The 72,089-nt window shown below is 38.8% G+C and overlaps 1 protein-coding gene and 2 pseudogenes across 2 annotated transcripts; 1 reads left to right on the top strand and 2 right to left on the bottom strand.

Moving 5' to 3' along the window:
• Positions 1–21,316: 21,316 nt before the first annotated feature.
• Positions 21,317–55,821, top strand: LOC145049465 (serine/threonine-protein phosphatase PP2A catalytic subunit-like; annotated as a pseudogene).
• LOC145049464 (putative myosin-binding protein 5 pseudogene) lies at positions 55,703–57,831 on the bottom strand (annotated as a pseudogene). The gene is made up of 3 exons (XR_013683280.1): positions 56,995–57,831; positions 56,244–56,930; positions 55,703–56,152 (listed from the first exon to the last, which is right to left on the bottom strand). The product of XR_013683280.1 is annotated as a putative myosin-binding protein 5 pseudogene (transcript).
• Positions 57,832–59,234: 1,403 nt separating this feature from the next.
• On the bottom strand, positions 59,235–60,827 carry LOC145049463 (polynucleotide 5'-hydroxyl-kinase NOL9-like). The gene is made up of 6 exons (XM_078997865.1): positions 60,546–60,827; positions 60,345–60,442; positions 60,188–60,221; positions 59,741–60,079; positions 59,462–59,642; positions 59,235–59,372 (listed from the first exon to the last, which is right to left on the bottom strand). The coding sequence occupies exons 1-6, from the start codon at positions 60,737–60,739 to the stop codon at positions 59,235–59,237; spliced, it is 984 nt and encodes a 327-aa protein (XP_078853991.1). The 5' UTR covers positions 60,740–60,827.
• Positions 60,828–72,089: the final 11,262 nt, after the last annotated feature.

Here is a 72,089-nt window from a genome sequence, read left to right as displayed (position 1 = left end):
AGATGAGTTATGTGTTTTTAATGCTAAAAAATTGTTAATTAGTCATAGGATTTACGTTTAAGGGGGAGAAAGTAGAAAAAGACTCTAATTAATGGAGATAATATTTCTTGATTTATTGCCTAATTAATGTTGATATGAATTCCTGATTTACTGTCTAATTTTCCTTATTTACATGTGTAGTAAATGTTTTTAAAATACAAAAAAACCACAAAATGTCATGTGGAAAAAAGAAAAATAGAAAAAATGAGAAACAGCCATGTGACATATTGAATAAGAAGAAGACAAGTGACAAAACATTTTTATTTATTAGGATAAATTGCATTCATTTCAAGATGGTGCTTATAAAGTTGCTTTTTTGAAATGGGGACATATTTTAAACACTCATTTGACGTTTCAAGAAATTTTGAGAAAAATGTTTTTGAAGTATAAGCATCTTTTATATATTTGTAAATGTTTCCAATACACTTTTTATTTTGAACCATGATCACATAAAATTATAAATCCATACATTTAGTGGGATGAGAATAGAATGGTCTTAGACACTTTACAAGCTTGATATCCAGTTTGAGAAATCAAGAATGTTGAGAATAATCGAGAATGTTTGAGAACAATTTAGAATGTTGAAAATGATCTAGCATGTTTAAGAATGCTAAGAATGATCAATAATGTTTGAGAATGATTGAGAATTTCATATGATCAAGAAATGTTTGAAAATGAATGGCTTGTTGGAAAGGCATGATTTATTATGGTTTTATGGAAGCTTCACCATGAAATGTTACTATATCTCTAGTAGGTAGATCATATCTTTTTACAATGTTGAACAAATTAGTGTTGGGAGGATAGATTTGTCATAAGATAGCTTAAGTATTAATCATTATCTAATAATAGGTTGATGGTAATAAGGTGAGACCAAAAAGACCATAATGCCCTTTCGTGATAGACACAACGACTCACTTAAGGTCTTCAAACAAATTGTAACACCCGGATTCCCATGTATGATATTTTGTTCCTTTATTTTGGGTTTTGTGGGGGAAACTCGGCGAGTTGGCGTCTAGACTCGTCGAGTAGGGTCGCGGATTCGTATGCGAGTTCACAGCTGGACTCGGCGAGTTCATGAGTGAACTCGGCGAGTCCACGCTGTTTAATGAAACCCTAATTTCCAGAGTTTGAGACCTATTTAAAGGGCCGTATGGCCGTCATTTGCGGCCACCAACCCCAGAGAGAAACCCTAAAGAGATCTAGAGCGTTTGTGAGGAAGGAGAGGCCAATCTTGAACTTTGGTTGGTGTTTTTGCAAGAAGGAAGTGTTCAAGGCAAGAGGAGGCAGAAGGAGGTGCGATTTTGGTGGTTTTGAGCTCATAGAGATTGCATTGAGGTATTATTCTCGGACCTTTTTCAGTTTTGGTGTTGATTCTTAGTGTTAGGGTTTTCCTAACCCTTTTAGAGGTCGATTAAATGTTGTATTTGGTCCCTTCTTGAGTTTGTGTTCTGGATCTGGACCCAAAGAGGTCCATAGACCTTAACCCTTGGAGCTTTATGAGTTATTTTGGAAATCATGAGCTTGGAATGTCATTTTTGGGGCTAAATCACCATTTTGGAGCATTTCTATGTTATATGTGTATCAAGGTCCGAACTTTACGTGATTATCATGCTTGGGGAGGCTAGATCTATGATTGTATGGAACAGATCTGACCTCAGAAGTTGTTTTGAGTTTGTGCATGGCATGAACTCGCCGAGTCCGAATAACAGACTCGGCGAGTAGTATGAAGGTTGCCCGTTAATCACTCAGTGAGTGGACTTGTCGAGTTGGGGGAATGACTTGGTGAGTCAGGGAGAGTCAGGGGTATGAGTTCAAGTTGGAACTCGCCGAGTTGTTCTTGGGACTCAGCGAGTTGAGTCGGGGTGGCCCCGCGATTCATGTCAGGTGGAACTCGTCGAGTCCAGGGAAGTACTCGACGTGCCAAGAGAGGGTCTAAGAGAGTCAGTGGACACGTGTAGACTCGCCGAGTCGCCCTTGTGCACTCGCCGAGTCAGTTCAAGTTTGACTGTTGACCTTGTTGACTTTTAGGATTGAGTACAATTGTATTTATGGGGGTATTTACTTTATGTGATTAGGCGGAGGCTAGATCACACTTCTTCCGAGTCAGATATTTACCGAGACATCAAGGTGAGTCTTCTCACTATACGTTACCTAGAGTGGTACTATGCGATGACCAAAGGGTCCTATGTGTTATGTATGAGCCTATGTGCTATGTGATATTTGTATGTTGTATGATGATATAGACCAGACTGGAGGGTCCAACGAGCTATGACCGGACCTAAAGGTCCAACGAGCTACGGGACTGGAGAGTCCCGCTGAGACACATCGACCAGAGGGTCGTATTATAGCCTTGAGTGGCGTATGTGCTGTATGTGGTATTTTGGGGAACTCACTAAGCATTAATGCTTACAGTTGTTGTGTTATGTGTTTCAGGTACTAGCGGTGAGCGCGGGAAGGCGCCGACATGATTCGTACACACATGATTTGGAGTTTTGTAGAGATTCTGGGGAGATGTATTTGTGATAATAACATTTGATACAATGCGTTTGACATTATTTATGAATGAATGAATGTTTTAAAAATGAAAAATTATTTTGAAAATTCATGTTGTTACAAGTTGGTATCAGAGCCTTGGTTTGAGGGATTCGGATGTATCTTCGGGCGTATCTGAACTCAAACTGAGGATTTGAGAAAAACTTTGCTAATGAAATAAAATTTTTTGAAAAGAGTAAAAAGAGTTTTGAGACAAACAGAGTAGAACCGTGTGTACGATCAGCCAGCGCCTGAACGGTGAATCCCCAAAAGTACCCTTACATTATGTGTTATGAGATATGTTATGTTATGCATGCTAGAATAGGCTAGGTGTACATATTAGGACTAGAGTGGCCTGATTTGTGATGCCTTAGCTTAGGATATTTCTATTGGTGAGATGCTTTGAGAGTAAAGTACTTGTAATCCAAGATCCAAGGAGGAGGACTTGGAGTGAATACTGATGCAGTGTGGTCAGTAGTATTGGGCCCGTACTACTGAAGACACCGGATCAGTGGGCATTCCAAGTAAGAATCTTTTGGACAACGGAGGACAAGTAGGGTTGCGTCATCGAGTATGTGTATGCTCGATCGAGTCTTTGATAATTTTTGTTGTATTTTAGAAGCATCATGGTTGGGACTCGACACACACCTTAGAGCAGTGGTGTCAGCGATGAGGAGATCTGTCGATTGATTCATGAGGAGGTTGCTGCTGCCATTCCGGCTGAGATTCCCAAGATGTTTGGGGACATCAAGACCACGTTGATTGAGACTTTTGATGAGCGGTACACAACATTGACTGAGGATGCTGCAGCTGCAGCTACTGCTGTTGTTGCTACTGCCAGACCTCAGGGAGGTGACTCGTTGTTGTTCCAGGAGTTCTGCAACACGAAACCACCAAAGTTCGACGGGACGCATGACCCGATTTCCGCTATGATATGGATCTCTAACATCAAGGGATGTTTCTATACGTGCTCTTGTCTAGAGCACTTGAGGGTTCAGTTCGCCTTGAACCAGCTCCGCCTGGGAGCGAAGGATTGGTGGAAGTTCGTGACGGCGAACTTCACTTTGGCTGAGATTTCCGAGGTGACCTGGGAGAGGTTCACTGCTATGTTCAGAGAGGAGTATGTTCCCCCGGTGGAGAGGGAACGGTTGATTTAGGAGTTCTTGACCCTCAAGAAGGGTATTGATTCTGTAGCAGTCATCACCAGGAAATTTCATGAGAGGGTGATGTTTTCCCCTGAGCAGGTGTCATCTGAGCAGGCTCGTATGAGTCGTTATCTGAATGTGATGAGGAGAGATATTCGGGAGTTCGTGGCGAACTCAACTTACCGAACATTTGTTGAGCTCCAGGAAAATGCTCGGAAGAGGGAGATCAAGTTGGAGACTCAGGCCAGGTAGGAGGCCGAGTCTCAGAGGACGGATCGGTTGCCGGTCAGTCTCAGCCGGCAGCCAAGCGGGCTAGACCCGCTGATTCGAGATCTGGAGGCGCGAAGGGCCACACTTGTGGGAATTGCGGTAAGAGTCACGAGGGGTCGTGCAGGGATGGGGTATGCTACAAGTGTGGGAAGGAGGGACATATCGTGAGGGATTGCCCCAAGGGATTCTCGGTTTGCTTTCATTGCAACCAAACCGGCCATCGGAAGGCCGAGTGCCCGCAGCCTCTTCAGGGATCTGTGCCTGCTGCTAGGACTACCGAGGTTCGGCTGGTGAAGGTCGAGGCCCCGAAGGCTCGTGGGAGGGCATTTCAGTTGACCGTGGAGGAGTTCCGCGCGGCGCCCGATGTGGTGGCTGGTATGTATTCTCTTATCATCTTTTATTTGAGTTGAGTTTTTATGCTTATATGATGATATGCGTAGGTACTTTTCTTGTGAGTTCTGTGCCTGCGTTGGTATTATTTGACTCGGGTGCGAGTCGGTCGTTTGTTTCCATAGCTTTTAGTCAGCATATTAGTGTCCGTCGAGAGGCGCTGGATCGGCCTCTGCGAGTTTCCATAGCTGATGAGCGAGTAGTGTATGCTTTGGATGTGATTCGAGGATGTGTCCTTGATATCTTCGGTGTGGAGTTCCCTATAGATCTGGTTCCGATCGCGATGGGGGACGTTTGTGTTATAGTGGGTATGGATTGGTTGAGCCGATATGGAGCTGTGATAGATTGCGAGCGTCAGTTGGTGACAATTCGAGACCCTAGTGGGGGAGTTCTTACAGTGCACGACGAGGGTACACGTGCGGGGTCAGCATTTTGTTCGGCCGCCAGAGCAAGACAGAGTCTACAGCAGGGCTATAGAGGATTTGTGGCATATGTGAGGGATGCAAGGGTTGTTTCAAAGTGACCAATGTCAGTTGATGAGGTTTCGATAGTGTGTGAGTTTCCGGATGTGTTTCTAGAGCAATTGTCGGGTGTGCCTCCGGAGAGGCAGGTAGAGTTCGGTATTGAGTTGGTTCCAGGAGCTGCGCCTGTCACTAAGGCGCCATATCGCCTTGCGCCTCCGGAGATGCAGGAGTTATCCTCGCAGCTTCAGGAGCTGCTGGGGAAGGGGTTTATCACGCCGAGCAGTTCGCCATGGGGGGCGCCTATCCTTTTTGTCAAGAAGAAGGATGGCTCGCTCCGGATGTGCATTGATTATCGTGAGATGAATAAGCTAACGGTCAAGAACCGTTACCCATTGCCAAGGATCGATGATTTGTTTGATCAGTTGCAGGGAGCATCTTGGTTCTCCAAGATCGATTTGAGGTCTGGGTATCATCAGGTGAGGGTACGGGAGGAGGAAGTCCAAAAGACAGCATTCCGGACTCGTTATGGGCATTACGAGTTCGTGATGATGCCTTTCGGACTCACCAACGCACCGGCGGTATTCATGGATCTCATGAACAGGGTGTGCAGACTGATGTTGGATCGCTCAGTGATCGTGTTTATCGACGACATTTTGGTGTATTCGAGATCCAGAGAGCAGCATAAGGAGCATTTGAGGGAGATCCTCGGAGTTCTGAGATCGGAGAGGCTTTATGCCATGTTCTCGAAATGTGAGTTCTGGCTACGAGAGGTTCAGTTTCTGGGACACCTTGTTAACCAGGATGGGATATTGGTCGATCCGGCCAAGATTGAGGCGGTCATGAGATGGGCGGTGCCGAGGTCACCCACCGAGATCAGGAGTTTTCTGGGTTTGGCTGGCTATTATCGGAGATTTATAAAGGATTTCTCCAAGATCGGTGTGCCACTCACCAAGTTGACCCGGAAGGGTGTTGCGTTTTCTTGGGGTCTGGATCAGCAGACCTTGTTCAAGACTCTTCGCCAGAAATTATGCGAGGCCCCAGTGTTAGCCCTTCCGGAAGGGATGGAAGATATTGTGGTATATTGTGATGCATCAATATCCGGATTGGGTGCGGTGCTTATGCAGAGGAGGCATGTGATTGCATATGCATCGAGGAAACTTAAGCCTCATGAGTCGAGATACCCCACTCATGATTTGGAGTTGGGAGCGGTAGTGTTCGCTCTTAAGATCTGGCGACATTATCTGTCTGGGGTTCGGTGTACGATATACATGGACCACAAGAGCTTGAAGTATTTGATGGATCAGCCCAACCTGAATCTTCGCCAGAGGTGGTGGTTGGACGTGGTCAAGGATTCTGATTGTGAGGTCCTGTACCACCCGGGCAAGGCTAATGTGGTAGCCGATGCATTGAGCCGTAGGGCGGAGGACGCCCTGATTCGAGATGTTTGTTTGAGATTGACAGTGATGACCCCGGTGTTGGAAGCTATTCGTGGGGCCCAGACTGAGGCTGTGAAACCGGATAGCCAGAAGAGGGAGCGAGTTGTCGGGTTGGTATCGGAATTTGTTACCGATAGCCAGGAGCTTATGACATTTCAGGGTCGGATATGGGTACCGTCTGTGGGTGGAACGCGTACCATTTTGATGGAAGAGGCTCATCGATCGAAATTCTCGATCCATCCCAGGGCCACTAAGATGTTTTTGGACCTGAAAAAGGATTATTGGTGGCCCTGTATGAAGAGGGATGTCGCATGGTTTGTAGAGAGGTGCTTGACCTGTCGCAGGGTGAAGGCCGAGCACCAGCGTCCACATGGTAAGCTGCAGCCATTAGGGATTCCCGAATGGAAAAGGGAACAGATTACCATGGATTTCATCACGAAATTGCCAAGAACCACGAGGGGTTTCGATGCAATTTGGGTGATTGTGGACAGGTTGACGAAGAGTGCTCACTTCTTGGCCATCAGTGAGAGCTCTTCCGCGGAGAAGTTGGCAGAGATGTACGTGAGAGAGGTGGTATCGCGACATGGAGTGCCGATCTCGATTGTCTCAGATCGAGATGTACGTTTCACTTCCAGATTCTGGAAGAAGTTTCATGAGGAATTGGGTACGAAACTACATTTTAGTACTGTATACCACCCATAGACTGACGGGCAGAGTGAGCGGACGATTCAGACGCTCGAGGACATGCTTCGGGCATGTGTGTTGGATTTCGGAGGGAGTTGGGACACGTATTTGCCCTTGGCGGAGTTTTCTTATAACAACAGCCATCATTCGAGCATTGGCATGCCGCCCTTTGAGCTGTTGTATGGAAGGAGGTGTCGAACCCCTATTTGCTGGGGAGAAGTAGGGCAGCGTGTGATGGGCAGCACCGAGATTGTGCTTCAGACGATAGAGCAGATCCAACAGGTCAGGCAGAGGTTGTTGACCACTCAGAGTCGTCAAAAGAGTTATGCGGACAGACGTCGGTCCGAGCTCGAGTTTCAGATCGGCGACTTTGTGCTCCTGAAGGTCTCTCCTTGGAAAGGAGTGATCTGATTCAGGAAGAGGGGCAAGTTGGGGCCCCGATATATTGGTCCTTTTAGGGTGATCACGAGGGTAGGCAGGGTAGCCTATCGTTTGTAGTTGCCAACAGAGTTAGGTCAGATTCATGACACTTTCCACGTGTCGCAGTTGCGAAAGTGTATAGCCGACGAGTCGGCAATGGTGTCATTGGAAGATATTCAGGTGGATGCGAGCCTGAATTATGCCGAGAGACCGGTGGCGATCAGGGATCGGAAGATCAAGGTTTTGAGGAACAAGGAAGTGCCACTGGTGCAGGTCCAGTGGCAGCATCGAAAAGGGTCAGAATTGACTTGGGAACCGGAGCGTGAAATGCGGGAGCAGCATCCGGAGTTGTTTGTAGAGTGAGACTTCGAGGGCGAAGTCTGATTCTATGGGGGAGAATTGTAACACTCGGATTCCCAGGTATGATATTTTGTTCCTTTATTTTGGGTTTTGTGGGGGAAACTCGGCGAGTTGGTGTCTAGACTTGCCGAGTAGGGTCGCGGATTCGTATGCGAGTTCACAGCTGGACTCGGCGAGTTCATGAGTGAACTCGGCGAGTCCATGTTGTTTAATGAAACCCTAATTTCCAGGGATTGAGACCTATTTAAAGGGCCTTATGGCCGTCATTTTCGGCCACCAATCCCAGAGAGAAACCCTAAAGAGATCTAGAGCTTTTGTGAGGAAGGAGAGGCCAATATTGAACTTTGGTGGGTGTTTTTGCAAGAAGTAAGTGTTCAAGGCAAGAGGAGGCAGAAGGAGGTGCGATTTTGGTGGTTTTGAGCTCATAGAGATTGCATTGAGGTATTATTCTTAGACCTTTTTTAGTTTTGGTTTTGAGCTCATATACGTTACCTAGAGTGGTACTATGCGATGACCAAAGGGTCCTATGTGTTATGTATGAGCTTATGTGATATGTGATATTTGTATGTTGTATGATGATATAGACCGGACCGGAGGGTCCAACGAGCTATGACCGGACCTAAAGGTCCAACGAGCTACGGGACTGGAGAGTCCCACTGAGACACACCGACCAGAGGGTTGTATTATAGCCTTGAGTGGCGTATGTGCTGTATGTGGTATTTTGGGGAACTCACTAAACATTTATGCTTACAGTTGTTGTGTTATGTGTTTCAGGTACTAGCGATGAGCGCGGGAAGGCGCCGACAGGATTCGTACACACATGATTTGGAGTTTTGTAGAGATTATGGGGAGATGTTTTTGTGAAAATAACATTTGATACAATGTGTTTGACATTATTTATGAATGAATGAATGTTTTAAAAATGAAATATTATTTTGAAAATTCACGTTGTTACACAAACAAACAAACGACAATATACGGAAGGAACTTCAATGCAACAAACTACAACCAAGAAGCTTGAATGGTTAGAAAAAAAGACAAAATTTTACAATTGGTCCGTGTAGTTTACAGAATATCGCACTTTGAAGACTTTCTAGCAAAAAGTCACGCGATTGGTCCTTGTGGTTTGTAAAATTACATGAAAGGTCCTCCTATCGTTAAATCTAACTTTTCAGCTGTTAGATTTTAATGGAAAAGACTATTTTGTCCTTGTACCAATATTGCAATACACTGCAAACCTAGGACCATTCGTGTAATTTTATAAATTTGAAATTTTAGGTATATATAAATTAAAAATATAAATTCCGTATATATATATATATATATATATATATATATATATATATATATATATATATATATATATATTCAACAACTTGATAATTTTTTTTTATCTTTTTGACATTTTATTTTCTATTTTTATTATATAGTTTTAGTTATTTATGATTTTTTTAATGTTTTTATTTATTTTGATTAAAGTAAATAAACTTAAGTTCGATAAACCATATCGAAATCTTTTTTTTCTTACCTATGAAATGAAACGTTAAAGGTTTTTTTTTTTAATTTTTTGTTGTTACGGTTTATTTATTTATTTTATTTATTTTTACTTTGATATTTATAGTTAATATCGTTAGCAACTTTATGTTTGCATTTATCGTTATCATTATTTCACATTTTGTTGTTTTTTTATATATATACTTAGTTATTTATTATTCTTCTATTGTTTTTATTTATTTTGATTCAAATAATGAAAAATAGAAAAACAAAAACTCAAACCCCAAAGTTGTAAAATACTTTAATATATTAATACATTTTACACTTTTCATATTTTTTGGTGTTTTTGCATTTTTTTTTAATTTGGTTATTTATGGTTTTCGTAACTTTTTATTTTATTTTGATTTGTGTAAATAAAAAAGTTATGTTTATTTTCTTTATTTAGATTTGTAAATATTGTTGAAACATAAAAGTTACCCTCTTGAACTTAACTACCGCAACGGTTCAGTACTTGCAGCCAATTCAGCACCGGAGTCAATCTCTACAACTGTGACCGCAACCATTCTCCATCAGCAACCATATCAGCATCCGGAGTATTCAAGTCTTTCATATCCGCAGTCTTAGTTATTTCTTTTACTATGTAATTCACTCTATTGTCCAGCATGCCTTGCACGGCTGCTCATAGAGTTGTTCTTTTCTAAACTCTATAAATAGAGACTCTTTCTTATGTATTATGTACTTGTGATATATCTGAGTGTGAGAACTCTTAACTTCTCAATACACAAGCTTTCTCATTCAATCATCTTTCTTATCTTCAACAGTTATCTATCTTATTACTCTTCATACTCAAACTGCTACTGGAACATAACCTCTCTTCGGAGCAAGTCTTCTTGACTTAATCACTAAACTTGATCTCGCTTACTAACTTGGAGTGATTGCATTCCTTGTTATGAATCAGTTTAAGTGTATTCTTGATATAACTTTTGTCATTTATCTTTCTTTACTTTCTACAACCAACTATCTAACTTTATTATTGTTGAGCTTTTAGATCCTTAGAGATTAACTATTCCGCAACTTACTTATTCTAACGTTTGTTCAAGTGTGTCTCCAAGTTTTTCTCTCAACAATTGGTATCAAAGCCAAAGTGGTTGCTTTTTGGATATCGAACCTCTGATTTTCTCATTAAGCTTTCTATACCACTAAAGCTCATTTCTCAAAAAAAAAAAACAAAAAAAAATGGCACAATCATTATCTCTGAATGTCTCCAATAGTGTTGGTGGTTCTAACCGAGCCCCAATACTAGTAGAAAATGAATATCATCACTTGTCACAAAGAATGCAGAGGTACTTAAGAAGATTGGGTAGAGATGTATGGAGATCCGTGGAAGAAGGAGCACATGTTCCAGTCCTCACACCAATCCAAACTGACGGTGCTGCAACCAGACTAGGAGAAGGTCAACCAACTATGAGCCGTCCTACCAAAGATGATCTCGATAAAATGGAAAATGATGTTGTTGCTTTTTATGAAATTCCATGTGGTGTTGCTCCTGACAACTTTGATATTATCATAAATTGCAAGTCAGCAAAAGAGATCTGGGATGTACTCAAAAACTTGTACGAAGGCTCAGAACAAGCACAAGATAAGAAGCTCACAACCGCACTCAACGACTTCAACAACTTCAAAGCTCATGCTGGTGAAAGTTTGGAAGACTCTTTCAAAAGATTCAACCTAATAGTCACAAAGTTATCAAATGTTGGTACCATCCGCAGCAACCATGAAACCAATCTCCAGTTCCTTAATGGTCTAGGAAGACATTGGACTATGGCCAAAATGATAGTCCAAGGTGACAGAAAGATTCACTCTTTATCACTCTACAAACTCTATGGAGAACTTCAAGCACAAGAATCCACTGTACTCAAAGACTATGCTAACTTCGGAGGACTGCTTGCTCTCATAGCACAAGCTCCACCGCAGTCACCTTACTCTTCATCGTATGACACCCCACCGTAGTCACACGAATCAGATTCTGAGTATGATGATGAAGAAGATTTTCAGAAGGCTATTGCTCTAGTTAGCCAACAGTTCAACCGCATACCACCTTCCTCTTTTTGCAAAAATCAACAATTCAACAAATCACCATTCAACCGTGACTTCGGTCCTCAGAACAACAACTCTCGGTATCCTAAAGTCTCTCAGAACAATCAACCCAAGGAGGTACCGCAGTCTCCTTAGAACAAAGACTCCGGTACTCAATCAGAAGACAAGACTGATGTTGTAATTTGTCACATGTGCAACAAAGAAAATCACTTCGCAAAAGACTGTAAGGCCAACGTAGTCAAGGACAGAGCATTCTATCTCAGAATGGCTCAAGAGTTAGAAGAAAAAGAAAAGGCAAGGGCATATGTGGCTCAAGTTAAACGAGACCATCAAGTTTGGTCATCATGAGATGAAGAACAGACCATCAACAGTGTTACAAGAAAAGGGAAAATCTGCATGCTGGCCACTGCGGATGATGATGGGTCAACAATGTTGAACAAAAACTACTGCTACATGGCGAAAGATGGGACTCTAAGCATCGTTGAACAGGTAAAACTCATGATCCAAACTTTAAATTATAGCATGCATGATTGTCAACCCTACATAGATGATCTTAATGACACTTGTGCTGCCGTCCTTTCAGACTATAACAAAGCCTTAGATGAGAAGAACATAGCGTCCCAAGAGATGTTCCACGTGAGAGGAAGACTGGATAACAAGAGACTTAAGATGGCAATGCTAGAAAGAGATCTAGAGTTAGAGAAAGATGCTAGAATGTTAAGTGAAACTCAATTAGAAATAGCCTTGAATCAAAAAGATTTAGCTCAGAAAGAAATTGTACGCTTAAATCTTTTAATTGAAAAACTGTTTAATGAAAGTGAGGCTATTGAAAATTTGGTAAACAATGGAACCGTAGACAATACATATAATTGGGGTTGGTCAAATGGATATCCTACCACAATGGATTCCTCACCCCGGTTCAACAAAGACAGAGTGTATGTCCCTCCTGATAGAGAATTTCATTTCCCTGTCAATGACAAGACTTTTCCCGACGATATTAAAACTCACTTCGGTAGATTACACAATTTGAGCAATAATTGTGTCATTGAGGAAATTGTGCCTGAGGATTCTAGTCACATACGTGATCAAATTCCCATAAGTGGCACAACTCACTCAAATTCTCAAACTTCATCCGAAGTTGATGAAGAAATTTTTGTTGAAGGTACCGAAGTCTCAGAGGACTTTCCATCCTTGTCCTCAGACTATAATCAACTGTCCCAGAAATGTCCCACCACAGTCTCATCTAAATCCTACTCTGCAATAGTCAAGTCATCTTTACCGCAGTTAAAAAACATTGACAGCAACTCTTTAGTTCAAGGAACTACAACTCTTTAACCGATTTTTCACGAATTGCCTATAGAAAATTTTGAGGTAGGCCAATGCTCTCAAATTCCAGAATCTTCAAGTTCTAATGATTCTAGCCCACGTTTTCAAAATAATCCAAAAGGTTCCAGGAAACCGCAGTTGAATAACAATGACTGCGGTTCACCAAAATTTTTGGCAAAAAGAGCTTTCAAAGAGGAAATCAGATTTCAAAACAAAAGCAGACAAAGTTTTTCAGAAAATAGAAAACATGTAAGAATTCCTAAATCCAGGAGTCCAGAAAAATTTGTTCTCACAAATTACATTTCAAAAAAATCTTCTTTCATGAAAACAAACAAAACGAAAAGTTCAGTATCAAAAGTCACTCCTGCTACTTCTGACACAACCCAAAAAGGTGTCAGACTTGTTAGAAACTATGTTTTTCAGATCTACTCTTCAACTGACCCGAAATGGAAAGGAGTTTTACCCACTCCAACACTTTTAAGATCAAATCAAAACAAATGGAAAGGAATTTTATCAAATCCACCTAGAGCAAATCAAAGATTTACACATGCGAAACCCCGTTCAAAACAAACTTTTCAGAACTTAAACGTCAAATCTTTCAAAAGTTACCCACCTCGAACTAATTTCAAGTCCAACACACCCCATAAACCGCTGACCAAGCACAATGTCAGATTCAATGACAAACCCTCTATTTGCAAATGTCAGTGCAGTTGTCAAAGGTTTTTATCTCATGTCAAGTCAAATCAAAGTCAGAAATATCATACTTTTCAGAAAACTCGTAACAATCCAAATCTGAACAAACACCCAGGACTCGGTCTGAAAGATGACAAAAGACCTGTCCATGCAACCTCGGACCATGCATCATTTAAGAATAAATCAATCGTCCCTGGCTCCAAACTTTTTTGGATGCCTAAACTAACCGTTTAAATCTCAGGCTTTGTGTAAGGAGGAACAAGAAGAAGAATGGTTAATTGACAGTGCCTGCTCCTTGCACACGACCGAAATGTTAGAGTACCTTCGGTATTTCAGGCCTATATGCAATGGTGGAAATGTCACGTTTGGAAACAATGCAAACGGTGTCATCCGAGGTTACAGTGTTCTCACTACGGGGAACTTTTCTATTCAGAAGGTTGCTTATGTAGAAGGTCTTAAACACAATCTTATCAGTGTTGGCCAACTATGTAAAGCAGGACATCGAATTGAATTTGGCAATCAATTATGTTACATAATGACGAGTGATCACAGCACCTGCTTAATCAAGTCACGTTGCGAAGGCATGATGTACCCTCTTGATGTTTCTCTCATCATTGGCAAACTGCAGTTGTGTTTTCTGTCCAAAGCTGTATCCGAAGTCTGCTGGCTATGGCACCGCAAGCTCGCTCATCTCAATTTTCGCTACATCAACAACCTCGTCATAGGAGAACTTGTCCGTGGTCTCCTCATTCTCAAATTCAGCAACGAAACTCTTTGCCCAGCGTGCGAATGCGGTAAGCAATCCAAAGCAAGTCACCCTCTGATAATGGATTCTTCTATCTCTGAACCACTGGAGCCACTACACATCGATCTCTGCGGTCCCTCAACCGTAGCCAGTCTTCACCACAAAAAGTATATACTGGTTATTGTTGATGACTATACACGCTTCACATGGGTCTTCTTTCTCAGACTCAAATCAGAGACATCACAAGTCTTCATTAACTTCATCAAAGAAATCGAACTTCAAATCAAGCTTCCGGTCAGACGCATCCGCAGTGATAATGGAACTGAGTTCACTAATCATCTTCTGACCAGTTTCCTAGTTTCCAAAGGCATCTCTCACAATTTTTCAGCACCCTATACACCGCCACAAAATGGTGTAGTAGAGAGAAGAAATCGCACACTCGTTGAAGCAGCCAGATCCATGCTTAACTTCGCCCAACTTCCTCTCTATTTCTGGGCCGAAGCAGTAGCAACCGCATGCTTTGTTCAAAACCGAAGTATTGTGTGCAAGCGTCTCAATAAAACGTCATATGAAGGGCTCAACAATCGCAAACCCAATGTTCGTTTCTTTCATATCTTTGGATGTAGATGCTTCGTGATCAACAATAGAGATCAACTCAATAAGTTTGCATAGAAGTCTGACGGAGGTATCTTCCTTGGTTATTCCACTAACAAGGTTGCATATCGAGTACTCATCAGAAGAACAAGGTTGATCGTTGAAAGCTTTGATGTGAAATTTGATGACTCTCACATCCGTAGTGCACCTCCGTCTACCGAAACAACTGCAATCATGGAAAGTGACATTCCATCCAATTCTAGACCTCTAAATCTAGTTGAAATCAACTATGATGATATGTTTTATCCCATTGAAACGGCGAAACTATCCGAAGTGTTAGTGTCATCCGCAGCTCAACAACAACATGCCGACGTATCTGGACCGTCTTTATCTGAAGTAGTATCGCTCAATACTTCCACCTCTTCGGTTGAGGGGGAAAGCTCTACTCTGGATATTGTTGCAACCGTTGAGGTTCCAGTACCTGATGCTGCTTATATTCCTGCCCGAAGTGAAGTCTCACCATCAAACGAACCTTCGGACGACTCAGATGATGAACTCATAGAGAATATTGACACTAGATCCAATCCTAGAATTGTCACTCTTTCATCTGCATTCCAGGGGGAACCTTCTCAGGTTCTATAGGAACTCCCATCTGTAATCCAGGGGGAACCTCAATCTCTGCCAACTCCTCAAGAAAACTCTGCTTCAATAGATCAAGATGATTCAGCAGGTTGTTCTCAAGTCCAGGGGGAACTACGCTCCCCAACCGCAGATTCCTCTGATATCCAAGACATTCCTTCTACCGCAGCTGCTGATCATCTAATGCCACGTCTTCATGTATGGACAAAAGACCATCCACCAGGTCAGATTATCGGCAACCCATCAGCAGGTATCTAGACTCGATCTTCCAAAGATTTATCTGACCACTGCCATTATGCAGCATTTATGTCTTCGGTTGAACCTCGAACGATCAAAGAAGTCTTGCTTGAACCAGACTCGATAGCTACAATGCAAGAAGAATTTGAAGAATTTGAAAGAAACAAAGTATGGCAACTTGTTCCTCTTCCACAAGGTCATACTATTGTTGGTACAAGATGGGCTTTCAACAACAAGCTAGACGAATCCGGCTCAGTCATCCGAAACAAGGCAAGACTTGTTACCAAGGGCTATAGTCAACTAGAAGGCATTGACTACGATGAAATGTATGCTCCGGTAGCACGAATGGAAGCCATCCGGATCTTTCTAGCATACGCAGCCCATAAAAATGTCAAGGTACACCAAATAGACGTTAAGAGTGCCTTCCTCAATGATGAACTAAAAGAAGAAGTTTACCTCCAGAAATCTCCAGGATTTGAAAATGATGAATTTCCAGACTACTGCTATAAGCTCGAAAAAGCAGTCTGTGGCCTGAAACAAGCTCCAAGAGCTTGGTATGAGACACTCTCTGAATTTCTTGTCTCATCCGGTTACAAAAGAGGAGTGATTGATCCCACATTTATTTAGAAAAGCAAATGGTGACCACCTTATGATGGTACAAATATATGTGGATGATATCGTTTTTTGGTCTACTGATCAAGATATGGTAGATGAATTTGCAAAGCTAATGACCAACAAATTCAAAATGAGCATGAATAGAGAGATCAACTTCTTTCTAGGTCTTCAATTCAAACAAATTCAGCAAGGAATTTTCATTCACCAAGAGAAATACACCACATAACTTCTGAAGAAATACTCAATGGATAACTGCTCTTCTGCCAAAGTCCCTATGGGCTTCGGTTATAAGATCTCTGCTGATCCCTCTGGTGAACCTGTGGATCACAAGACTTATAGAGGCATCATTGGTTCGCTAATGTACCTCACCGCAAGTAGACCTGACATTGTCTTTGCAACTGGTGTATGTGCAAGATACCAGGCTGATCTAAAAGTGTCTCACATGACCGCAGCCAAACAAATTCTTCGGTATCTTAAAGGAAGAAAATCTATGGGCTTATGGTATCCTGCAGGCAACGACTTCAGTCTCCAAGCCTTCACCGATGCGGATCATGCAAGTTGTAAGCTCGATAGAAAAAGTACTTCAGGTGGATGTCAATTTCTAGGAGGAAGACTTGTAAGCTGGTCTTCAAGAAAACAAACGTGTGTATCTCTATCTACTGCAGAAGTAGAATATGTGGCCGCAGTGAGCTGTTGTTCCCAAGTTCTCTGGATGAAGACACAATTACTAGACTACGGGTACAGAATGTTGCGGATACCAATTTATTGTGACTCGGAAAGTGCTATAGCTATCTCTCATCATCCTATTCAGCACTCCAAGAAGAAACACATTGAATTACGGTACCATTTCAACAAAGATCATATTCTGAAAGGTAATATTAAACTCATCTTTGTTCCTACTCATGAAGAGATTGCTGATGTTTTTACAAAAGCTCTTGACTCTTCAAAACTCAATACATTCTTACAAATGTTGGGAATGATGAATCCGGACCCACAATTCTTTTTGAAGTGTTAGCTACCGCAGACCGTCCTTGGTCTCCATTACGGTTCTAACTGAGAATTACATATGATAGATAGTTGTGATACCGCAACCATATGTCATACGTACCTCTCATGGGCCTTAATGTTCCTTTATTTCTAATTTCCGTACAAGTGTTTGTCTCACTGATTCTCTGAAATTTTTCTTTCTCATCCGTGATGGAGTTTCTCAACGGCATTGATGAATTCATCCGCAACCACCACAAATAAATTCCAACCGATTCATTAACTCTTGAATCCTTGTGTTTTATGAAGGATCCTTCATTAAATAAAATACAAACATTCCCTTTAGAAACTGTCACTTTAACTTTCTTAATAAACCCCGTATCAGACCTATTTTAGGGATGATGCCAAAAAGAATGATTCCCAAATCAATCATTTTTCAACTTGTCCTTTCCTCTCCTAAACACGTCCAATCAGTTCCAACATTCTCTCTCTTCAACCCACGATTACCTGACGTATTACCATGCGTCCACTCCACCATTAAATGCAAAACCTCCTTTTAAGATTTCTCAAATCTCTTCAAAACCCGTTTCATATTCGTGTGGTTGAGATTCAATCCCAGAATCGTTGATTCCCCCCAAAACCCCATTCAACTTCTTACCCCCATTTATCTTTTACCTAGAGTTAAAATCCTTTTACCCCCCTTTATAAACCCACCTTCTTCTCTATAATCGTTTACGCTCTCTGTTAATCGATTACTCTCTCAACTCTCCAAGAACTCACAAAAGCTCTCAAGAACTTCAATCTCACAACTCTCAATGGCGAAATCTGGTGCATCCAAGAAGCAATCCAAGGCTTCAAGCTCGATGAATCAAACCGGTTCCACATCACCAACAATCGCTTCAAGCAACTTCAGAGTTGTGTTTGACGATCATCCTTCTTACAATGCTCCAACAAAACTAATGATCAAGCATCTCAAGAACCACATCCTATTTGGTCCGTTCGACGCGTTCACCGATGTTGTTCCCGTTTCTACACTTTTTAAGTGTGCTCTGTCTGCATACAGACCACTGGAAAACCCCCAAGAAGTGCATCTGAACCTCATCAACGATTCCCTGGTCATCTTGACCAAAGAAAAATTCTTAACCTCCATTAACCTGTTAATCCATCCTTCCATCAAAATCTTCACTCCATCCTTATACGATATCACTACCGCACTCTACCAAATGGGTTACCAGAAACCAATATGAGGTATTGGTGAGTTTAAGAAGAATCAGCTGCCTGCGGTTTGGCAGTTTGTATGCCACTTTGTCATCCGTTGTCTGTCTGGCAGAACCGGAGGCATCGACAACATGGGACTCAAGCTCCTTGAACTTGTATGGAGCATCTTCACTGGCCGTGATGTCAACTACGGTCAAATTCTTTGGGATGATTTCCTCCAGTACATTCCCAAAGAACAACCAAAGGAAAACCCAACTAAGCTCACTTTTGCTCGCTTTTGGTCTCTATGTATTTCTGATCTGCATGCGGATGCTGGTCTTGAAATGGGAAGTGACATCAATTTCTTTGTCACTAAGGATCTCAAAAGGTATACTCCTTCCTCTGATCAAACTATTTTTGGACCTATCCGCAGGCTCCCCACACACATTCTTTCACTGCTTGGTCTTGAGACTGCGGATGTCTCAGATCATATTGAGGCCACGGAGGGTATTATCCCATACCCTTCTACCCCACCTCTTCCTTCTTCAACTATTCTTCCTGAGGGTACCGCAGCCCCCTCTGCCACTACACTTTCTAACCTTTCTCAACGGAGAAAAACAGTAGCTTCTAAAAAGAAAGCTACAACACCCAAAAAGAAAGCCCCAAAACAAACCGCACCCTCCAAGAAACGCAAAACCAAAACCACCACTGTATTAACCAGTGACTATGAGGAAGATAGACTACCCATATTTATCCTCAAGAAAAGAAAGACAACCGAAACCACTAGCCATATGCGTGACCGGACTGATACTGAAGCCTCTCAACAGGTTCTGGTAGTCCTTGGGATGGCCGCACATCCATTCAATGCCACTATCGAATACCACTCAACCTCATCTTGTGAGATTGTTTCATCATCATCTTCTTCTAAATGTGGAGACAGCCCCCCAGTTGTATCTCAAGAAGATAGAATTGGTAATCGCCCTAAGGTCTCCAGGGCTTCCTGGCTGCACATCTTTTCTTCTGAGGAGTTAGACTCCATCCTCTTGCAACTATCCCAAACACTACAAACACCACTCCATCCGCAGGGCATCTCTTTCGCCCATGCCAGAACTGGGCCTAGGCCAAACTTGAACACGGGTCAAGGAGACCAAGGAAGCTCAGGAAATCCTACTCTGCTTACATCTGTATCAGGTGGTTTAGGCACGGTGAACACTAATGTGCAAGGATCCGTGAACCCAAGGGACACCTTGGTGCGACAACAAGGAATTGACGATGAAGACTCAAATGAATCTTGGAGTCAGTATCAACCAAGAAGTATGCTGACTTCAAAAGGGCATTCCAAGCCCGCAAGGAGCAGCAGGTCAAACAAAAACAGCAGAAGGAACAAGAAATTCTGTCAGTGGCCAGGTACTGGGAAAATGCCATCAGCAACGCTCACACTGCTGCCACAATCCTAAAGGTTCAGACTTGGATGGACCAAATGGCTGAAACTGTGCTGAAAGGTCAAGCCTCAACCGCAGCCGCAGGTACATCTAATGTTCCTCCCACTTCAACTCCTGTTCAATCTACTGCAGTCAACCCATCTCAAGACAAAGAGCCAACTATTGAACTCAGCTCGGCCCCAACCTTCGGTTTTGACGATGAAGACATCCAAGAGGTCAACAAACTGAATCCCTCAGATGACGACCTCATGATGTTCGAGGAAAAAGAAGAATCCAGCGGTTCTCAGCACTCCACTTCAAAGCCCAAAGAAAAGAAGAAGAAAAAGAAGAAAGATGCGGTCACTCGCAAAGAATTCCTCAACCTTTAAGCCAAAGTTGATCAAATTTTGGCTGCAGTTAAGCCTACCCAACCTCCACCAGAAGATATCCCAGGTCCGCAATCCCTAATTGAGCGCATCGAACGACTTAAAACGCAAGAACGTATGACCGTTGAGCGCATCTCTCTCAAAGTCAAGATGGGGATTCGATCTCTCGACACCAACCGCAGGGCCGACCATCAAGATTTCATGGCCGCAGCGGAACGCATCATCACTGAGGTAACCACAATCAAACAAGGCTTACAAACAGCCATTGCGGATCAAGCTGCCCAGTCCCAAAAGGCAATAGAGGAAACTCATACTGCCTATGAGTCCACGATTTTTGTCCTTCATGCAACAATCGCCCGCATACAGAAATCCCTCACATCAAAATTTCATGGCCCATAGATACTTCAGCTCACAAAGGATATTCACAAGCTGCTCTTCAACTCTGCTATTCCAGAAAACTCCCAACTGGCCGAATCGATGAAAGCACACTTTGCTGAGGTTTGTGCCAAAGTTGATGGACTGAAACAATGACTTGAGGAAGCACCAGGGTTGCATGCCTTAAGAGGGGGAAGTGATAAAGAAGACGATCGATCAAATACATCCATCCGTCAGAGCCCTCCAATCACCACAAGCAAAATTCCCACTCTGCAGCTTTCTCCTCCACCATCTCAAAATATTTCATCTCCCCACTCATCACCCACAAACAACCTAAACTGACCTCTGACTCCTCCTCGCCTAAAGAATCTTGAGGCACATATGTCCTCAAAAAGCTCTACAGATTCTCCTGCTGCTGCCCAAAGGAAACATGACTGGAAAGCAGCCAAGTTAGCCGAAATTATATGGAGAGAATGTGGTTTTGACACTATGATTGATGAATCGCTGATCAACTCATGGGTCAATCCTCTCCGCAGGCTACTTGATGAAGACTACACTCCCCACCTCACATATGTTGAACCACCATCAGATGGTTATTGGGATATTCCAATTTCTCCCAATGCCAACTACTTTGTTGTCTTTGACTCCTTCGACCGCAGTCTTCCTTATCACAAACGTCTGCCAATGGAATTCGAAAGGCTGACTCGCTTTATGGCTCTTCAGTTGAAAACATTTGGTCTAATGATAGACCATCTGCAGTGAAGAACTACAAGATGCAGAAATTTATGAAAGCAGACTTTGCTCAATTCACTCTGACCAGAAGAGAGCATGATTACATCCGCACCCAGGCAGACTTCCCCTGCATGAACCCTGAAGAAATATTTCTCATTGCCAGAGTTTTTCAGAACAAGGCAGAGAAACATCCTAAGATACAAATAGCTCTCGACAAAGCCAAATCCTTCCTCAAGGAAACTATCTGTGACTTTGCGAAGATTGATGCGGACATCCACCCCACCATCCTCAAGAAATTTGACCTTCCACCACTTGAACCAATGTCAATGCTTACAGAAGGTTTTGAAGAAAGATCTCTAGGCACAACCAACTTCCCAGAACTTGGCATCATATTCAAACGGAAGACAGAAAATGTCAAATATTTCATTCTGATGAATGCCATGTATCGCCTGCCCAAGAAGCAACTTGACATATGCAAGACCGCAGTAGAAAGATCAAAGCACACTATTGCTGAAGTCAAGTTTGAGATCTACAGAAGAATCATATGGCTAGAAAATGTTAGAAAATTTTGGTGGATTTTGATCAAGTTTCTCAAACTTGATAACTAAACCAAAGTTAAAGAGGTCACTTAGGGGGAAATTGTTGAAACATAAAAGTTACCCTCTTGAACTTAACTACCGCAACGGTTCAGTACTTGCAGCCAATTCAGCACCGGAGTCAATCTCTACAACTATGACCGCAACCATTCTCCATCAGCAACCATATCATCATCCATAGTATTCAAGTCTTTCCTATCCGCAATCTTAGTTATTTCTTTTACTATGTAATTCACTCTATTGTCCAGCATGCCTTGCACGGCTGCTCATAGAGTTGTTCTTTTCTAAACTCTATAAATAGAGACTCTTTCTTATGTATTATGTACTTGTGATATATCCGAGTGTGAAAACTCTTAACTTCTCAATACACAAGCTTTCTCATTCAATCATCTTTCTTATCTTCATCAGTTATCTATCTTATTACTCTTCACACTCAAACTGCTACTGGAACATAACCTCTCTTCGAAGCAAGTCTTCTTGACTTAATCACTAAACATGATCTCGCTTACTAACTTGGAGTGATTGCATTCTTTGTTATGAATCAGTTTAAGTGTATTCTTGATATAACTTTTGTCATTTATCTTTCTTTACTTTCCGCAACCAACTATCTAACTATCTAACTTTATTATTGTTGAGCTTTTAAATCCTTAGAGATTAACTATTCCGCAACTTACTTGTTCTAACGTTTGTTCAAGTGTGTCTTCAAGTTTTTCTCTCAACAAATATAACTATTTTATTTACGTGAATCAAAATAAAAAAAGTTACAAAAACCATAAATAACCAAAATTATTAAAAAAAAAAAAGCAAAAAAAAACTCAAACACCAAAATTGTAATATATTCATACATTTTACACTTTTTGGAAAATGTCAAAAAAAAGTTATAAAGTTGATGAAAAATAAAACGAAACAACGAAAAAAAATAAAACGGGAAATAATTAAAAAATAAAATACGATATAATTAAAAAATAATATGAAAAAAATTATAAAAAATAAGACTAAAAAATAAAAATAAAAAAAAATATATATATATATATATATATATATATATATATATATGAAAAAACCAAAAAAAGATGAAAATGTAAAATGTATTAATATATTAGAGTATATTAGAATTTGGTGTTTGAGTTTTTGTTTTTTGTTTTTGTATTTTTCATTACTTGAATCAATATAAATAAAAACAATAGAAGACTAATAAATAATTAAAATTATAACAAAAATAAAAAACAAAAGGTCAAATAATGATAATGATAAATGCAAACATAAAGTTGCTAACGATATTAACTAGGGAGCATAAAAAAACATGAATAGTAACGACATAAAATTAAAAATAATAAAAAATAAAAAACATTAACGCTTCAATTCGTAAATAAGAAAAATTAAAGGAAAAGTAATTTTGACATGGTTTATCAAATTTAAGTTTATTTACTTGATTCAAAATAAATAAAAATATAACAAAAAACCATAAATAACTAAAACTATAAAATAAAATAGATAACAAAATGTCAAAAAGATAAAAAAAAAATTATCAAATTGTTGAAATTATATATATATATATATATATATATATATATATATATATATATATATATATATATATATATATATATATATATATAAATACAAACTGCGAAATTTATAATTTATATATATATATATATATATATATATATATATATATATATATATATATATATATATATATATATATATATATATATATATATATATAAAATTTCAAATTTATAAAATTACACGAATGGTCCTTGAGGTTTGTAGTGAATTACAATATTGGTACAAGGGCAAAATAGTCTTTTCCATTAAAATCTAATAGCTGAAAAGTTAGATTTAACGGCAGGAGGACCTTTCATGTAATTTTACAAACCACAGGGACTAGTCGCGTGGCTTTTTACTAAGAAGTCCTCAAAATGCGATATTTTGTAAACCACATGGACCAATTGTGAAATTTTGTCAAAAAAATTGAACTAGAAGTGCAAAAATCAAACAAACATGTGGAACGTTTTTGTAATTTAGTCTAATAATAATTTTTTTTCCTGATCTCATCCCAAAATACAAAATTTTGACTAGTGTGTTGAATTCCTAATTTTACATCCACACGTATAAAAAACTTAAAATTTAATTAGGATTACAAAATGTTTTATGTGAATAATATAATATTTTTGACAGTCTACAAAAAGTACAAAAATAAAACTATAAAAAACCACAAGATGAATTACCAACTACATCGAAGAATTAGAACCTTGGCTAAAACAAGCCCATGCGACAGTGGGGATTGGGGATGATGCAAAAATAAAGAAAAAGAAATATATAGTTCAAATATCTAATAGGGAAATTGTAACCCACAAATACATGTATTTGAGGCATTGACATACTTGTTAATGGGCACAAAGAGGGTGTTGAGAAGGATTAATTACAATAATTGTATGTTTAAATTAAAAAAAAAACAAATAAAATGCCAAACTAACTTGATAATGTCTAAAACAAATTGGGATAATTTCATATATACCTTATATAATAATAAATGGATGTTTGGATAGGAAAAAAAGAGATGTTTATTATTTATTCTCATAATAAGCTACTTTGAGTGTTTGGATAAAATTCAGCTTATTAAGCTAAATAAGCTAATTTTAATAAGCATCTCTCCCCATGCTTATTGCTTATTCCCACCACAAATAAGCACCACAAATAAGCAATAAACTATGCTAATCCAAATACCTCCTAAATATCATATTTACCCTCTCTAATATTAAAATATCATATATACCTTAAATAAACATCCAAAATATTATATTTGCCCTAAACTTTTTTTAAATCATTTTTTAATCATTATATTTATAAAATGACTATTATACCCTTATTATTAATCCAAGTTTAAAATATCATCTTTACCTTTTATAAATTTCCAAAAATCATATTTACCAAAAAATAACCATTTAAAAAAAATAGTTAATATAGTTTAAACAAAACAACAAAAAGAATTACGAATTCTTATACCACCTCTTTTGCTACAATAACGATTTCTCATATCTACTTTAATACCCTTAAAGCAACAAGTGACAATGCATAACTAGTTTTTTCTTTAAGTTTTGCCACTTTCGATGAAACTTCCTAAACTGCAATAAAATATGATTTTTCAGTTAAACAATATATCCAAATATTGTTTCATTAATTCCATCACAGAGAAATACCATGTTTGCTTTGAAAATAGATACATGTATTTTGAGAAGCCAAACATAAGATACTGAGTTCAACAAAATAAAAAACCACAAGACATATTTTTTTCATATGGACGTTTCCATCCATATGTGCCTCAAACAAGTCTATCAAGCTTTCAAAAACAAAATACGTTTAACTAACAAAAACACATTTGAAAATGAACGACTATCGTTGACATTTGTTCCTTCTTTCTGAGGTGGATGTTTCATTTGTATTCAAATTTTGAGGTGCAGGATTCTTGTATGTCTTTTCACGGTGTCCGTATTCACCACATCACAGACACTTGTGTTTTCTTTTAGACTCACTTGATGATTTAATTCTATTTTTTTGGGCGTCCAATCAGACGCTTGATAATAGGCGGCTATATTTTATCTCCGTCTTGTTGCTTCCATTGATCCGCTCCGGGCATTGGAGCAATTTCAAAAGCATATGCTTCTTTATATTTCTCTATTGTGTAACATGAATCAACGTACTTTTCCCAATTAGCATCCCTTGTAAAAGCAATAAAAGCCACTGCATGCACACATGGAAGGCCTGTAACTTGCCCCACTCGACAAATACATTTTCGTTCATCTAGGTAGACATCCCAACGTTTTCCCTTGCACTTCACTTCAGCTTGATTGTCACGACTTCTACAAACTTCATATTCACCCAAGTTCTACATGCAAAAAAAAAGTTGTTGACATGTTATAGATATGTAATTGAACTATAATTTAACATACTTACCTTAGAAATGTCGTTGAGGTTAAAAGACACTTAAAACCAATCATATAAAACAGGTTATTAATTATAATGACTATTTGGAGGTAATATATACACATCTATATAATCACATTTTCATTTTTACCATTAAGCCTACAAATTGCGATATCCATCTATGTTGTGTCCTAGAGATGAGATTTAAAACCGAAAAACCGAACCGGAACCGGAATCACACCGAAACCGGAACCATTAAAACCGGAATATATAGAACTGGTTCCGGGTTTAAAAATTGGCTTTATCCGGGTTTGGGTCCATCGGATCCGGGCAAATTCGGTCTAAAAACGGAACCGGTGTTAGGAACCGAAACCACTTTTAGGGGTTGGAATCGGTTTTTATGAAGCGTTTAAAACATGCATATCTCGTTCTTTTCAAGTCGGATTGACATACGGTTTTTCCAACGTGTAGTTTAGAGTTTGTACATGATTTTAGACTATAATTTTGTCAATTTTGGTTTTATAATCATTGACTTATAGTCCCCCAAAGTCGAGATATCAAAGTTGGAAGTTTTTAGTTTTTCAGTTTTTAGTATTCTGTGAAAATTTTAAAACATGCATATCTAATTCGTTTGAAATCAGATTCATATGCGGGTTTTTCCAACTTGTAGTTTAGAGTTTGTACATGATTTAGACTATAATTTTATCATTTTTATTTAATATTCAATGATTTACAACCCTCCAAAGTCGGGATATCAAAGATGAAAATTTTCAACTTTTCAGCTATTTGTTTTTACTTTGAATTATGTGAAAATGTTAACACATGCATATCTCATTCGTTTAAATTCATATTGTCATTTGATTTTTTCCAGAGTGTAGTTTCGAGTTTGTACATGATTTTAGATTATAATTTTGTCAAGTTTGGTTTCATATTCAATGATTTACAGTACCCCGAAGCCGGGATATAAATATGAAAATTTTTAAAGTTCAACCCACTAAGTAGTAAGTAATTATCAAAAAATTTCGGGTTCTTTGGGTTTTCCTGTTCTAAAAATTCCTAGTTTTGTAGACCAACTTTACGTAATATTAAAAGTTTATTTTCGGGAAAAAAAAGTACATTATGTACTCAAGTTTCTCAACATTTCGAAATTTGGATAGTATTTTTTCCGAAATTTTTAAACATGTTAGAAATCTCTAGAACAAATCCGAAATTATGAGAACACATTTTTTAGTAACAAATAAATAAATATAGCAAATGAAAAATAGATACAACATAAATGCATAAAATATGACATTTAATTGAAAATTGATGATATTAGACATTTGAATGAAGAAAATCTACGATAAAGTCTCAATATTTTAGGTCAATTTACGGTTTAATCGTAACTTTTATTTTTAGAACAAAAAAATCTTGATTAATTTATATTTTATCCAAATTAACGAAACCGTAATTAATATTTTTTTTTAACAGAAAATGACAGATTATCGTATAAAATTAAATAATATGGATTTTCTATTCAAAAAATAAATATTGAAATAAAATCGTAAACTGAACCAAAATATAGAAACTTTATCAGAGGTTTTCCTTCGAGTTAACCATTTTGAAATGGAAATAGATGATTTTTGAAAAGTGTTTTGATTCAAATGAGGAAAAAAATACACATTATATATTTTGGGGGTGTTTGGGATTGCTTTTTGAACTTCAAAAAGATTTTGATAAAATAACTTATTGAATTATGATTTTTTTTTCAAAATAATTTTTTAAAAAAGTATTTGGAATGACTTTTGTGGGGAATATGTTAATAAGTCAATAAGTTCAATATATATATATATATCTATATATATATATATATATATATATATATATATATATATATATATATAAAATGATTAAAAATGAGTTACTGGTTTACTATTTTTCCAAAAAGTAAGACATGTCTAACTTTTCAAAAACTCATGAAAATGTTTTTAACTTTTCAAAAACTTATTTGAAAAAGGGTTTTTCTGTTTGTCAAACACAATTTTTGACTTATTAGCTTTTTGGATAAAGTTCATCCCTTTCTTCTTCGACCCCATATGCTACATATGTGTCACATCAATTCTCTATCTTCTTATTTCCAACGTACAATGCATGAAAAAAAATCATTCCTCTAAACTTATGGCTTTTGGTACAAAGTTACGATGCATATGGTACAAGTGGAGATGAGAGAAAATAGAGTCGGAGCAATGGTTCAACAAATCACTTATCTCTTAGCTCGTATGGTAAAAGGGGGGATGGTGTTCCCTTAGGTACCATCGATACCTAAAGGATTCCGCATCCTATTTATCACCACACCCAGTATCCTAATAGTCATATTTGTAATACCCATAACAATTGCACAAAATATTCACAGTTTTATCCTTCGGGTTGTATCCAACAATAACGATAAATTTGGTCTTGATTTTTAGTTTTGTCATTGTATTATAAAATTTTTCTACAAACGATTAAAGTTTACAAAATATTCATTGTTATTAGGAGTTTTGACTTAAATGACCATCGAAGTTACAAAAGCGTATCGTTTTATCCACTTAAGTTTTCACGATGTTCAATAAGCCACTTAAGCTCATTTGTGGTTAGATACGGTGTCGTTAGTTTGAAGTAAAAATGAGTGTGTTGAGTCGGTTATAATGACCACTTTTTGGGTTTTATGGTCGTTCATTTTTGTAGGAAATAAGCACCATAAGAAGTGGATCATGTACATGGTCCAAGACTTTTCATTTAATTGGTTTTTAGGTAGAAATAGAAATTTTACTATTTTTGGATGAAAAATCCAATTAACGCCTACTTTTGTACTGTTTTGCTCTACCTTCTTGCTAATGTGTGGTTTTTATTGTATTGTTGTTGTTCTAAACAAATCAACGAGAACTAAAAACATACATACACACATTAGACCTGGTTTGGTGATGAAGAAAATCTACAATCAAACTTTAGTGCGTTTATAGATGAACTTTATTTGGGTTTTTTTTACCTAACCCAAAAGAGAGAGAATGGAGAAGTGAGTAATGGTGTAGGTTGCAACGGTGGTGGTTGTAGTGGAGACAATACCTCCCTAGGTCGATTTTGGCGAGTAATGGTGAAGGTTGCAGCAGTGGTGGTCACTGGTGGTTAAGCGGTGGCGACGACACCTTCCTATACTGATTTCAGCAAGTCAGTGGAGAAAGGCATGATTGGATGGGTGAAACAAGAGAGATAGGGACGTGAAGTCTTGGACATGAATAAAAGGTCGTAAGAGCAAGAGAAAGAATTAAAGCATATTTTTTAAATTGTCATGTAGGCTCCACATACGCATAAAAACTAGTTAACCGAGAATAAAATGACATAAGGGGCAATTCAACCAAAATTCAAGACCTTAGTGGTTGATTATGCCTCGTCAGAACTTAAATGGTTAAATCGATAAATTTTCGTGACTTCAATGATCATTTAAGCTGAGAGCTGTTCAACAACGACCGATTTTATGTCACTTTCTAAACCAGATCAAACCAGATAGTTTCTTCAAAAATGCTTTGGACTAGTTAAAAATTGCTTGAACCGGCATATTGTAATTGAATAGTTGGATTTCATTGGCCCGTTAAAAAGAATCCATTTCCAAAGCAAATTGAACAGCTCGATCAATCATGTTATTAGAAGTGTACATAACTTGAAGTCCGACGATGCACACCACTACCGAACACAACTTCGACACACCAGTCCAAACGTTGATCTTCTCAACTTGGAAACCTTTTACTTATCAACTCCGATGTTCTCAAAATAGAAACTTTTTTACTTATCAACTGACATGTCTATGACTTTATAATATAGTTCATTATGATAAGGGTTTATGTTTGTGGATGTCAAAATAGTGGGTATATATATATATATATATATATATATATATATATATATATATATATATATATATAGTAACGCCCAAAAATTTAAGCCAAATTTAAACTTTTCCAAAACACTTAAACCATTTAATATTACATAGTTTGTTTTCAAATTACTAATTATTAGAGTATCCAAGTATCAAATCATAAAAATCATAACAGCAGGAGGAACGGTACGATCATGCCTTCGCCTTCCCGCGATCACCAGAGGTACCTGAAACAACAACTGAAACTGTAAGCCCGAAAGCTTAGTGAGCTACCCCAAAATACCAACCTCATAACCATATAATGTAATCATTTAAGCAAACAACATGCATAATGAGCCTTCAGCCTGACTGGGCCGCCTCGCAGGCCTTTAGTTTATCTGGACCGTTCTCCGAGCCTTCGACACGTCTGGACCGCCTCACAGGGCCTACAGCCTATCCGTACCACTCTCCGGGCCTTCGATCTGACTAGCATACCCTCTTGGGTTTGTAGTATATCCGGACCACCCTGGGTATGTTGGCCTTTAGCACAAAGCAGGACCGCCTCAACCCAACCCCCAATCAAACAAACATGTGCACATACATATCATATGCTATCATAATAACAGTCAAACCGGTCTAGCAGATCAAATAGCATAGCAACATCATATAACCATGGCACCGACCTATCCAAGTCACTAACATAGCATAATCCTATAAACAGGATACCGACCAACCAGGTCACTTAGCATAAGCATGACATCATCCTAACTACTGGGATGCAAAACAGTAAACATATCATGTATTAAACCGGATACAATCCATAAAGGGCCGGCCTTGGTGCCTTAGACCCTGTTGATATAGTGAGGATAACTTACCTCACAATGTCGCACTGAAAATGATAGGCTCAAACTCTCGAATCACCAACACGAACTCCACCACCTATAGTTATCATAAAACCCCTTTATCCATAAATCTCCAAATTACCAAATAGCCTCAGGAGTCAACTGGTCAACTCTTGGTCAAAGTCAAAGTCCACAGTGAAATTCAACAGTCCATGTTGACTCGACTCGTCGAGTGTAGCTGACCGACTCATCGAGTCCTTCCTAAACTCGAGAAGTCGTGAAATCCGTGATTGGCTCGTCGAGTTCCCTTTTAACTCGCCGAGTTCATACGTGTCTAAGAATCAGGAAAAACCTTAGCCGACTCGTCGAGTCTTCAAACGACTCGTCGAGTTCAAGGCAATCTTCAACAGACTCGCCGAGTTTGTTCATCAACTCGACGAGTTCATGACCATCTTCATATGACTCACCGAGTTGGCTATGCAACTCGCTGATTCCTTGCAGACCTTCATCCATGCAGACACTTTTTAAGTCATGCCAAGGTTCCATATTACAATTCCAAGCTTCTAAGTCATGTTTCTCACGTAAAGTTGCAAATTTTACACGCATGCAAGGCCCTAAAGGCTCTAAATGACCAATCTAAGCTTCTAATGGAACTTTAAACCTTAGGAGAGTCTCATGCTTGCAAGAGTTGGAAACTTTAAGGACTTAGGACTCAAAAGAGGTTCAGATTCGAAGTTTCAACTTCAGATCTAGCTCCCATACCAAAATCACTTTATGAATAACTAAAGGAAGCCCTAGTTTTCACATATGAATGATTCTAGAAGAAAATAGGTTAAGGTAACAGCTTATTACCTTCAAGATGTGCCCCAACTGAAGTAGACTCTTGATCCACACAAAATCCTTGATGATAGCCTCTTGATCTACAAGTTTCCTTCACAAAAGTCACTTCTCAAAGCTCCAAAACACTCTCCAAGCTCTCACTCACGGAAATTAGGGTTTCTGGCTCTCAAGGGGTGATAGAGGACAGTGGGAGGCGCTAATGGTCCAATATATAGGGTACAAAAACCCTGAAACTTAGGGTTTCCACTGCCAGCTCCTACTCGTCGAGTCCCCCATGCCGACTCGACGATTCATTCAATTAGTGACGTGTCCTGGCCTGCTGCTACTCGACCAGTCATAGCGTCAACTCGTCGAGTAGACCTTAAACATGAAATCTAAATGGAAAATTAATGATACTTGACGGTTGGGATGTTACACACACACACACACACACACATATATATATATATATATATATATATATATATATGTAACACCCTGTTTGAAAGTATTCGGTTGTGGTCTTAGAAACCAAAGAGTAGGGGCAATTAGGCTTTTATGGGTCCCGGGTTTTATTCGAGAGGTTTTAGGTTTGGAGGTGTCGAGGGGAGCGTAGGGCTTCTCGCCACCTTTTCATGGATATAAAGTTCATCGGAAACGGAGTTAGAATGAAGGATTTATGACTCTTTGAAGTAATTGGTGAAAAGGGCCCCTAATGGAAATAAATGACAAGGAAGGACCATGCATGCAAAGTGGAAGGCGCGTGGGTACGCCCAATGTATAAAAGGAAATGGCCGCGGGTGTTGTTGGTGTACGCCCAGCGTACGTCCAGTTTCCAGAAACCCTAATTTTAGGGCCAACCTCTATATAAAGAACTTAATGGATCAAACCCTAGCCTCCTTATTTGTTCCCCAACCTTAGAGATAACCTAGAATGCCTCATCCCATTATTCTTTTGTGGTTTTAACCTTAAGAAGCTCATTTTGGTGGTGTAAGCTTGGAAGAGGAAAAAAAAGTTGGCAAGGAAGAACTTGGGATGTAGCACCTGGTTCCTGGTACGTACTCCTTGTGTATAATATTTTAATTTCGTGCATTTTTGCCTTGGACTCGGCGAGTTGAAGGACCAACTCGCCGAGTAGGAGCGGGATAAGGCGCGGGGTTTGAACTTTGGACTCGGCGAGTAGACCCTTTTTGGACAAAAACCCTAATCCGGGTGTTTGCACCCTATTTAAACGCTCTAACTTGGCCTCCTTCATCCCTAACACTTCCAGAGAGTTGTAGAAAGAAACCCTAGCCCCCATATTGTTCTTGAGAGTGATTTTGGCTTTGTGGACAAGGTTTGGAGCTTAGAGGAAGGAAGAGGAGGTTGAAGTGTGCAAGGACGGGAGGTAGATCCAGAATCTACACTGTGAGAAGCTTCCATTCAGGTAGACAAGTTCTTACCTTGATCACTAGTTCATTAGATCTCCTTTTATCCCAAATTAGTGGTTTCCAAGCCCTAAAACCTCAAACTCCATGTATTTATGCTCTAAGTTTTGAAAGGACTTCGGATTGGGATCTTATGGACATCTTAGAAGTATAAAGTCTCTGTGGTTGGAGTTATTGAGGCCCCTATTGAGTGTATGACCCCTTAAAGAGATTGGATTTGCCTTCTTGAGCTTATAGGCCATGCATGCACGTAAAGTTTGCAACTTTACGTGATAAGCATGGCCTAGGAGCATGGATCTATGGTTTTGAAGCGTTGCATGTCTCAAATTTGGTCTGTATGGGAAGTGGGTCGAAGGGACTCGGTGAGTCCCAAAGTAGAACTCGGCGAGTTCTATGAAGATGGTCTTAGACTCGGCGAGTTGGATGAACAACTCGGCGAGTCCTATGAAGATTGCCTGGAACTTGACGAGTTGTTCTTCAAACTCGGCGAGTCATATGAACTTTCACTGAGAAAGAGGGGTTTAAGTGTTGAAGGTCCAACCCTTCGTCTCTGCATGCGAAATTAGAAATTTAACGTGTAGCAATAGTCCCACAACTCCAAATCCTCTTAAGGGATGCTCTGGTGAGGATTTGGAAGCGAGTAGGAGGACTGCTCGTGGGACTCGACGATTTGTTCTTGGACTCGGCGAGTCAGATCACGAGTCGGTTCTATAGTCCTGAGTGGTGAGTTAAGGGTGACTCGGTGAGTGGGAAGAGGGACCTGGTGAGTAGGACAAGGTTAGTAGGAGAAGGACTCGGCGAGTCTGTGCCACGACTCAGCGAGTCCAGTCAACTGGAAGTTGACTTTGACCAAGGAGTTGACCTTGGACCTGGGTTGGGTCAGTCAATTGACTAAGGGTATTTATGAGTGGCTAATCAATGTTTATGGATTTGTAGCCGGAGGATTACCGGTGCAGCAGCCAAACGTCTAGCAGTCAGACTTTCGGTAGCTACTTTTCGAGGTGAGTTACCTTCCAGTAGCAGTGGGTCTACGGTCACAATGCCGGCCCACCAATAGGAGTTGTATGATAAATTTTTGTCTCTATGATATTCATCTGGGGTTGCTACTACCTGTGGTTTGCTTATGTGCTAGTATGATATGTTGCTATGTGATATGTGTTATGTGGTAGCAGTAAGGGGTGAAATAGTCCCCAGTATCCGGTGGTGAGGACCGAAGGGGAGGCCAGCACCCAGATATGCTAGGCAGTATCCGGTCGTAAGGACCGAAGGGGAGGCCAGCACCCAGATACGCTAGGCAGTATCCGGTCATAAGGACCGAAGGGGAGACCAGCACCCAGATATGCCAGGCAGTATCCGGTCGTAAGGACCGAAGGGGTAGGTCAGGCACCCAGATATGCCCGACAATATATGTATGTTATGTGATTATATGGTATGTGGTACAGTGGGGGAACTCACTAAGCTTCGTGCTTACAGTTTTCAGTTTTGGTTTCAGGTACCTCTTATTCGAAGGGGAAGGAGCTGGCGCGTTAACGGCCCATCACACACTTGCCTAGTATTCCGCACTACGAGACCCTCCTGGGAATTTTTACTCTGACATTATTATGTTTTATAAAAATGTTTTTCAAGACATGCGATAACTTTTATGAAATGATATGATTGGTGAACGTGTTAATTCCAATGTTTGCTAAGTACATGTTTTAAAAATGAAAGTTTTGGCTCGTATTTTTGGGATGTTACAAGTTGGTATCAGGGTCCTGGTTTGAGGGATTCGGACACACCTCCGGGGGTGTCTGAACTCAAATCGAGGGATTAAAAGATTTTAAAGAAGAAAATATTTTCTAAAAATCTAAGCAAAGAGTTTTAAGAAGGAACGAAGTGTGTGATGTGCGCGACCGGCCGAGCTCAAGTAAGTATTCCCCAAAGTACCCATACCAGCTTATGTTATGTTTATTAGTTTCAGTAGAACAACATGCTAGAATAGGACTAAGGATCTAGGAGTGATGCCTTAGGTGCCTGCTTTATGTGCTTCATTGTATGAAAATTGCATGCTAGAATTGAGTAGACAACAGTAGGATAGCCTGTTAGGGTTATGCCTGATAGTATGAGTTTAGCATTGTATGCTAGTTCAACTTTTCTCTATGAGGACGGATTTGCTTGAGATTGTTCCCTTTTTGTCTGAATGTTGCATGCTTTGTGCTTCGTGGGACTCTGAGTGATGGGAGTTAGACATTAGGTGAATACATCACGTCACATATGATCAGGGTTGAATAATCTTAGAGTGCTGGATTTGGCCCTATTGCGCAGCTCTTGTCTGAGTCTAACCGTTGTAGGGCCGAGTCTGTTACTCGAAGGATTATTTGAGCCTGACCACATGTGATGGTATTCAGGTAATGACTAATTGACATTACAAGGAGGCCTTCAACAGCTGAGGACCGGGTAGGGTGGAGTTAGAGATATTCCAGGGGCAAGCCTAGGATGAGTATAGCAGTAATTAGCAGTAGTGAAAGGGACCTAGTAGAGTCAAGGCAGTCCTTGGAGAAGGTACGGATAGATGTGGAAGGTAGTATGGGCCCGTACTACTGAAAGCAGAGGATCCGTACCCGAACCGAGGAAGGCCAAGATAAGACCAGGGAACTTGTAGTAGGTGTGATCCCTCCAGAGGTATCAGTATCGCTAACAATTATTATTTATGTATTTCAGAATGGTGGTACTTGTTGGGTTTTGAGCATTCTAACACTCCTAAGTGTACATGCAACCCTAAATACCTTGGATCTATGTTTTCTCTATTATACATACAAATAAGAACTTCCAAGGTATTATCCTAATCTAGCATACAAAAAACAATAACTATAGCAAGATAGAATACATACCTCTTTGATGTAGAAAGTCTTCATGAAGCTTGAGTGCCTAGTGCCCCAAGTGTGACACCTCAAATGGAATCACAATCATCAAAACACTTGGAATGACTTGAGAGAATTCTATACTCATCAAAATCGGCTAGCCCTTTCACTTCACACACTAGTGTGATTCTAGTTGCCAATTTTGTCAAGAATAAGATCTTTATATAGTGTTACAATTAGGGTAAACCCTAATTGTCATGACTTTCCATTTCCTTGGATCCATGGGTACAAATACACCATGGAGCATCCATGGACCATCCTATGGGTTTTAGCCCAACTTGATTATCCATGGAGCATTAGCCCACTATACAAGTATGGATGATTTACACAATGAACCCATATATTTAATTAGTCTTCTTTTGATCACTTAATTAATCCTAGATTAATTCTTGATCAATACTAATTAAATAATCTTATTATTCTTATTATTAATATACTAGAACTTATAATATATTAATAACCATAAGTGTCTTATTTCTCTCATCCAAGTGCATGATGGTATGCAACCCAAATGGACCATGCCGGGTCGGGTCAAGTCTTACCAATTATAGTTATGGACTTAGACATTAATCCAACAGTCTCCCACTTGGATAAGTCTAAAACTATTATTGCGTATGACTTCAGGAACCAACCGGCAATCGTAGCTCTCAAAAGCTTCTGTCGAACTCTGACCTTGTAGATGAACTCTGACCTTTGTCAGTGACTTGTCCATTAGATAAGGGATCATATATTCCTCCATTCTAGATATCATATGGACTGAGACACGGATTATAATCATTCTCTCTGTCCATTTGTTGTTTCCCGATTTCCGATTTATGACGACTGACTAATTGAACAAATCAAATCAGTCCTGGCCCGGCCGAGCACTTTCATTTGTCATCATCAAATCATCGAGGGGCCCACAGATGTCGCTTTTATCCCGAAGGTAAAAGGAATGGATAAACTTCGACTCATATGGCTTGTTCTACTACTTGTTGAATCATACACAAAGGCACGTTTTATAGCACAGAGTTACCAAATGCGGTTTCGTGCAATCAATGTACTATCAACTCATAGTAACAACTCATATCTCTAGGTTTGAAGAATATAAGATATTATCGTCTCATGATCACTCGTGATAAAATTCATGAAGTGATTCCAATGAGCGCGGGTTGAATCCAATACTCAGAACTTATGAGCACTCATGAGTGTTGTAGCCCTTTGTCCAACACCTTAGACCTCTACAAGCCAACCCATGACAGTCTTAATTCATATCTACTTCCAACATATGACCGACTGTGGATGGTTTGAATAACTTAGTCATTCCGGAAGAATAACCTAGTTTATTCGGGAAGTCAAAAACATGCAAAATGAAACACAATAATAATCGAATCCAATATGGTCTCAGAACTTATGAATATAAATAAAACACCTTTTATTTATCACCATATGATTACACATTATTCATTGTATACTGTTTCAGCTATCAACTTTATTCTTGAATTTCACACAATAGTTGTCCCATGCTCCAAGCATGTACACTATGTTTTCTTAAACACTAGTCATGCCACACACCAAGTATGCATACTATGTTTGTCTATGACCTTTACTTTGTGAACTAGATCAATTGAACATAAACTCAATGATTCTCTTTTCACACTCCCAAATCCTTATCGCAAATGCAAGAATTCCAAATTCATGCCATTTACTGAAATCTGTTAGATTCTAAACTTATATGCATTGATACTCTTGTAAGGATTATGCACAAACTCACAAAGACTTGGCAACAATCATTACAAAGTATTCCAAAGGAGATCAACTCCTTGGAAATATCCTTCTTGCATTAAGTTTCCTAATCTTAAACAGATTGAAAATTCTAACTTTGAAACATTTCCAGATTCCATTTTGACTATCACTTCTGAACAAGAGTTGCCTCCTTACAGACTATGTCAATATGGTCCTTCCAGAATTATCACTATACTTCCAACTGTCCTTGAGCAACCAATCTTTGGTAAACCTTAGATTGTCCTCGACAATTGTTTAATCCTTTTAGTCATATCCAGTTCTAAACCTTTTCCCTTCTTAATGCCCTAGGCATTTGGAAATTTTTTAGAAAGAATGAATATAGCACATGTAATCGATCCTATATCCGAAGCATATGGGACACGATTCATGATGTCTCACATAAAGACTAAACCAGTCTTTTGCTATAATATGTCCATTTCAATTTGCCAAGTTCTCATAATTCAGATTATGAAAAGGGATGCCGTAATCATAATCGAATTTTAGAACACAAATAATGGACCCATATACAGAATTTCCTTATGTTGAGCCATTCCAACATGAAATTCATATATATCCTTGACTAAATGATTAAAAACTCACAATCTAAGCTTATAGATTTGAGATGAAGTATAATTTCCTCTCCCTTAATTATAGCAAAAACAACTTTTTCCAATTGAAACTTTTGTTTTCTATAATTAACATTGCTAACTTGTAATACTTATCATAATTATCATGCTCCCACTAACATGATGATTATTAGCATAACACTTATGCTCCCACTAGCTTTGACATGTTCTCAGAAATCACCTGGACTTCTAGAAGTCAATACTTCATTGACTTTCTTACCAAAGTTCAGATTTCTGATACTAGATTGTTTTGATAAAACTTTATCAAAATCATACACCTTCCCTTAGATAGCACACTTGTGTGTCTAAACAGTTATGAAGAGGTATGCCGTAATCATAATGGTTAGACCTTTTTGCCACTTCTCACAAGTCCATATTAGTGTGCCGGTTAACCACACGCGCTCCACTAACGACTTTGAGAATGCAAACATCACAATTGCTATCTAGATAAAAACTACTTAGTGAAAGTGTTTCCTCACCATCATTTTCATGAATCGGAGAGAAACCTTATGACACTTAGATTTATATGGTGTATGAGTTCCTACCCATATGAATTTGTCAAAACCATAATCACAAGACAAAGATAATGACAAATCCAAAACCATATGGATTGAACTCAATCTTAACTTCTTGCCACCTGGCAGCTCAAGGGCCTGCCATTGCTTCCAAGTTGTTATGCAACCAATTGAGAACTCTAAGAACTCATATGCAAAGCCAACCTTAACTGGAATAGGCACAGAATATGTCAACATGATAGATTATAAACCTCAAATTGTGTGCTAGAGAAGAACTTTAGGTTTTATTCTTGATTAGTTCTTGAGACTTTCAAGACCTTTAAGACTCCCACTGTCCTCTTGACATATAAGACACCCTTGTCAAACATCCAAGAGACAGTGTGGATTCTAATCAAGACAAACACTTCACACATTTGGCCTAAGTTGGTCTTTGTTTTATCCAAAACATCACAACTTACCAATTTCAAATGTACAAGAGTAGAAAACTTTTACTCTTACATTTGACAAGTGTTTTAAACCTTCTTTAAGACATGTCACTCAAATTACAATCTTGGAGTATGACTCTAAGACTTGTATTGGAACGAAGTATGAATCATCTTCTTGATTTAACCATTTCAACAATTCAAGATCCCTCTTCTTAGTCATAAGAATGCACTAAGATTTCCTTAGAGAACTAATTTTGATATGGTTTCTTAATCATTAAGATGATCACAAAACTGATACTAAGGTACTCTCCCATCTTTTCAGATTTGAGAAACTTTTATCCTTCTGCCTAATTTGATTCTTCTTATTCGCTCTGTCATACATTGGAACCTTTTTCCAATGTCTCAGAGTTACACTTAAGCTTGTAAGTATAATCATATTTACTGAGCTTTAGTAAACTATGACGAATAGTTTTATCAACCTTTTGTGGTGGACTTGACCAGTGCACAAGAATGTGTACTCGATCCCTTAGTCCTTCACTTAACTCACACATCCATGTGAGCAAGTACTTAGTCTTAATTTTCCAATACTTGAAGGTTCTCATTCATCATGCTATACAACTTGCATGATTCCAAGTTCCGGTCCAATTGAAACTTGGGTGATGAGAATCTTTCCTTATTTGGTAAATTTAGACATTACCACAAATGAAAGAATCAATTTCATATTTCCACTCTTGCTCTTAATGGAATCATATAAGCAACAATTTTTCCTCAAATGCCATTGTAAGGATATTTTAAAATAAATAAAATCAAAAATTTTCTTTTATTTTAAAACTTTGCGGAAAAAACTTATCCTTACAATCCATATGAAAACTTGTTGTTATCTATTCCTAAGCAATATCTCATAACTCCTAAGAAGTAGCTCAAGAATCCGATCTTCAAACTATGCGATAGAAATCCATCTATGCGATCAGATTCAGCATATTCTTTCTTTAAGTTTCTCCACTTTTTCTTTGATTCTTAAAACATCACCATGTGACCTAGTCACATCATGTATCAAGAATCTCAGAATAGAAACTTAACAGAGTTAGATAGTGGACTTTACCTGAAGTAGAGTCAAACTTATTGACTTTAACATCCTTAGGTAAATTTGGCAGCTTTGTGACCAATGCCCCTTCCTCTGGCAATATAAACATATGGACCCTTTGGTAAAGGTGCACAAGACTATCACAGACTTAGCTTTTCTCTTTACCATTTGGTCAACCGAGTTGACTATGGCCGATCCCTTTCCATTGGGAAGAGAATGCTTTTCTGGATATCCAATGTCATCATTGTCAATGTCCATAAAGTTTTAGGAAGTTGATCTTAGCAAATAGATAAGATCATTAAGGGTCTTGTCATAGTCTGTTTCATAGGTGTCCCAAAGGAACTCACTATGTGACTTAGAAAGTGATTGAACCACCAACTTTCTCAAGACTTTGACACCCAACTCTCCCGGCTTGTCAATATGTGACTACGTCTCCAAGATGTGTTCACACCTAGACCTTGCCTTGCCAATAGGGCTTGAGTGACCTTAAACTTTTCAAGAACTTGTGGGTTAGGGAGATTAGTTGGAGGAGGAGAAAGAGGTATGATTTCCAAAGGACATCATCTTCATTAGGAAACCTTGTTTCAAGAGATTTGGGAAGATCATAGGTGTCTAAACCAGACAACTTTTGGGAGATATTCAAGATAGTTGATTTCAAGTCCTTAATATGACACCCAATATGAAATATTAAGGCTAGGACCCAACAAACTATTTTATAACTTAGAAGAGGTATGCCGTAATCCAAGCTATAAAATATTTGAAGGTAGGTGAATGACGATTCACCAATTTCCACCAAGATAAACGAAATGTATTATTAGGTTTTAATTGGTTTTTGAAACTCCTAGATCTTTGAGATTCATTGAACTGTTCAATGGAATGTTTCAATCTCGAGTGTGCCCTTCAGGTTTTGTGACTGGGATGCCGAGGATCACAAAACAAGGTGTGAAGTAACCACGCAAATTACTTGGTACCCTTAAGCGTTTACCCCTCAATCGATGTGCCGGTTAACCACACACGCTCCATCGATATTATGATAAACATTAAGTTACCCTTTGCCTACCTTGTTAAATACGAGTTAGTGTGCCGGTTAACCACACACGCTCCACTAACCGACTTAAACAAAGTGCAAAGTGTAATTTCATGGATTAGCACCTTATTCACATTTTCCTAAGTAACTAAGATTGGGTATTATTAAGAGTTTAGTTACTTAGTATTATCATTAATACTTTTAATGAAGGAGAATTATAGTCTTGTCAAACCCGTTCGGCTAACGACCCTCCACCGGTCAAGCAAGCGGTGGGTGAGAGTGGACACCCATTAAGTTGCCATTTTATAGGCAACAACCTTATACCCACCTTATAGACCGGCTTCGTGAATGAGGCGTACTAGCGGTAAGACTGACTTTACTCTTATACATATATATATTATTAACTTATAATATTATAAAGTATAAGGGTTGAATTTTAACTTTTAAAATTCTAAGGGCTAACTTGGAATTAAAGTATTCATAAGTGAAAACTTTTCAAATTCCAAAACTTGAGGGCAAGTTTTGAAACTATTCAAAACTAATTAATTCCATAACTTATGTGTTTAAAGTAGTTTTAATCCAAAAACTCTTCAAGTTCCATAACTTGAGGACAAGTTATGGAAGACTTTAAACTAATAAAAGAACTAACTTTTTCTTTATTTTATAACTTATGGATTTAATTATGGTTACATATTTTTTCTTTAATGAAGTGACTCTTGAACTTCCATAACTTGAGGACAAGTTATGGAGTCATAAAAAAAATATTCAATGACACAAGACTCTTCATTTTGTAACCATTGCCAACTTTTATGAATTTTATGAGTCTTTAATGTGACTCTTCATGTAACTTGAGGACAAGTTACACAAACACATTTTATACTCAACTCTTAGATTAAAATGGATTGAAAACAACTATTTCACTCAACATTTCTATTAATCTAAGCAACTCATAAGAACAAGATAATTCAAATCAAACTTTTTCATGTAATTAGTCTAAACCTTAAACTAATACAAAACATGAATCTATTGACAATTATCTTTGAAAATGGATTAACATGAACATTACCACATCAAAAACAAGTTTATGAGTTCAAAAACAACTTAGGGTAATGTTCCTAGTCCATTTCTAGCCAAAAAAACTCGAAAATATGCTGTCTGGGGGTCCAACTCGTCGAGTGCATGAACCAACTCGGCAAGTTGGATCGAATTGATCACATTTTAGGCATGGACTCGCCGAGTCCTCTGATGGACTCGCCGAGTCTGATGATCAGACAGCATCAAATTCGTTTTTTTCAGCTCTTTTGCAAGTATAACAAGAAAACAAGCCTAGGCTCTGATACCACTGTTGGGTTTTGAGCATTCTAACACTCCTAAGTGTACATGCAACCCTAAATACCTTGGATCTATGTTTTCTCTATTATACATACAAATAAGAACTTCCAAGGTATTATCCTAATCTAGCATACAAAAAACAATAACTATAGCAAGATAGAATACATACCTCTTTGATGTAGAAAGTCTTCATGAAGCTTGAGTGCCTAGTGCCCCAAGTGTGACACCTCAAATGGAATCACAATCATCAAAACACTTGGAATGACTTGAGAGAATTCTATACTCATCAAAATCGGCTAGCCCTTTCACTTCACACACTAGTGTGATTCTAGTTGCCAATTTTGTCAAGAATAAGATCTTTATATAGTGTTACAATTAGGGTAAACCCTAATTGTCATGACTTTCCATTTCCTTGGATCCATGGGTACAAATACACCATGGAGCATCCATGGACCATCCTATGGGTTTTAGCCCAACTTGATTATCCATGGAGCATAAGCCCACTATACAAGTATGGATGATTTACACAATCAACCCATATATTTAATTAGTCTTCTTTTGATCACTTAATTAATCCTAGATTAATTCTTGATCAATACTAATTAAATAATCTTATTATTCTTATTATTAATATACTAGAACTTATAATATATTAATAACCATAAGTGTCTTATTTCTCTCATCCAAGTGCATGATGGTATGCAACCCAAATGGCCCATGCCGGGTCGGGTCAAGTCTTACCAATTATAGTTATGGACTTAGACATTAATCCAACAGTACTGCGCTCGAGGCCCGCAGTTGGCAGTACAGGAGAGGGATCGGGTTCGGGATCAGGTTCTGAGCCAGTAGATGAGGGGCTACGCGAGTTCATTGCATCGGAGATCACCAGAGGCATCCTTGAGTCGACCCCCATTATCTTCGGGTCGATCAAGGAGGGGATATTGGAGTTGATGGAGGATCGCCTCAGGGCATTCAGGAATGACATGGCATCTGGCCAGTCGGGATCTCGCACACCGTCCTTCAAGGACTTCCGGGGTAGTGTTGCGCCAGATTTTCATGGGGCGAAGGACCCCATAGCTGTCGGACGATGGATTGCAGACATTGAGTTTGCACAAATGATTAGCTTCTGCCCTGAGGGGTCGAAGGTGAGGTTCGCAACAGGGTGTTTACGAGATCGAGCTAGGGATTGGTGGGAGTCCGTGGGTGACTCGTTGGGAGCCTCGGCTGTTGAGGCTATGACTTGGTCGGACTTCGCGACCCGGTTCAGGGCAGAATTCACGCCGGCTGTCGAGCTTCAGCAGCTAGCCAGGGAGTTCTTGGATATGAGACAGAAGACGAAGACTGTGGCGGAGATCACCGCCAAGTTCCGGGAGAGGGCGTTGCTGGTGCCCTAGTACGCGGGAGATGGAGATATCAGGAGGACCCGCTATCATGATATGCTACGAGCTGATATTTAGGAGCATGTCAGTTTTTCAGCTTGCCCTACCCTGGACTCTATGATTGCCAGGGCAAGGGAGATGGAGATAGACCTGGAGCACATCCGGAAGCGGAAGTCGGAAGAGGGGCATGTTATGGGGGCTTCGGGGAAGAAGCCCAAGGGATCGGATGCGGGGCCAAAAGGCCAACAGGGGCGGGGCCGCTGCACGAAATGCGGCAGGGCGCACGAGGGAGCGTGCAAGATCGGATCATCAGTCTGCTACAAGTGCGGCAAGTCAGGGCACTTCAGCCGGGATTGTACCGCCCCTACACCCGTGATATAGAAATCTGAGTTTCCGTGTTTCCACTGCAACCAGAGGGGCCACAAGAAGGCCAATTGCCCCCAGTTGACAGCATCAGCGCCAGTAAAGGCGCCAACTCCATCTACCCTGTGGATTACTGATGGACGACAAGGCAAGGCAGAGGCTCCAGTGGTGAGGAGCTGGGCGTTTCAGCTGACTACAGAGGAGGCACGCACCGCACCCGATGTGGTGACGGGTATGATTCTTTCCCTCTATTCTATTTTATATGATGTTATGTTATTGATATGTGCCCTATGTTTATGCGTTAGGATCGTTCCATGTGAACGGTATCCCAGTTCAGGTGTTTTTTGACTTGGGTGCCACCCGGTCATTTGTTTCCCTTGCGCTTAGCAAGAGGTTTACTGAGTCTTCAGGCATGTTGGATTGCCCTTTAGAGGTAGAGATTGCCGATGATCGATCGGTGCAAGCATCAGCAGTATTCAGGGATTGTGTTCTAAGGTTATTTGAGGAGTGTTATTTGGTGGATTTGGTTCCCATCCCGTTGCGGGGGAACAAGGTGATTATAGGCATGGATTGGTTGAGCCCTAATGGGGCGGTGATAGATTGCGCACAACAGCTAGTGCGGATCAGGACCCCGAGTGGGGGAGAGTTGGTGATCCACGGCGAGAGGCCACAGCGTGGACCTGCAGTATGTTCAGCAGCGAGAGTTAGGCGCTACCTTCAGCAGGGTTGCGCGGGATATGTCGCGTATATTATGGATACCCAGGAGACGGGTAAAGCGACTGCGAGCGAGGTTCCAGTGGTGCGAGACTACACTGATGTGTTCCCGGAGGAGCTTCCTGGAGTACCTCCGGAGCGTCAGGTAGAGTTCAGGATCGACCTAGTTCCTGGTGTGGCTCCGATAGCCAAGGCACCCTATCGGTTGGCTCCTCCCGAGATGCAGGAGTTGTCTACGCAGCTGCAGGAGCTGCTAGACAAGGGATTTATTCGACCGAGCAATTCACCCCGGGGAGCCCCGATCCTGTTTGTGAAGAAGAAGGACGGGTCGCATCGGATGTGTAAAGATTACCGGGAGTTGAATAAGGTAATGGTGAAGAACCGTTACCCACTCCCGAGGATTGATGACCTCTATGATCAGTTTCAGGGAGCATCTTGGTTCTCCAAGATCGATTTGCATTCAGGTTATTATCAAATGAGGGTCAGAGAGGGGGATGTGCAGAAGACCGCGTTTCGGACGCGTTATGGCCATTATGAGTTCGTGGTGATGCCGTTTGGACTCACCAATGCTCCTACCACGTTCATGGACCTCATGAACTGTGTATGTAGACCGATGTTGGATCGGTCTGTGATAGTTTTCATTGATGACATCTTGGTTTATTCCAAGACGCAGGAGGAGCACGAGGAGCATCTGAGAGTGGTTTTGGAGACCTTGAGGAGGGAGATCTTGTACGCCAAGTTCTCCAAATGTGATTTTTGGTTGCGCGAGGTGCAATTTCTTGGGCACCTTGTCAACCAGAACGGAATTTCAGTGGACCCGACCAAGGTGGAGGCCGTGATGAGATGGGAAGTTCCGAAATCTCCATCCGAGATCCGGAGTTTCCTCGGATTAGCAGGCTACTATCGAAGATTCATTTAGGATTTCTCCAAGATAGTCGTACCCCTGACACGGTTGACTAGGAAAGTCGTGGTCTTTCGATGGGGGCCTGAACAACAGGCAGCGTTCGAGATTCTGAGGCAGAGATTGTGCGAGGCGCCAATCTTAGCCCTGCCTGAGGGTGTAGAGGATTTTGTGGTATTCTGTGATGTGTCTATCTCGGGCTTAGGCACAGTATTGATGCAGAGGGGACATGTCATTGCTTATACCCCGAGGCAGCTGAAGCCTCACGAGGCGAACTACCCGACGCATGATTTAGAGTTGGGGGCGGTGGTCTTCGCCCTCAAGATTTGGCGGCATTACCTCTACGGGGTTCGTTGTACCATTTACACGGACCACAAGAGTTTGAGGTACCTCATGGATCAGCCGAATCTGAACATCAGGCATCTTCCGTGGTTGGATGTGGTGAAGGATTATGATTGCGAGATCCTTTATCACCCGGGGAAGGCCAACGTGGTGGCCGATGCGCTTAGCCGTAAGGCGGCACCGATCAGGGATATGTGTATGAGGATAACGATGGTGACTCCACTGTTAGAGCAGATTCGGGAAGCTCCGCAGGAGGCTATGAAGGAGGAGCATCGGAAGAGTGAGCGAATAGTGGGTCAAGTCACCTCCTTCGATTATGATAGTCGAGGGTTATTGACACTACACCGTACGGTGTGGGTGCCGTATCACGGAGGCGTGCGCCAGATCTTGATGGAGGAGGCGCACAAATCCCGATTCTCTATTCATCCAGGGGTGAGGGAGATGTATCGGGATCTTCGTCTAGATTATTGGTGGCCCTGCATGAAGCGGGATGTGGCGTGGTACGTCGAGCGGTGTTTGACCTATAGGAAGGTCAAGGCCAAGCATTAGAGACCGCACGGAAAGATGCAGCCGTTGGATATCCCGTTGTGGAAATGGGAGGATATTACGATGAATTTTATCTCAAAGCTTCCCCGGACGGCGCGTGGAGTAGATTCGATTTGGGTCATCGTGGATCGGTTGACCAAGAGCGCCCATTTTATTCCGATTCAGGAGAGTATCTCGGCCAAAAAATTGGCCGATATCTATATCAAGGAGATAGTGGCGCGGCACGGGGTACCAGTGTCAGTGATATCAGATCGAGATGTGCGGTTCACTTCCAGGTTTTGGAAGAAGTTTCATGATGAGTTGGGCACTCGTCTGCATTTTAGCACCGCCTTTCACCCACAGACGGATGGTCAGAGCGAGCGGACCATCCAAACGTTGGAGGACATGTTGCGGGCATGCGTGCTAGACTTCGGTGGTAGTTGGGATACCTATCTTCTCTTGTCTGAGTTCTTGTACAACAACAGCTACCACGCGAGTATCGACCGTCCCCCATTCGAGATGTTGTACGGAAGGAGGTGCAGGACCCCGATATGTTGGGGTGAAGTTGGTCAGAGGGTCATGGGGAGCACCGAGGTGGTGCTCAAGACGACCGAGAGAATCCAGCAGGTTCGAAGCAGGCTTCAGACTACGCAGAGTCGACAGAAAAGTTATGCCGACAAGCGTCGATCAGACCTGGAGTTCCATGTCGGGGATATGGTTCTCCTGAAAGTGTCGCCTTGGAAAGGCATCATTCGATTCAGGAAGCGGGGCAAGTTGGGCCCGATATTCATCGGTCCGTTCAAGGTTGTAGCCCGGGTGGGCAAGGTGGCATATAGGCTGGATCTGCCAGCCGAACTCAGCCAAATCCACAGCACCTTCCACATATCTCAATTGCGGAAGTGTTTGGTAGACGACTCGGCAGTGGTGCCTTTGGAGGATATTCAGGTCGATGACAGCCTGAATTACATCGAGCGTCATGTGGCAATCCTTGACAGGAAGTTGAAGGATCTAAGGAACAAGAGGGTGGAACTTGTAAAGGTGCAATGGCAGCACCGGAAGGGATCAGAGTGGACTTGGGAGCCGGTGGAAGAAATGATGGAGCACTACCCCGAGCTGTTTCAGGATCGAGCAGCAGACTTCGAGGACGAAGTCTAAAATAAGTGGGGGAGATTTGTAGCACCTGGTTGCTGGTATGTACTCCTTGTGTATAATATTTTAATTTTGTGCATTTTTGCCTTGGACTCGGCGAGTTGAAGGACCAACTCGCCGAGTAGGAGCGGGATAAGGCGCGGGGTTTGAACTTTGGACTCGGTGAGTAGACCCTTTTTGGACAAAAACCCTAATCCGGGTGTTTGCACCCTATTTAAACGCTCTATCTTGGCCTCCTTCGTCCCTAACACTTCCAGAGAGTTGTAGAAAGAAACCCTAGCCCCCATATTGTTCTTGAGAGTGATTTTGGCTTTGTGGACAAGGTTTGGAGCTTAGAGGAAGGAAGAGGAGGTTGAAGTGTGCAAGGAGGGTAGGTAGATCCGGAATCTACACCTTGAGAAGCTTCCATTCAAGTAGAAAAGTTCTTACCTGGATCACTAGTTCATTAGATCCCCGTTTGTCCCAAATTAGTGGTTTTCAAGCCCTAAAACCTCAAACTCCATGTATTTATGCTCTAAGTTCTGAAAGGACTTCGGATTGGGATCTTATGGACATCTTAGAAGTATAAAGTCTCTATGGTTGGAGTTATTAAGGCCCCTATTGAGTGTATGACCCCTTAAAGAGCTTGGATTTGCCTTCTTGAGCTTATAGGCCATGCATGCACGTAAAGTTTGCAACTTTACGTGATAAGCATGCCCTAGGAGCATGGATCTATGGTTTTGAAGCGTTGCATGTCTCAGATTTGGTCTATATGGGATGTGGGTCAAAGGGACTCGGCGAGTTCTATGAAGATGGTCTTAGACTCGGCGAGTTGGATGAACAACTCGGCGAGTCCTATGAAGATTGCCTGGAACTCGACGAGTTGTTCTTCAAACTCAACGAGTCATATGAAATTTCACTGAGAAAGAGGGGTTTAAGTGTTGAAGGTCCAACCCTTCGTATCTGCACGCGAAATTAGCAATTTAACGTGTAGCAATAGTCCCAGAACTCCAAATCCTCTTAAGGGATGCTCTGGTGAGGATTTGGAAGCGAGTAGGAGGACTGCTCATGGGACTCGGCGAGTCGGTTCTATAGTCCCGAGTGGTGAGTTAAGGGTGACTCGGTGAGTGGGAAGAGGGACCTAGTGAGTAGGACCAAGTTAGTAGGAGAAGGACTCGGCGAGTCTGTGCCACGACTCGGCGAGTCCAGTCAACTGGAAGTTGACTTTGACCAACGAGTTGACCTTGGACCTGGGTTGGGTCAGTCAATTGACTAAGGGTATTTATGAGTGGCTAATCAATGTTTATGGATTTGTAGCCGGAGGATTACCGGTGCAGCAGCCAGACTTCTAGCAGTCAGACTTTCGGTAGCTACTTTTCGAGGTGAGTTACCTTCCAGTAGCAGTGGGTCTACGGCCACAATGCCGGCCCATCAGTAGGAGTTGTATGATAGATGTTTTTCTCTGTGATATTCATCTGGGTTTGCTACTACCTGTGTTATGCTTGTGTGCTAGTATGATATGTTGCTATGTGATATGTGTTATGTGGTAGCAGTAGGGGGTGAAATAGTCCCAAGTATCCGGTCGTAAGGACCGAAAGGGAGGCTAGCACCCAGATATGCTAGGCAGTATCCGGCCGTAAGGACTGAAGGGGAGGCCAGCACCCAGATATGCTAGGCAGTATCCGGTCGTAAGGATCGAAGGGGTAGGTCGGGCACCCAGATATGCCCGGCAGTATATGTATGTTATGTGATTATATGGTATCTGGTACAGTGGGGGAACTCACTAAGCTTCGTGCTTACAGTTTCCAGTTTTGGTTTCAGGTACCTCTTCTTCGAAGGGGAAGGAGCTGGCGCGGTAGCGGCCCATCACACACATGCCTAGTATTCCGCACTACGAGACCCTCCTGGGAATTTGTACTCTGACATTATTATGTTTTATAAAAATGTTTTTCAAGACATGCGATAACTTTTATGAAATGATATGATTGGTGAACGTGTTAATTCCAATGTTTGCTAAGTATATGTTTTAAAAATGAAATTTTTGGCTCGTATTTTTGGGACGTTACATGGGAAGATGGAGCTCATAGATCTGGGATAACATCATCCTTTGGGACTCTTTGGAGGTATAAAGTTCATAACTTTACCTAAGCATGCGTAGATCTAGTGTAGTTTGGTTTTGGAGTCATTTTGGTCCCAAGAATGGACCTTTATGGTGAAATCTCGTTATTAAGCTTTGGGTTGCAACCCTCAGAGCTAAAAGGGTCTCATAAGCAGTAAATTCTCGATTTTGAATGTCTTAATGGGTTCATGCGTGAGATCTAGCCCTTTTCATGGAAGTAGAACATTATTTTTGGAGTTTGGGCTTTTTTAGGCCAAGTAAAGTCACCAAGTCAGTGACTTTATGGATTAAGACGTGGAAAAGGACCAGGATCTATGATTGTAGCTTCTGAAATGAAGTATTAAGCACTTAATGAGAAATGGACTTAACAGGAGGTTTACGTTGAGTGTACGTAAAGGTACGCCCAACGTACGCACCACATAATCAGTACGCCTAGCGTACGTGGATGTACGCTCCGCGTACTCTGTTAGTTGGGCCTTGTGCTTTTGGGCAATGGTTTGGGCCATGCTTTGGGTCTTTGGGCCTTAGTAGGCCATCAGAAGTCAAATAATTTAGGCCAAGAATATGTTTGGGCTTAGGGTAAGGCCCATTACAGGGATTGGGCCCAATTGAGCAAATTGGGCCATTAGTGGACCACTAGTGGGCTTGGAAAGCCTACCTAGTGTTGGGTTTTGTTTTTAGAATTAGGCCTTAGTTTTGGATCATATTGGGCCAGGGGTAAAATGGTTATTTTACCCCATGCATGGATTAAGGATTATGGTAAGGGGCCCAATTGTTAATTGGGTATATTGATCGGTATTAATGGTTCAGGAAGTAGGCGAGGCAGCAGCTAAGGATTTCTTTAGGAAGATTTTGTATTCAAGGTGAGTTTTCTCACAATACCAATGGGTCTAAGGCAGCAAGTCTGACCCATTTTACGATAGTTGGTATACTTGCTATGTAGAGGTGTGTGGCTTTGTTATGCATTGATATGTGGTAGAGATAGCTTCTATAGCTAGTGGTAGAGATAGCCTTTAGGGTTAATGGTAGAGATAGCCTTCAGGGCTAATGGTAGAGATAGCCTTCGGGGCTAGTGGTAGAGATTGCCTTCGTGGCTAAGGGTAGAGATAGTCTTTATGGCTGATGGTAGAGATAGCTTTATAGCTAATTGATATGCATTATGTGGTAGAGGTAGCTTTATAGCTATTTGAGATGTGTTATGTGGTTGAGTTAGCTTTTATAGCTAATATGTTATGTGGTTTGTGTGTGGGGTATGCTCTGGGGAACTCACTAAGCTTCGTGCTTACAGGTTTGTTTATGGTTTCAGATACTTCAGATTCCAATGGCAAGGGCAAGGCGTGATGGCGCGACGTGCACTCTCTCGCTGACACTTTATGGGACACTTTGATGTTTGGAATAAAAGTTGTATTGACTTATGTTTTGAAAATAGTTATAACTGGGATTTCTTAATGTATCAGAATATTATTGCTTATTCTAAAATTTCAAATTTTACATTGAAAATTAGGTCGTTACAATATATATATATATATATATATATATATATATATATATATATATATATATATATATATATATATATGAAAATAAAAAATACATAATAATTATGAAAAGGTTGAGTTGGTGGTCAAACTAAAAACCATTTAACAGACCGATTCAACTAAAAAACGATTTAAAAAAATTAATGTTAATAAAGTTCAACCAAATTAAATATTACTGTTACAATTAGTTGTCATTTCGTTGTAATTAAATGATACGTAGTTTATATGTAAAAGAAATTTAAATTTTCGACCAAATGTAAAAAACAGATAAATTCGAGGACTACATCTAAACGAATAGCTGAAATAAGTAGTTTAACAACCCCATGGTTCAAACCATTTCAAAGCTACCCTCCCTCTCTCCAAGGACCTAAAATATCTCCCGCCGCTGGCAAAAATGATCGAACCTTGATCAAGGTCGCCGGTGACTCCAGTGGAGCTTCATATAACCTGAATGTTAATTTTCTTTCCAGATCTTTGAATCCGAACATAAAAAATCTATTAAAAGCCATTGCGATCGGATCTAGACCGCCAGATCGAGCACTTGATGGACTGTAAGCCGCTACCGGAGGCAGAGGCGGGGACGCTCTGTGATCAGGTGAGGGATATTTTAGTGGAAGAGTGGAACGTACAACCTGTCAAATGTCTGGTGACTGTGTGTGGAGACATACATGGACAGTTCCACGACTTAGTCGAGCTCTTTCGTATAGGCGGCAGTGCTTCTGATACTAATTATCTGTTAAATTTATAGGAGACTATGTTGGTTAGTACTATAATTTTGACAACTAAATGCATTAGATATTGTTGTGTGTGGAGCAGATATTGTTGATTAGGTCAACTTTGATTAGTAATTATGGCTAGTGCAATTTAACTTGCTATAGAATGATGAAGATGATTGTGGTTGAATCTGCTTCGTTGTTGAGTATGTTCTTATTTGATTCATGCAGATCGAGGTAACTACTCGGTGGAGACTGTTTCACTTCTAGTGGCATTGAAAATTCGTTATAGAGATATGATTACGATTCTTAGAGGAAACCGTGAGAGCAGTCAAATAACACAAGTGTGAGATTTCGTTTCTTTACCTTTCAACTCCGTTGCAACTAGAAAGTTAATTTTTTTACCTTATTAGATTGTCAAGATAGATATTTTCTTGTGTTTTGTGGTAATTAACATCCCAACCACTTGCCTCATACAATTGATAACATGGCAAGATTTATGACATAGCAATGTAAATCCATATCAACCAAGATGAATAATAAGTGTAGCACCTGGTTCCTGGTATGTAAAATTTATCTAAGTATTTTGCATTTTTAGCCTTGGACTTGGCGAGTTGCAGGCCCGACTCGCCGAGTAGAGACGGGAGTTGGAACACGTTTAAGTTGGCGACTCGGCGAGTCCCCGCTGTCTGATGAAACCCTAATTTCAAGTGTTTGCACCCTATTTAAACCATCATGTGCGCCCCCAAGCTCGCCCCCTTAACCTTCAGAGCCCCCTATATCGTTCTAACATCGTTCCTTGTGAGATTGAAGTGCCTTGGTGTGTTTTCTTGAAGACTTTGAGAGAGAAAGGAGAGTAGATCAAGTGGAGAAGAAGGAGGTCGGACATCTTGGTGTTATTTCAGAGATCTCCTTGAGGTATAACTCAGTTTCCCCCTGTTTTCATGCTTATAGTCCCTTAGAGCTCCATGATAGTCCTTCTTGAGCCATTTCCAAGCTTGGTTATGAATTACGGTTTGTGATAAGTTGATTAACCTTTAGATCTAGGCATGATTGAGCTCCAGGAGCTCGGATCTACTGCCTTTATGGAGCCATATTGCATGAAAGCCCTAGATCTACTCTTTTAGTGCATTTTGAGCCCTAAAACCTTCATTGGTGTTTATTTACACGTAAAGTTGGAAACTTTACGTGTTAATCAAGCCCTAAAAACCCAGATCTATGTATGGCATGAGCTGGATTCAAGCAAAATCGAGTATATAGTACTTGCATGTGAAAGACTCGGCGAGTCGTTCATCGGACTCGGCGAGTCGAGTCGCGAGTCCCCGAGTTTTCCCCCTTTCATGTTTGCTGAGTGGAGTAGTGAGTCATGGGGTGTGACTCAGTGAGTCGGAAGCCAGACCCACCCATGAAGGAACTCGGCGAGTTAATGCCCTGACTCGGCGAGTCCAAGTCAATCTTCTTGCCTCAAGAACAGACTCGACGAGTTGTTCATACAACTCGGCGAGTCTCATCATAGAATGTTCTTCGGATGAAGATGAACTCGACGAGTTGTTCATACAACTCGGCGAGTAGGATGAAGGACTTTTGGACTTCGGTTTAGAAGGAAAACTCGTCGAGTTAATGCCTAACTCGACGAGTAGAGACGGGATTATGGTCAATCGAATGGATAGGGACTCGACGAGTTGGCGAGCTAACTCGGTGAGTCGGGTCAACTGGAAGTTGACTTTGACTTTAACTCGTAGTTTGGTTAAGGGTAAATGGTCATTTTACCCTGAGGTCGGTTAGCAGTTTTTGACTGAGTGTTTTGTGGGAATTATAGCCAGAGGATTTCCGGGGCAGTAGCAGCAGTAGACAGTCAGTTCCCACGCAGATCAGCAGCTACTTTGAGGTGAGTTACCTTCCAGTAGCGGTGGGTCTACGGCCACAATGCCGGCCCACCAGTAGGAGTTGTATGTTGGATGATTGTCTTTGTGATATCATCTAGGTTTTCTACTACCTGATATGTTATATGCTGGCATGATATGTATATGTGATAGTAGAAGAGTTCGGTTGTTAGGACTGAAGGGTAGGTCAGACACCCCAGATATGTCTAACAGTATGTGATGATATGTTTATATGCTGGCATGAAATGTTGTATGCGATAGTGGTAGTAGGAGGGGAATAGTCCCCAAGTTCGTTCGTTAGGACTGAAGGATAGATCGGACGCCCCATATATGTCTGATAATATGTTATGTTATGATATATGTGATAGTAGCAGCAGGGGTGAAATAGTCCCCGAGGATCGGTTATTAGGACCGATGGGTAGTCAGCACCCCAGAACGGCTTGACACGGATAGGTCGACACCCCAGAATGGTCATACCGGGTAGGTCGGGCACCCCAGAATTTCCCGGCAGTATGTATGATATGTGATTGTATGATATGTGGTATGATGAGGGAACTCACTAAGCTTCGTGCTTATAGTTTTTAGTTTTGGTTTCAAGTACCTCTTCTTCGAAGGGGAAGGAGCTGGCGCGGTAGCGGCACATCACATACATGCTTTGTATTCCGCACTATGAGATTTTCTTGGGGATTTGTACTCTGACGTTATTATATTTTATACATTGGTTTCCAGACACACGACATCTTTTATGAAATGATATGATCGGTGTATGTTTAATTTCTAATGTTTTGCTAAGTATATGTTTTAAAAATGAAATTTTTGGCTCGTATTTTTGGGACGTTACAATAAGAATATGTCACAAGCCTTGATTCCATTTAACATGCTATGGTTAGTGTTACTGCAAATTGTGATTTGTCTTGCACAAATTCTCTTGTTGAATATGGAAGTGTATAGGAAACAAGTGTGTTTCTAAAATGATCTACAAATTTTGAACAATGCAGGGAATTCCCTGACTTTCAGGTATGGATTTTATGACGAGTGATTGAGGAAGTATGGAAATGCCAATGTGTGGAAACATTTTACTGACCTTTTCGATTATCTACCTCTCACTGCCCTTATTGAAATACAGGTATGCAAAATCACCCACTTTTCTTACCATATTTAACTTGCATTTACTTAGTATGAATATGAACTATGATTGTAGGTTTTTTGTATGCGTGGTGGGTTGTCTCCTTCTTTGGATACACTTGATAACATTTGTGCTTTAGATCGCATACAAGCGGTCAGTTAGTGTATAAAGTATAAACCTTATCAGAACATAAAGAAGAGAAAAAAAAGTTGAAATTAATTTTGTAATGTTACCTTTTCAGGTTCCTCATGAAGGGCCAATGTGTGATCTTTTGTGGTTTGACCCTGATGACCGATGTGGTTGGGGAATCTCTCCTCGTGGGGCTGGGTACACATTTGGACAAGATATAGTTGCACAATTTAACCACACAAATGACCTCACTCTTATTTCTAGAGCTCATCAACTTGTCATGGAAGGTTACAATTGGTATCAGGTTTGTTTGCAAACATTAAACATTTAATATAATAGCAATCTACTTTCTAAAAAAAACTAACTTTTTTTTGTTTGATTGTTTCAGGAAAATAATGATGTAAATATATTCAGTGCACCAAACTATTGCTACAGATGTGGAAACATGGCTGTAATACTTGAAATTGGAGAAAAGATGGACCAAAACTTCTTACAATTTGACCCTGCCCCTCGCTAGGTTGAGCCCGACACTACATGCAAAACCCCGAGTTACTTCTTGTAAATGGTTTTTGTGATTTCAAGACAAATTAAAACCATTGTTTGCTCCTTGTTCCATTTCAGATTATTTGTTACTTTTTTTTCTATCAAAAACTGGAGAGATTATTAATTTATGTGTTTTGTCATATCCTGAGCTTTCGAAGATTTTGAGCTATCTCTGTAAGAAGGTCAGCTCTTTCATCACCCTTTTGGAGTGCCATTCCAGTGTGCTTCAGATATCCACTATCTGATTCCATCACACTCATTCTTTCCTTAATCAAAGACATCTCTCTTTCCAAGCTCGCCTTCTTTTCTTCTTCTATTAATCAAAATTTCAAAATTAGCAGGATAAGTTGTTAATTTTATTTAGGCAGTGTAAAAGATTGGTTTTAGTGTTAAAATACACATACCTATATCTTTGTCATAACTAACACCTGTATCATCTGTATTCGAATGTATAAGATTTTCCAAGTTATTCAACATCCCAGAAAGATGAAATCTCTCACTTTCAAAATCATCACGATCACGAGCAAATATCTCGATATCTTCCTTGTTAATTTCTCCAAATTTCTCTTTATAAATCTGAAGCTCCTTTTCCATCATTTTGATATCTTTCTCCTTCTGAATAAGCATATCCTTAAGTATCTGAATGGCTTCTTGATCATACTCTGCTTGTTCTTCCATCATTCTCTGATACTGCAATGCCTCCATTTCAATTGAAGCTTTCTCAGTTTGCAATCGAGTAATCATCGCCATGGAATTGTTAGCTGCAACAGCTGAAGCGCTTCGTTCTTCATTAAGTTCTTGATACAAATCTGTGAGTATTTTTCTGTCTGCACGGACTTGTTTTTTGAGATGATGAACAATGGAAATGGAATCCCCTTCTTCGGGCCCCTCATCATCGGAAAGGAAATCGAGTTTTTCTAATGGAAGTTTTTTGGGTAGTAGTTTGTTGGCAAATCTTGGACTGTTGACAATAACTTCTGCAAGTGGGACCCCAAAGAACTTGTTTCCTTTTGGGGTTTTCAGAGATTCATCATTTAGTTCATCAGAATCGGGTAATAGTGGATTTGATGCGGATTTCATCTCCTCTTTACCTATTACAAACATCATATAGATAAGATCACTAACTTAAAATATTAGACCATAAAAGGAACTCACCTTTAGACTCCGTATTCGATCCTTTGTTATCTTTAGCAGCATCTGCTTCATTATCCGATGTAAAGTTAAGCGGTACATACCTTGCATGAGGCAACTCCATATTCTTGGCATCATCATTCCGCCATCCCATTGGCGTCAAAGGCACTCTAGGGGTCAAAACAGACGTCCCGTGTAAATGCGCAGGTGTCCTAACAAAAGCTTTTGAAGGAGTCCTTGTAGTAAAAGGCTCACCACAACAACAACACTTGCTCATCATCTCCCCATCCTTACTACCACCACCATTATTCTCATTCGTCGCTTTTGTTTTCACCGGTTTCAGATTCTTCGGTGTTGACATATTGTTGTCATCGTCTTTTTGTTGATCCTTAGGGGCAACCGTGTCTTTTTGCTCAACGGGTTTCTTGATCTCATCAAAATCCGCTTCTTTATCTGTTGCGAATGAGAGGAGACACGCTTCACACATGTTTCGGATATCAGATAATTTTCGATGGACGTGACAATAGGCTAAGGAGGAGATGTCTTTTTTGTGGGATTCACATATGGAGTTGTTGTAGAAGGTGCTAGGGTTGTTGCCCACGAGGGATTGGTCAATTCGTGTACACAAAACACATGGCGGGTCCAGTTCGAACATCATGGCGAATTTGTTGGACATAAATGCGAGAAACCGGTCGATGAAAAGGGAGGCTATTAGTAACCATTCGAGCATGGCTCCAACCACGAAATGTGGGAATTCACCTAGTTCTTCCTCCACGAACATCCGAAATGTTCTTTTTGATACTGACATTTTCACGTAAAAAAACAAATACAAATCGAATTGATGGAAAAATGGTGAAATGGTGAAATGAACAATTGTTAAGAAAGTAATGAGATCGACTCGTTTTTCACTGGATTTTTTAGCTAGAGAGAAGGTATGTTTGTGTGATACTAAATTAACAAGGTTACTTTGAAGTGATTAGTGACTAAAAGACAATCCCAATGTTGTAGGTTAGTTGAATGTTTTTACCTAAATTAATGGTTAACCATGCAATTTTCGGAGTTTCTCTAAAACATGGGTTTATTTTCAAAAAGATTTGTAATATTTGGTTAGTTACAATTTCTATGTAAGAATTAGTCTTCTTTGACCAAAAAAAGGAAAAAGAAAAGAATGATGCGTAAAAATTGGGTCTCACAAAAATTTATTTTATGTCCTTGTAACTTATAAAATATTTTTTTTACATAATTTCCTTATTTAGAAACACGTCGATATCTTTAATGTGATTCCAGTATTGATGGAAATTCTAATACCAGAGTTAAATATGATACATAATTTTGGTCATGTAATTTTAGTGATATTACACATAAATATAATCAGGGCGTGAAATGAAATTAAGAAAATGAGGTTGTAAAAACTAAAAAGGATTTTTTTTTCATAAATCAAAACACAAAATACAACATAAAATATGTAAACAAGTGGTGACTGGTGAGAACCGTTTCCTTTTTTGTGACAAACACCCATTTTACACGGCAATTTGCAACAGATCCATTTTTGTGAAAATAACCAAATCAACAGAAAAGCAAATTCAGACCTCTGCACTACAAAATTTCAAAAACATATTCAACAGAAAAGCAAATTCCGACGTCGTTTCTTTGCATCCTTTGTTAGGTCGCAACAAATAATGTACATAACAATATCCATATAATTATAAATATCACATTTTTTTATATAATGACTTTGTATCATATTTAATAAAAATTAGAGTTTTAGCTAATTAACCAGAGAAAAAGACATAACATCTACAAAAGTAAATTAATAAAGCAAATGTTCAAACATGTTCAATGGATATTTATTTTGTTAGCTAAAAATAAAATATAAAACGTCAGTAGCTATCACGCATTTTTCAATTAGTAGTCAATGGCACACTACTTGAAGTCTTGTGTCCCTGAACCTGAAAATGTAACCATTTTTATTTTCAAAAATCAAAATCTATTAACCAACATTGTTTATAAATAATAAACATTAGTTAATTACAATTAACTGTGTAAATAATATAGCAATTATTATTAAATTTCAAAACAGTTTAATAAACTCTTTTACGTACCTTTATCAAACAAGCAGGGATTTTGATTAAACCATGAAGTAAAATATCAACCTTCTCCAGTATGTGTTCTGGAACTGGTGTAATCAAACACATAATCTTTCTTGACATGTCTACCTCTGTCACAATTCCTGAATCCATAATGAACATTTTCAGCACTATTTATTAATTATTAATGAGAACCAAATATAAAGTATGAAGTATCATACCAAGGCCAACACAGCAGGGTGAATTTTGACAACTTAAAGAGCTATCAGCCAATGCGACAATACTACAATTTGATTTGTAGAATGCTTCCATATCCTAAAAATCCCAACTATAAGTAATTCAAGAAAAATGGAAGGATTACATGAACGAAAACTGTTTATCCAGTTTCAAGATTGTTAATTCACCTGGGAATGTAGTTGCTTGATTGTTACAGAGGACATGAGAATTTCATAAGGAGCGTGTACAGCTAATGCATGATCAAGCTCCTGGATTGTGGTTAAACTCATGTTAATTGGGACGCATTTTCTGAAATAAGCCAGCAGACGAAGATCACGAAGAAGCCGCGCATCATCCTGTGATTGCACCCTGGGTAAACAATAAGTCAATAAACATAAACAATCTCTTTTTCATATGGTCAAGTATTGATTATTAGAAATAGAAATAGAAATATGAAATATGCCTACGATTTCTTTGAGGAATCCTGGCGATTTGAATTGATATCAATTAGGGTTACTTCGTGTGAAGCCGGATCTGGTAACCAAAATGCTCCAGTTGGTAGGTTCTTACTTTCAGTAGGGACATGGACTTTGATCACTTGCGTAGGAGCAATATGTTTTAGCATGTTCATGAGTAGATTAAGTCCATAACCTTCTACCCAACCAGGAGTATTGACAACCAGGGGAACACCAATTTTGAGATGTTCACCCCTGATGGTTTGGTGATAGTAATCATACAGTTCGTGTATGTATTTCAGATACGTCTGTGGATCCTTTCTTGGGGATATATCACCAAAGAAGAAGCATCTGCAGAGGTTTAGAACATGTAAAGAGCGTCGTTAAAGTTAAAACAGGACAACGGTTTACGATAACTAGAGAAAAATGGAGACTCTCGAAAGCATTGAAGATAAATACCTCTCAGGCGTTTTCAAGCATGGAATCGCCAGATCTGGAATTAAGAAAGAGACAAGTCGTTAATGCCGATTCAATGCACAATTCAGATGTGTAGAATGTAGATTATCATGCAGTTGAAGTAATCAAATCACAGAAATATGTAAGGATTGATGAAAACCTGGAGCTATCTTGTCAGCCAGAGTAAGTGATAAGCATCCTGGAGGTGTAAATTCAGCTTGACCTACGTCTGTATCCAAGTAAGCGACTCTCCTGTATCTGTATGAACAAAAATGGAAACAGATTAAACAGCCTATACTATACATACAGCTTTAAAAAAATATCTAATCTCATCGAAATGGGTATGATTGTAAGAGTATACCGATGGATAAGAACATTGAGAAGATGACGAGAGAAGGTTGTTTTGCCGCTGTTTGGAGGGCCGCAGATGACGCAAATCGGAGGCGGACAAGTGATTGAATCATAAGCAACGACGTCCGCTGCTTCCTCCCACTCTTCAGGTATGAATACTTGAGCCTCATCGGCTAATTTTTCCGGTGATGAATCGATCGCCATTAACGTTGCTTCCTCTTTCTGTGTTTTCTCTGTTTGTGTTTGTGTGTGTATGGGTTTATATATATGAGAGAGAGAGATAGATGGAGGGAGAAACGCTTTTTATGTGAGAGAATATTTGTTCAGAAGCTCAGAGCAGTAGTACGTTCTGGTATACATGCCATGTTGGCAGTTTCCCTCAAACATTTTTTGACTCTCCTTATTTATATGCAACTATCAGAAACGTATGCAAAATTGGCAAAAGTTGTATAGCCTGCAAAAAATTTGTAAGTTGATTCGACTTCAAATTTGGATCATCTTTTCAGTATTATTAATTACGTTTGTCCTATTTGCAACAAGTATTTAAAAAAGATAATGAGTTAAATGGTAATATATTGTTATTGAGTTTTTTTCGTTTATATCTACCCCTTCAACTTGTTAAACTATACACATTTAGTCCTTATGACCGGTTACTCCAGGATAATCGGGAAAAATGACTTAATAGGATAATATATTTTTCATTTTGTACATATTCAATCATTAATATTTTTGTACATATTTAGTCCTTAACATTTTAGGGTTTAGGTCATTTTTGGTCACTTAATTTTTGGTTTTGTGCTCATTTGGTCACTTAACTCTTTTTAAGTTTTAAAAGGTCATCAAACTTTTGGCTTTGTGCTAATTTAGTCACTTAACTTTTGTTTTGGTCACATTTAGTCACCAAACTTTTAAAATTGTGCTCATTTATTCACTAAACTTTTTTTTTTAAAAGTTTAATGACTAAATGAGCACAATTTTAAAAATTAGGTGACTAAATGAGCACAAATCTAAAAGTTGGGTGACCAAAATGTGACAAAATCAAAAGTTAAGTGACTAAATGAGCACAAAATCAAAAGTTTAATGATCTTTTAAAACTTAAAAATAGTTAAGTGACCAAATGAGGAAAAAACCAAAAGTTAAGTGACAAAAAATGACCTAAACCCAACATTTTATTGTTTCAAAATAAGTTTTTTTTACTCATTCTGTACTTATGAATGATTACTTTAGGTTTTTCTCACGACATCTAACGTGGGACAATAATTGATGAGGTGTTTAGGGTTTGTTGATGCTTATGTTCAACACGATCTCGACTGCTTGGTTGCATAGGTCTTATGGTTTGGCTTAAGTCTTGTATTCTGAACGTCGTAACTTCTTCATACGATATCAGATTTTCACGATATTTATATCTGCGTGTTCATTTTTTCATTAAGATTACTCCCGTTAAAATGTAATATATTTTTACTTACGATTTTAAAAAATAAATAAATAACATCCATACATGCATTCATAAAAAGCGAATGGACAGGTGCGGACGCATGAATACGTAGTAGGTGTTGTCGAGATTAAATAAGTGGTGCTGATAAATGAAAAATAGGTATACACGGAAAAAATCGAAAATTATACCACTGTGGATAGAAAAAATGGGTGTTGCTAGTGCAACACCAGGACCAGGCTAACTGCCTCATGCGTATGGATATAAAAATCATAAGTAAAAATATATTATTTTTTAATGGGAGTAATCTAAATAAAAGTTGTAGTAGACTAAAATACAAACGCACATATATAAAAATTGTTCGCATGGATATAAAGATAGTTAAAATCCGAGATCGTATGAACAAGTTATGATGTTTAGAAAACATGACAAAAACAATCAAGTAGTCGAGATCGCGATGGACATAAGCATCAAAAGGCCCAAACACCTCATTAATGAATGTCCCACGTAAGATTTCGTGAGAAAAACCTAAAGAAATCATTCATAAGTACTGAATGGGTACAAAAACAAAATTAACTTATTTTGCAAAAAAAAAAAATATTAAAGAATAAATGTATACAAAATGAGAAATATATTACCTATTAAGTAATTTTTACCAGCTAACCTGAAGTAGCCGGTCATAATGACTGAATGTGTACAGTTTAACAAGTTGAAGTGGTAAATGTGGATGAAAAAAAACTCAGTGACCAAATATGTATAAATCGAAAAACACATTACCCTTTTAAGTCATTATCCTATTTAAAATTTAACTGCAAATAATTAAACTAACAGGTTTGTTCATTAAGAAAAAAAAAACAAAATTAACAATTTTAGATGATGCATTATTTTACAAAGTATATATATATATATATATATGTTCAGGTTCATTTGAGACCATTCTAATTTTGTGAGACCGTGAGACCAAATCTAAAAATAATTTTAAAATGCAAAATAAATGGAAAAATCCAAAAATTCTTTTTTTAAATATTATTTTCGGAACTTGAATTAACTAAAAAAAATTTAAAAAAAATTCGTTTTTTTTTCAAAAATACGTGAAATATTCTAAATAGAATATTACACTGACATATTCTAAAAAATAATTTTAAAATGCAAAATAAATGGAAAAATCTAAAAATTCTTTTTTCAAATATTATTTTCGGAACTTGAATTAACTAAAAAAATTTAAAAAAAATAAAAAATAAAAAAAATTCTATTTTTTTTTGAAAATACGTGAAATATTCTAAATAGAATATTACACTGTACATATTCTAAAAATAATTTTAAAATGCAAAATAAATAGAAAAATCAAAAAATTCTTTTTTTAAATATTATTTTTGGAACTTAAATTAACTAAAAAAAATAAAAATAAAATTAAAAAAATAAAAAAAATAAAAAAATGCGTCTCACGGTCTCATAAAATATAGGTGGTCTCAAATGAACCTAAACATATATATATATATATATATATATATATATATATATATATATATATATATATATATATATATAATCATCGGTTTTATAATGAAAATATTGTGAAAACATGCTGCGAAATTCATCTCTATGTTTTTATGTTACTTTTTTTTTTCATTTTTATTTAATTTTGTCTTTAAAAAATATTTCTGAATGTAATGCTCTGTTTCTCGTATTATAATGTTTTTTATTCTAAAAATTGTTTTTGAAGCTTTCTAAAAAACCTTCAAAAAATATTCATACAAAATTATGATTTTGATATGAATAATTTTGGCAGCTTGAAAGAAAAGCTTGGAGTATATTTTTCTTTGTGGGGATCATACAAAAACATATTTCACAGTAAATGATTTTGATATGAATAATTGAGAAATTGTTGATCATTTTTGCCATTAGTAAAAAACATGATTAGAACAAAATACCATATAATAAAATGATTTTTAGGTACTATCCATATAAAAAACCAAACAACTTTTTATTGTTTTTAAACTACACAAAAAAGCTATGAGCTTGCAAACGTTTGCCTCCAACGTTCTAGAATATTATTTGATCAATTTTGTGCGTAATAAAATAAATAGATACTAATCAAGTTTTACATTCACTTTCATCTAAAGTTTTTTCCTATTGTTGTGAAAATACTAGATTTGGAAGTTGTTACAAGTTGCGTTTATGAAATAGCTCAACTTGTTGATGTGGTCAAATAACGTGAAATATTTATTGAAACATTTTTGTTAAATATTAACTAAAGATCGAAAGTGTAGTTTTCTTCAAATGCTATGGAAAAATATGTAAATACCAAATTGACAATGGCAATATCTAGTAACTAAGTTTCATCAAAGTTACAGAAAGCGAAAGGTTAATTTTTTTTTTCTTTTTAATACGGAAATACTTCACTTATTAAAAGAAGGCTTTCTGTAGCAAATATACATGTGACGAGAATTTATCGTAGCAAAGATAGCCCCTATAACTAAAAGAGAATTTGATTCATTTATCCACATATGAGAGGCCCAAGCAAGTGTAAATAAATAAAAAAGGGGGGGGGGGGGGGGGGGGGGGGGGGGGGGGGGCTAAAAGATATAATTTTGTCCTATACTAAAATAAAATAAATGGAAACAAACCTTTTCTATATCACTAAACTAAAAACTATAGAATGAAAAACGGTTTTTTCCATAAAAAAAATCTTATATTTTGTTTTTTTTTTCTTTTTAGATCTAAAACTTTTAGCTTTTTCGAAAAAGACCCAAAGTTTACTGTAAACTTGTTATTTCGGACCCTAACAAGTCATCAACAAGTAAATTAATTGATTTTTTTTCATAAAAGACCCTATATTTTGTATTTTTTTCCGGTTTAGACCTAAAATATGTTTTTTTTTTTCAAATTTATCTAAAATACTATAGTTTTTGCTTTATCAAGTTGTCTCCATGAAATGTTATGTGCTTATTAAAAGTCGTATTTCATCGGATTTGGATGATCATTTCGATTCTCTGTTGGAGTTATGTCATTTGTCTAAATTTTTTATGGTTCAAAAAATCAAGAATTCGAACCCCCCTCGCTATGGTCCTAAGTAATATCTATGAACTAGATTTGTACATTTCTCATTAACTAGACATATTGGGGATTAAGACTCAATAATAAAAGATTTAAAAATGCATTATTTGTAGCAACTTTCTAGAAAACATTTATCGATGTAGTAGTGTCGTTGTTAATGTAATATAATTTAATTAAAACTTCATTTTAAAATAAATTAGATGAGGTAAGAATATAAATTAAAAAATAGAGAGAGTACCCTTTCAGAAACATCATGATATGATTAAAACAGGTAAATCACCTACACTCTTCGAGTGAGTGTTGACAGGAGAAAGAGAGAAGATGATGACTTAAATTTCCAAAACCTTTATTAACAAAATTATCTACCTCTCTAATAAAAGAATCATTTATAGCAACGTGTCACTTTTCTAAACTCATTAAATGTCACATGTCATTCTCATATGACCCCTCAATTTTTATTTTCGGCTCATATTCATCATCTCAATCTCAATTTGGATACAAGTCATATCCCAAAAAATCAGCAAACAAATTTGAACAAATTTGAATTTCATTTATATTAGTTATTCAAAAAACGTAGAATCCTAATTTCAAATTTAAACAAAGTTAGAGTAATTTAGAACTCTCTCTATTCATATCATTATGTTTCTGAAAGGGTACTCTCTCTATTCTTACCTCATCTAATTTATTTTAAAATGAAGTTTTAATTATATTATATTACATTAACAATGTCACTACTTCATCGATAAATATTTTTCTAGAAAGTTGTTATAAATGATACTTTTTTAAATCTTTTATTATTGAGTCTTAATTCATAATATGTCTAGTTAATGAGAAATGTACAAATCTAGTTCATACATCGATGTTACTTAGGAGTTAGGACCATAGCGAGGAGGGTTCGAATTCTTGATTCTTCGAACTGTAAAAAATTTAGACAAATGGCATAACTCCAACAGACAATCGAAATGATCATCCAAATCCAATGAAATACGACTTTTAATGAGCACATAACATTTCATGGAGACAACTTGATAAAGCAAAAACAATAGTATTTGAGATTCATTTGAACAAAAAAAACAAAAAAATAACACATTTTTGGTATAAACCGGAAAAAAAATACAAAATGTAGGGTCTTTTATGAAAAAAAAAATCAGTTAGTTTACATGTTGGTGACCTGTTAGGGTCCGAAATAACAAGTTTCCGGTAAACTTTGGGTCTTTTTCGGAAAAACTAAAAATTTTAGGTCTAAAAAGAAAAAAAAACCAAAATATAAGGGTTTTTTTTATGGAAATAACCCAATGAAAAATCATAAACGATAACTCAATTTAAATTGTGTTCCTTCCCTTTAATGCTAGATGCCATGACATTTATAGATGACAAGCTTTCAAAAACCTATGATATAATTTAGATATAGAGAATGATAAACAATACTATATGCATACTAGGGGCGTGTATCGTGTGGTTTTAGGGCCAAACCAAACCGCATGCTGCAATGTGCAATTTTTGTGTTGTAGAAGCCGTTGGGTACGGTTTTTCAATGGTTCAGTTTTGTAGTTTTGAAATGCGGTTTCAGTTTGTATAGGTCCAATATCAGTTTTAAATCGATTAAGCATATGATGCGGTCTTTTATGTTCACTAGTACGATTTTATTTTTAACCGTGATGATCATGTATTGACGTATGATTGTATGGTGCGTTTCTCACTTTTAAAACCATGATTTTGATGTTAATTATTTCATTAACAACCCAAGTCCCAAACTCATTTTTTGTGTTCAATTTGCATATGCTGGCACGCAGCCCACGTACTCGCTGCACAAAGTCCAAACTCACAGAGATTTAAACAATTCTTTAATTTTAAACCCATCTTTTAAATAATATGTGTAATTTTATATAATATAAATTAGTGATTTATGGTTTATACATGCGGTTGTTCGGTTTTGGAGGACCAATTTCTAGATAAAATCAACACCGTACCAATAAATTCGGTTTTTTTCAAAAATAAAATACACACCTTTGGTTCTTGCATCAGTTTCGATTAAGGTTTTTTTGTGGTTTTATCGGTTTGGTTTTTGCTCTCTCCTGAAAAATATTATTAAGCAAATAAAATAGTAACAACAATGCATATACACCAAAACAATTTAAAACATACTAACCGTAATTAACTTTAAAACATACTAACCTTTACTAATAACAGGTAGAATATTATGCCCATGCCAAGTAAAATTCAAAAATCTTTATAGCACTACTATTTATATATTTATTTAATATTATTATTATTATTATTATTATTATTATTATTATTATTATTATTTACTCTTTGAGTTGGAATCATTACATACCAACCAAGTAAAACAATAAAAGTAGAAAAAACATCATAAATGGTCCATGACCTTTATTCAGATCTCAAGCTTAGTCCCCGTGGTTTAAAAATATCACAAATGGTCCATATGTTTTTAAAACTTTTGACGATTGGTCGTTATTGCTAACTCCGTTAAGTTTTGTCCATTAACTGAAGGGCATTTTCGTCATTTCACTACCATAGAGACCATTTATGACGTTTTCTCGTAATTTTTTTTAAAAAGAAAAAATTAAATATAATTAAATATATAAAAGGTCTCTCTCTCTCTCTCTCTCTCTCTCTCTCGCTCTCTCTCTCTCTCAGAATGTGGACACCGAAAAGCCTTGAATCAACCATCATAGCCTATATTTTGTGATTGGCTTCTTACAGACCACCTCTAGCGAACGCCATATCTACCACCGCTGACAACCTCCTTCATACCCACTACCACAAGTGACCAATCTTACACACACATCTTGAATCAAGATCCATTGTCTACATCTACAACACCAAATCTGACCCTGAACTGATAGATCTGCAACATCAAATTCGAGAGAAGAGGGAAGGATTGCGATCGATTAGAGAAGGAGGACCGAACCTTGTGTGGTTCGGGAAATATAGAAATAGATGAGAGCTCGATCGATTTAGGAGAAAAGAGATTGAAGGGAGCTGTGGTTTTGCCGACTGATTCGATTAAAAACAAGTCGTAGAAAAGGGCATCAGTTTCTTCTTCTTGTCGGGACACGCATGAGACGCACGCATCTAAGAAGCATAGTTGATTGTGACCATCTTTACAGACTGTGTATTCTCCAGCGGCAGCAGAGGGGAAGTTTGAATTGGAACCTTAAATTTGAATCAAACTGAAATCGGGTGTGTTTGTGTGAATGAAGAGATGATAGAAGGGAAATAAAGTTTGATTTAGGTAAGAGACGAAAAAGGTAGATCTTTCATGTTCTTTGTGGTTCTTGGTTTCATGTTATTCTTTGTTTCTTTGTTTGGCCACGACGACACCAAGTACAGATACACCGGCCTGACCACAAAGGAATGTCACAGGGCTGTGACTGCAAAAAACTATCGAATTTTATATCACCGTCGTTTAATAACAATCGTCTTGCTAAAAAACAAAGAACAGAGAAGAAGGTAACCTAAACCCAAAAGAGGTAGACTTGCAAGCTTTAAGAATATCTTTACATAAATCAAGATCTTTCTTGTTGTTGGTAACTTTGTAAGCTTTGAGAACCATCAAAGTTGTGCCTAGGGCACCTGTGTACAGTGTGTAATCGATTAAACGTTTCCCGATGTATCCCCAAGTCTCCGACACAATCTATAATTGGGAACATGTGTTAATCAAAAATCAACACACGGAAGAAAGGGAGAAAACAGAAATTAAAGGAATAAAGAAGTAGAAAATACAGTTTGTATGAGGTCAAAGGCTGCTCGTTTGAGTTGATCGGAAAATAGGTTGTAATGAAGATATCTCTTTGTTAGGGGATTTGTGGTGGTTTCATGTGGCAGTGGGTCTTCTTCTTTGATGAACTCCGACATTTCATTTGGATAGAAACTATCAGCTATTTTGTGATGTTTTCTCTTATTGCTTGTTCTAGAGAGAGAGAGAGAGAGATGGAGAGAGAGAGAGAGACCTTTTATATATTTTAATTATATTTATTTTTTTTTCTTTTTAAAAAAATATGAGAAAACGTCATAAATAGTCCCTGTGATAGTGAAATGACGAAAATACCCTTCAGTTAACGGACAAAACTTAACGGAGTTAGCAATAAGAACCAATCGTCAAAAGTTTTGAAAGCTCATGGATCATCTATGATGTTCTTAAACCACGGATATTAAACTTCATATCTGGAGAAACCACATGGACCATTGATGATATTTTTCCATAAAAGTATTAAGCGAAATTAATAATACAACTAAAATTAAATATTAGGTTAATTATACCATTTCACAGCCAACTTTGCTCAACCAACTTTATGTTTCAATTCTACTTGGTCATCAATCGTTTTTGGTGGGCTTTTAACTTCTTAAATTTTAAAAAGGAAAATGTCATTGTAACTTGTAAGTATATAACACATTAAATTTAGGTTTTTATTTGATTTAGTCATCAAAGTTATTTTTTTATGCAATTGATCATTAAATTTATAATTTGTCTTTCTATTATGTTATTTTCATTAGTTTTTAACAGGTCATCCATTAACCAGTTATATTAATTTACACGAATGGTCCCTATGGATTAATTTTTTTCCGTGTTGGTCCTTTACTAGCATTGTTCATTACCGACACCACTAATTTCACTTTCGGCACCACCACTGTTTCTATAACTCTGACTCCGATTACTCCATATGGTATGATTTAGTGAGCTAACGAGAGATTCATTTCCTATTCCACCACCAACCATGTTATATCTATGTTTGCACTAAAACTAAATATAATGTTTAAGTTTAACACATGCCCATATCCGTAATTCTTGATCCTTCCTTGCAGGCATTATTTTTTATGGTGAATTTTTAATTTCAAGAAATCTACCCTACGTTGGGCGTAGGATAGTGTAGTTCCCGGGATTTTCCAGGTAATATTGTCGCTATTTATTCAAGTTATATTGTGCATATATTGGATTTTGAGGGTTGGGGCATACATTGGGCATACAAGTTGTACGCACTGCATACCTAAGTGAGGCGCGGAGCGGGAAGTCCCCATGTGTACGCTGGGCGTAGGCTGATCGGATGTAAGCCCTAAATTTTAGGGGTTGCACCCTATTTAAGCATCTTATAAACCTCCAAACCCTTACCCTCTCAGGCTCCAATGTCCCCAACGTGTCCAACTCGAACCCTAACCCCCTTGCATGTATCTTGAGCTTACTTTGATCATTTTGGTGCTATTTTGGTGGTTTTGAAGAAGAAGGGGCTTGAAGAAGAAGAAAGAGCTTGGAGAGGGCTTGTAGATCCAGAAATTTGACATCATTTCTGACCCGTTTGAGGTATAAAGCTTTAAACTTGGTCATTGCATGCTTAGATTTAGTTCTGGGGTGTTTTATGTCACTTTTTGATCCCATGCTTGAGGTCCTTTGAGTTTTAGATGATTCTATCCAAATGAGCTATCCTTTTTTGGCTCTTGGAGGTGTTTAGAACCATAAAAATTAGATCTTGATGGTTTAGCCTCAACCATGCAAGAGTTAGATGGCCACTAAGTGAACTTATGAACTGAATGTGTGTCTTAATCCCCACCCACGCATGCAAAAGCATAAATTTCATAACTTTATGGTTTAGGACGTTGTTAGGAGCCTAGATCTACGTTCTGGACATTAGGACTTAATGGATTAAGTCAAAAGAAAGAACTTAGGGTGGCTGGCAGGAACGCTGGGCGTACATCCTGGTACGTTGCACGTAGCGGGTCAGTTTCCCGCCTCTAGTTAAAGTCGGAGTACGGCGGGCGTACATGCTATGTACGCCGGGCGTACATGCTAAGTACGCCGCGCGTACTCATTCAATGGGTTGTTCTGGGCCATGAGTGATGGGCTTAGGATGTGTGGGCCTCAAATCCACAGGTGGACTGGAACCCTTGGGCCTAGGATTGGGATTATTATATTGGGCCTTAAAGCCTAATTAATTTTACTTGGACATTTTATTATGAAAGTTGGGCCTTGGGAGGAAAGGGCCCAATAGGACAAAGATTAGGGGACCTTTGCTTTATGTGGTAGGATTGGGCCTTTGGAGTTATATTTAGATACAATAGCTAATCAGGAAGTTGTTATGCTTTAGGAAGAGGAGCACCGAGTCATCCGCGGAGTACGGTTCGACATTCATAGTTGAGGCGAGTCTCCCTTCGTAGAATATGTGGGTCGAAGGCACCAAGGTTGGCCCACTAGTATTGATATAACTTAATAACTATCTTTGTGATAATTACTAAGGTGGTATGTATTGTTTGATGTTTATGTGAGATATGCATGATTTTATATGGTAGTGGTAGGGGGTAAGATAGACCCCGTAATCGGTTGGAATAAGACTGAAGGGTAGGTCGGGCACCCAGATATGGCTGACAAGGGTAGGTCGAACACCTAGATATGTCTGGCAGGGTAGGCTGAGCACCCAGATATGCTTAGCAGGGTAGGTCGGGCACCCGGATATGCCTGGAAGTATATTATGTTGTATGTGGTATGGTGGGGGAAACTCACTAAGCTTTATGCTTATCGGTTCGGTTTGTGTTTCAGGTACCTCCAGCTCGAAGGGGAAAGGGTTGGCTTGATTGCATCGCATCACACTATGATTTCTGCATTTAAGATCTTGGGATTTATACTCTGATGATGAATTTCTATGTACTATCTTGATTGTATAACTAAAACTATTTCGTGTCCTCATGGTTTTGAAAACAATGTTGTTCTTGTCATGTTTTGATAAACTAAAAATGAAATTTTTGGGTCGTAATTTTGGGGATGTTACAGATAGCCCCCTACATTGAGCATAGAAGGAAGTTTGGATGTAGGGATTAGGTGACCTACGCTGAGCATAGGTTAAGCTACGTTGAGCATAGGTGCGCAACATCAAAACCCTAATACATGGGGTTGTGAGCCCTATTTAAAGTCTCTAACCCCTTGAGGCCCTTTCCATCATCAACCTCCACCCTCTTAAGCAGCCACCTCAAAACCTTATCCAATTTGTGAGAGTTTTGTGACCTTAGAGTGTTTTATGTTTGTATTTGAAGGAGAAGCTTCGTTTGAGAAAGCTC

This window comes from Lactuca serriola, chromosome 5 (assembly GCF_051521515.1).
Source record: "Lactuca serriola cultivar US96UC23 chromosome 5, Lser_US96UC23_V15, whole genome shotgun sequence".
Lineage (NCBI taxonomy): Eukaryota > Viridiplantae > Streptophyta > Magnoliopsida > Asterales > Asteraceae > Lactuca > Lactuca serriola.
The sequence above is the reverse complement of the archived record's forward strand: the minus strand, read 5'-3'. Positions and strand labels throughout refer to the sequence as shown.

Excerpts from the sequence above, each read along its gene's own strand:
- LOC145049463 (XM_078997865.1), bottom strand. The coding sequence starts at position 60,739 with ATGGCGATCGATTCATCACCGGAAAAATTAGCCGATGAGGCTCAAGTA. Across the intron at positions 60,443-60,545 it reads CTCAATGTTCTTATCCATCG|ATACAGGAGAGTCGCTTACT; the intron begins GTATACTCTTAC and ends TTGTTCATACAG. Across the intron at positions 60,080-60,187 it reads TGCTTGAAAACGCCTGAGAG|ATGCTTCTTCTTTGGTGATA; the intron begins GTATTTATCTTC and ends AAACCTCTGCAG.